Consider the following 72089-nt stretch of genomic DNA (forward strand, 5'->3'; position numbering starts at 1 on the left):
TGGCTTTGACGACGATGGAACCCCCAGGCTGTACCAGACGGATCCTTCAGGAACCTACCATGCCTGGAAGGTCAGTGAACTTGCTCTTCATTTTGATTTGGGTTAGACTTGTACAACAAGTCAAGTACACGGTTTATATGAAATTCATTTTAAATCTGTTTTTTACTTGAAAAAAACAGGCAAATGCCATCGGTCGTAGTGCAAAAACTGTAAGAGAGTTCCTGGAGAAGAATTACACAGATGAAGCCATTGCTGGGGACAATGAAACAATCAAGCTGACTATCAAAGCCTTGCTCGAGGTAAAGTTAAAAATTAGTACTGACCTATATTTGAATTAACTCACTTTATCTTCGCCAGGGTAATCCTATTGTAAAGCATTCTAGTAATATTTCCATTTAAATATGCTGTATGTAGCTAATGACACCTTTCTTTTAAAGGTGTTTTAAGATGTGAGCATGTTACAAATGATAAGATAATTTCCATAGTATTTTTATATACCACTTCAGTAATTTAATACTGTCCTGTCTTTGTCAGAGTATTACCTTCTGCCAGAATCTAATCCTCCATTCCATAAAACCGCCTTTTTTGCGCATTGTTAAATGTGTACATTTTATTTTTCCATGATAAGTGTTATTCAAATATTTGTTATTTTTAAAGCTAAATTAAACGCTTACCGAGACAGTCACAATAGTTTAGCAGTGTCTTTTGTGTTTAACCGTAATATTAACTTGAGTCCAATGCTACAGGAGTTAATGTCTGAGATTTATTTAGATATTTAATTCAACGTATGTTCGTTACAGGTTGTCCAGTCAGGAGGGAAAAATATTGAACTTGCTATTATCAGACGAAACAAGCCACTCAAGGTGAGCCACCCGCAAAGGATGATTGTATTTTGTATTTTTATAAATCTTTTATTTATTTATTTGCTAATAATGGCTTTTTCTTATACATTTGCAGATTTTGGAAGCCAAGGAAATTGAGAGCCTGGTGGCTGAGATTGAGAAGGAAAAAGAGGAAGAGGCAGAGAAGAAGAAGCAGAAAGGCAAATCCACTTGAAGCAATCAACTGAGACCTTCTCTTTATTGCACTTGAATGACAATAGAATATTTGGGTTGCAGATATTAGTAAGTTTTAGAGGGTTTACTTCTCTCACTAATTTCATTGTGCAGAGCTAAATCATAACTTGAGATCTGTTCATGTTGTTCAAATGTTTTGCGTGTCATCTGCAAAGAACATCAAGTACCCATCATTTCAGTTATTGAGTTGACCGATGTTTAAAAAGCAAATGCATAGATCTCAAGTTAGGGTTTAGTTCTTAAACCACGCTTACAGGATGTTTTATATCATACACCAAATGGCTCCGATGGGATAAATCTCAAATGTTGAAATAAACCAGTTTGTAACACTCAGAAACATGAAAACGAAATGCTCAATAAAAGCTGACTTGTTTGTAAAATGGTTTAAGTGATTTCAAAATCCAATTTCAACCGTTTGTTATGCCTCATGGCTTTTCTAGATAGTGTATAAGACTGAATAATATGGTCTTAACTATTGGTGCAGTGGCCGGTTTCTTTAAGAGAGAAAAGGGGACTTAAAAAAAAAAGGCAGAAGAATGGGTCCCGCCTCTATATTGATTATTCTACTGCAAAGCAAGTACTGCGATAAAGATAACTACAGTTTAAAACACTACTAGCGGCAGTATACCGTGTGGCTGTAAAGTGCAATGGTTTTCTTTTATCAGCATTCTGTCACACAGACCTGAAGGACGGGGAAAAAAGGTAGCTCAGATTGCTTTTATAAAGTGCTCACCTCTCCCTCAGTCATTTAAAACAAATTAGTGATGAGCGAATGAAGCGTCTAATGGTGGCCCAACGAGACCCCCTTTTTGCCTCCTTTTTTATTTCACCCTAAATTCGCTTATCAAGCAACCGCTGCTCTGAATTCTCAACGACACAATTATGGCCGGCGGTGTGGTAGGGCTGCTTAATGGGATCCTGGCCGCAGACCCCAGTGGGAACTTTCAGTGACTTTAATCTGGAGCCCTTTGAAAAGTTGTACCGTGCTGTGCTGAAGAGCCCCAGGCGTTCCCTCTGACTCTCACCAAAGACATAATGGTGAATGGTAAAGTCCTTCATTTAGAGTCATCTCCCCAAGCCAGGATTTCCTGAGTGGGTGCCCTGGATGCCTTGACTAGAGAAATTGCACTTTGTCTGCAATTTGTCTTGTTTGTGAGTCTTGTTTAGGTTGATGTCAGAGTATTAATCTGATATTACTTGCCATTCCTAATGTCATCAAATCCCAGGAGGGCAATTAAAATGGAGTTTGTTTGACTTGCAGCCATTTCATCCGTACACTAATTGCCCTACTAATGCATTTCAAGTCAGAGTTTTGCTAAGATCACTGGAACACGCACTGGTTTGATGGTGCTCAGGTAGCAGACAAAGAGGTGCTGAATCCACCAAACAAAACAAGCTTAAGGTAAACTTTAATAAAGTTTATTCTAGGTAATCCTAGCTACAGAGGTTATCTGATCTATCTTGTCAATAGTGCAAGGGCAGCTTATTTTGTGCTGCTGCTAGGACTCCTAGTCTTTTGAGCTGCTTCTGGGAAGAGTTTTCTTTTCTTTCTTCTTTTTTTTTGTCGGCATTGTTGTTGCCCATAATCAGTGCTACTGTGCCTCGGGACAAAGTCCATCTCTCTCATCGCTGGCTGCTGCTCATCATTAATGCAGAAAATAATGGCTTCACCAGAGGTCATCGGCGGAGGAACGAGGCCTGAGGACATGTACTCTCCAAGCAAGAATGCACAGTGCTGCAGGCTGTCCACTGAGTGCATTGTTTGTATGCACACACACACACGGCTTAGAGGCCAATTGCACATACACATAGCGAACACTATTAATGTGAACACACAACAGATTTTTTATTTTTAAACTGCCCACATCTCCTTTTCTCTTGATCTGTCATGCAATTGCACTCTAGGCAAAGTGTGTTCTTATGTTGTAGTGCGAACATACACGAGGGGGGGGGGGGAAACATTCCATGTGGTATATCTGGATTTTAGTGTTTGGATGCATCTAACACCAATAGTCTGACCCTCTTAAAATATCCAATACTCTTCTCTCTAGCTTATTTCCATGTCACAGGCAGGTTTCACTTTGAGGATCTACATTTTTTGTCATTCTAATGGGCCACCCTGTAGCCATATTTCACAGTATGCCCCTCCTGGGATGTTTAAAATGTGTCAGTGCAGAATGTCCTCAGGTCCAAATAAGGCAACTGCTTCAAGGGTAAAAGCACACAGACATTTGCATCCCTGTGGAACCGAGGTTACATTAGTCTTCTGTTAAAACTGTCTCTGCTGCTGAATTGCTCTTCTCACCTTCTACCAGCAGAGCGCAGTGTTGCATAAAAGCCGTGTTCCTATCATATCGTTTACACTTTCATCTCACTTTCCGTCCTACAGATTGACAGTATGACTCTTGTAGCTAACAGCGAGCACAATCAGTGGGCTGCTGACATGTTTTCATCTCTGTGCTTTGCCACACAGCCACAAAGGCTCTCTGAACAATTGAATCCATGGAGGCAGAGTAGTTTTGCTTTAAATTGTCATATGAAAAAGCAACATTGCTTGTGTCCTCGAGCGATGGCCAAGCTGTCAAAGTGTGTTGGGTCATAAAAGGCTACGCTCTCAACACTGTCCCTTTTCTGCTTGTCACATGTCGACAGTTACACACATTGTGTATAGCGGATTGGCCCGCCTTCCCTTTTGCCCTTTAGGGCTCTGCAGCAATATAAAGTAAAGTTTGGGTATATTGGTGTGCTGGCTTACATATCCATAAGCGATCAAACTATGTTCTCTTTTAATGTCCTCTTTTAACTTCTAGCTCCAGGGATACATTTTGAATATCATTCTATTATCTCATATCACACATCTTATCTTCTCTGTCCTTAAATCTGTTTTCCTTTCTCTCTCCCTCTCCCTCATACACATGCACAGCACATTTTGATTTCCAACAGTTAATTTTGTGTCTATTTCTTATCATTGCACAGAGCAACATATACCGTTGAGTAACAGATACCACCAACAGCTTTGGTAGTATTTTACCTTTGTGTCCCATGAAAGGTGTTGGGATACTAACAGGTTGTGTGCAGAGACTAAAGGCATGGTCTGGAGTTACCCTTCCAGAGTCACCTGTCAGGGGTTTTGTCTCACAGGAGAATACAAGTGCATTCTCCTCTAATTGAAAGTAGACACCACAGGGCCAGAAACAGGCAGAACAGGAGAGACGAGGAAGGAGAAGGCAAAATGAGACGAAGACGCAAAAAGGAGCAGACAGAGCTAACATAAACAATTCCCAGGATGCTGCAGGCAAAAAGCACATGGCCCCCGGGCCCCATGGCCTCTCAGGGCCGTGGCAGAAGCCAGTCACACACATCACATAGCATTACACGGGATGGGGTTACAGGAAAATGTCAGCAGACGCATAAGGAGGAACCATCAGCCCATAGGATAATTCGATTGCCTGAGGGAGGTGCAATCTTGCATTCCCACGATTCCTCTCTTTCCACCCACACCCTCTTTCATTGTATCTTAGAATCCATTTTTCTTTCTCATTTATTTAATGTTTTCAATTGTGTTGTTTGCTCTGGTAGCCATGTATGTTTACGAATGTACTGTATCATTATAAAAGGAGGAAACTTGGAATTCGCTACAGTAAGATGTCTGTGCAGTGTCCAATTCTATCCTCATGGGAATGTGATGGGCCATTGGTTTGTAGCGTGGTCTCTGATATCTTGATTTACAACCTGATCTTTGTCAGAACATCTCCTCCCACTCCACTCAGTGTTTGTGGTTACATGTTGTGTCACTGGTCACGGAGCGAATAATGTTCCTCACAGTCTTGCCCCTTTGGAAGATCAAGATGCAATATGGTCATGTAGAAATCATGTAGTATGTTTTCAAATGTGCTGTTCTACATTACCCCTGTTATACAAATGGTGCTCTACCTTGTCATGTTAACAGTATTGTTGTGTTAGTGCATGGAAATACAGCTGCATATATGCGTGTGCATTAGATAAAGACGGAGAGAAGGATGGAGAGAGCAAAAGAAAAGCGACAGCGAGAGTTCAGCGCAGATATGTGAGTGCGTCTGACAGAGAGGACAGCCCTGAAGGCAGGTCCCAGCCCTTCAGCACCGAAAATGACACATGACTGCTTTGACTTTTGTCATCCCCTGTCTCCCTCCGCCCCCAAACCCAAGCCTCCAACAAACACGGAGGCTAGCATAGACACACACACACACACACACACACACACACACACACACACACACACACACACACACACACACACACACACACACACACACACACACACACACACACACACACACACACACACACACACACACACACACACAGTATACTGCTTAGATTACATTATCTTTATCCCCAGGACATGAGCCCTCCTTGTTGGATGACATTTGGGCTTGTGCAGCACTAAGGTTACCTTTCTTTGCCCCTGAGTTAAAGATGCCTGTCTGCAGCATGAATTTGAAATGAAGGACAGGAAAAAAATCAGATGAGAAAGATTTCCAAAAGCACTTTGATCAGAGGCATCAACAGTCACGCACAAACTTGTTAAGCAGTATGTAAATTTGGGCTGATACTGAATAAAGTTGCCAGAATGGCATGAATCCATTGTGCTGCGATGATCAAAATAAAAGAGGGCTTCATATGCTCGAAGGCAAGAAAGTCACAGACATGAAGGTTTTTTTTCCTTCCTCTTTTTTTCTACAAAGGGGCTGATGGGATGCAGAGAGGAGAGAAGGAGGGGAGGGAAATGAAAGATAGGGGAAAGCCTGGAAGGATCTCAATCTAAATTAGCCGAGTAGAAGGAAGACAGTGCTGAGTGAGACATATAATTAAAACCAAAGTGATGAAAACATCAGTACTCGTTCAGTCACTCTCCAGATGAATTTCTAAAATTGCTACCACCATGATGAGAAGATGTTTCAAAGCTGAAGGTGAATCTAGCCTATTGTCAAAGCAAACCAACCTCCCATTTACTCTTTCTCTCACATCTCTCTCATCCACCACCTCTGTTTCTTTATCCCTCCCTCGTTCCCTCTTTTTCTCTCCGTCTGACACCCTGAGATGAATAGATGCTGTCACTGAGACTCTTGTAGCCTGTCAGCTTTTAAACAAACAGTTTGCAAAAGGATCACTTTCACAGGAAACCTCCCAGTCGGAGGTGAAGATATCAGCGTGAGCGTGTCCTCTACACACGATAACCTACCCTATGATTGAAGAAAGAAAACATGACCTCACACAGTCCAACACCTCATGCTACTGAACATTCAAACAAAGTAATACTTTGAATAATTGTACTAAGATTGTTTTAGTAGCATGCTAGCGCTGTCCTGCATCTGTCCTCCATGCTGAAGATGTTATTTACTCTTGCAGCCTGCGTCTGTAACCAAATGTCTCTCGCAGTTAGAGGCAAAGCATTCTAACTGAGGGCCTGTTCTCTCCCTCCAGTGTAGTGTACCTCCAGTAAATCTGTCCTCCCAACAACAAATGTCCCTGCACCTAAAAGGCCCCTCAAAAAACAAGCCTGACTTTTGTGAGTAAAAAAAAAATAATCAAACCCCTTAGGTGTGTTCCCTCTCACTCTTCCTCTCTGCACCTGCACTGAGTCTCTCAAGTCCTCCATGTGTTTCTCCACACAATGACGACAGTGCATAGCCTCTGGCGCCTCTCTCCAGCTGAGAGCCACCTCTCTCCGGAGGACAGGAGAGGAAAACTGCCAGCACTAACAACTGATCCTGGCAGATAAAGGAGCAGATAGCGCGAGGGAGAGAGCCTTGGACAAACCTCGCCTTGCTCTGGTTGTCAGTGATGCTTCCTTTAGCTCAGAGACAATGGCAATAACAACTGAAAAAAGACTGTGGGTAATGAGGAAGTTGACAAACGAGCAATCATTTTCTAGTTTGTATTTACATATTCATTCCAATTTGTCCGCCATGTGCTTTTATTTAACATACAGATGTTTAACTTTGGAAAATCCCACAATGATTTAATTTCTGACCTAAACTGTATCAGATATGCGATAAATAGCATCAGCCAGACCAGAAGCACTTGGCTGCTTGGGCCTCTATTTAATGTGCTGTATTGTTGTAGTGCCAGGCAGGATGACCTAGCACCAGATCACTGTACCACTCACGCTCCTGAGGGGAGCTGACTGGAACAGCAGTTAGGCGAGACGACGGTATAGGTCGCTGGGGCCACAGCTGGGAAGCCCTAGGCCCAATTGTTGACCTGATGCGATTAAGTGTACATCCAGCTGCATGGATAGAGAATGCATTGGGATAGTGTTACACCTGGAACGTTTTATGTTTGCATTAGTAAAAAACATGAAACGTGTTTTGTGTCTGAATCCACAAAGAAAAGGCTATTTTACTGTTTTATGAGAACTGGTTTGGATGGATTTGCATACATTTTTCTCTCCTAATTCCTCCTGCTGATCCAGTCCAATGTGTGTGTGGTCTTTAAGAGCCAAGCTCCCGGTATTTGTCCTGAGAAAGACCTTGATAGGAATGGGGTCTGAGTGAGAGTGCTTATTTTATTCTCTCCCATGCTGCTGCAGGCTATGGCTGTATTAATGCAATGGCAGGGATCTTTGAAGTTGTGACTTTATGAGACAAAAGCTAATTTCCTTTCCTTTGTTCATTATCGAGAGAGACTTCCAGCCAGGCGGAAAGCATGCTGTGCTAATTATTCCATTCACGAGTCGTCTCTAAAGTATGTAATGGATTTCTCTGGGCTTTTCACAGGTAAGCAGGGTGATGCGGCAAACACTTCTCTGTCAACACGCTGGTTTACAGCGATTATGTGTTTGAAATGTATTTAATCCTTACTGGATAAAGATGAAGACATTCTGATATGTTTAAACACAGCATTTACTGTAAGCGAAATTGAATAATAACTTCAGGTGTCCAGCTTGATAGTTGGGTTACAAAGTTAACTCAAAATCCTCTGCACATTCCCCCGCCTCCCCAAATATATCCTCTGCAGACTTATAAGACCAAAAGCCACTTTGCAACTCATTAAGACCTGAACTAAATTTCACAAATGAGTTTCAGAGTTTGTAGGGCCAAGTTAGGCATCTGACATAATGGGATTTCCATCTTTCCCTGAAACAACTTGGCAGAGCATGAAGGGAGACATTTCACATTCCATCTTCGCAGCGTTTCCAGGATGCCACCCACAACACCTGAACACTCTCAATCAGAGACATGTGTGTGACCCGCCGTGGATGTGCGGTGTATCCTGCCACTCTGAGTCACATCACACAGCAACGGAAAAAAAGGGGTGTAGTGGTGATTCAAGTAAAGCCATATACCTTCTCCACTGCTGCCTCACATCCCTCCTCCTCTCTCCCCTGCTTTGTTTGTGCTCATTTCATTCCGTGTGCAGCCTCCTGGCAGGCAGGTCAAGGTTTACCCTCGCACCACACACCATTTCCCTCACACACCGCCCGGGGGAGGAACACTAGCAGCCCGAGGCAAGGGCAAGCCCAAACAGCTCTCACAACATTGCCGCCATCACCACCTCTAACCATACTGATAGGAGGACAGAAATACTGAGCTCAGAATCACACAGTTGGATCTTTGTCTTTTCTTTTTCATTTTCTTGCACCAATTATACCTTTGTTTTTTCTCTCGCTTTCTTCCATGCCCTTTATCTTATTGTACATTATTGATTTCTGTCAGTAGTAAGGTATATGTCTATTAACCGGCAGATTTAATAGAGCGACAATAGAAAGCTACTCATTTGTTCCCCCCGTAGTGTAAGTGTTCATTTTGAGAGTCTGATACTAACCCTGGCTAGGAGCTAGTGCTGGATTTTTTGCTGTAAATGGAAAACGCCTGTGGGCTTTTCATTTTCTGGGCCCAGACGTTCCCTTCATGGTGTCGGAGCCCTTGTGTTCACAGAGTTCATGTTTTGCTGCAGGGCTTTTTTTATTTTGTTTTATCTCATAGCTTAGACTAGCAGGGCTTTAACTCCCAGAGGACTCCTGCGTAGCAACAGCAGAGATCAACAAAGTAAGTTTGTTTATGTTGGCTGTGTCCGCATGTTGTCGACTTATACATTTCTCAGTCTCCATTTCCTGCCTCTCCTTGCCCCAGGGGAAAGGAGCCCTCTAATTGGATCTTGTTCTAATTGAGCCCAATACTGGAGCGAACCGGAGTTAGGCCCTGTGGCAAATGAAGAGCTGAATCAAAACTAAGCACTAAAAGTTTGCCTGTATATGCCTGTGTTTTTTGCTCTACATTCTATCATGAATGCATCATTACCCCGTTTGGTTCAGTCTTTGCTTTTTACCTTATTTTGCGCACAGATAATATGCATTCTTGTACAGGTGGTGGTTGTTTGCGAGTCTATTTGCCCAGAAGTTCTCCATTTATTGTTTGAGAGAGTATATAACAGGGACCCTTCATGTATGTCCCATGGAATAATATGACCTTGCCTTTTTTTCACTTATATAGTCTTAGTTATGCGAAATAACAACACAAAACCAATGTAGTAGTATGTTATTAGATGTATTCTACCAAAAAAGGTGTTATTTTATAACTATTAAACAATTTGTCAAAGAATATTTGATACTAATATAAATGAAGGAATTTGAAAACTTTGTATTCAACCAATGGTACAGTGCCATTCCTAGGTGCATCTGGACCCTACTTTTTGTAACTTACACGATTATGTCGGTCCACATGCCACGCCATTAGCACAAGCCGCACAATTACATGTACAGTAGACAACTTAAAGCCAAATAAATCAAAGCAATTGTAGCTAAATAAATGTGCACTTTTGGTTCCCTCGTCTCAAAATTGTTTTTTAGAACTAGTTTTTTTCTCCGACATGAATTACGTCAATAAACACCCTGCTCAGTATTTTCGGACACATTTATGCGTCTTACATGAAGGAAATGCCAAGTGGCTAAATGGGACTACTGAACATCAATACACCATAGTCAAGTCTTAGCATTGGTGACGTAAAGTCATGTGACTATGACGTTCATCGCCAAATGTTAGCTATTTACATGTTGCCATTGCATTTATGCTCAAAAAACTTAAAAGAGGTATGGATATTGTCCCGCTTAATAAAACATGTACATTTCATAATTGTTGTTTGCAACAGGGCATCACACATCCTTTACATTATGATTGCTGTTAGTTCTCTTGTTAATGGATGGGATAGGTCAGACTGCCAATGCAAATCTATGATGCTATCTGTTCCTATTGTCTGTTTCTTTGCGGCATCACCACTGTGTGCTTTTGTTCTTAAATTAACCACAACACCAGACATTATATCCCTGATAAAAATAAAAAAATATTTTCAAAGGATTGATTTTTCCCTTATTTTATTTTCCTCTGTCAGACCGAATATATAAAATGAAACAAACCCAGCACAAGCTGCAGTTTTAACGGTCGCATAGACAAAAGAGCAATGAAAACAAATGATGCCATGGTTTGTTGCTAGAGGGCTACAAAATAAATGACTTTTGTTTTGCCTCCAGCTTAGAGCCTTTAAAAACAATTATTATATACCTATCTGCAAATCTTCTTCCCACATGGGAACAGACCTGTCTAAAATGTGTGTAAATATACCACATTTTCATCATCCATGTTTGTTATTTAATCAAACTCTTCAACATAAGAGCTTTGATATCAATCTTCCTAGTGGTTTTAATGTTGCTTGCATCACACTTTAAGTCATACCCAATGACTAAAATGACCAAATATTGTAAAACAGCACTTTTAGACAAAAGAGAGGGTGATATCCTAAAATTGAGTGAAAAATTGGAAGTGGATAACCTCGTGAAAACTAGATTTGACAGTGTTTCTGTTATAACACGAATAGATTGTAGCCTGTGCAGAATCTGGCACATATACTGTAGACAGCCCCACAACATATGGCTCAATGTTAGTCTTACTTTTTAATTAGCAATCTACTAAGCTGTCTTAGTTATTATGATCACAATTCCATTTTACACCTTCTTTGCATGGATCGTGTAAGTTATTTTAAGCAATATTAGCTGGCAAGAGGTGCTGCAGGTGTAGCTGCTTCTGCTGTGAGTGAGTTGGTACCAGAAATAAACATGGGAATAGTAAGTTGTGCACTCAGAGCAAACAGTTCAACTTTTTTTTTACCCAGCATCTTATTTCTGCTTTTTAAAACCTAGCATGTATATCATGTAGTAACAGCGCTTCCATTAAAAAGCATTCATTTAGCCACATGTGCTTCAAACCCTTCCCTCAGCTGACATTATTCAATTATTCAATCTTGATCTCCAGATTGTGATGTCTTTCTGTTGCTGTGTTTTAGAAGCCTGCGAGGCACACAAATGCTGCACAGTGTTCGTGACTACCACCAGAGGGGGGTAGGGTGGAGACACAGCACTCCAGGTGGGTCGAATTGCACCCCCCTTCAGACACTCTTCCATGTCTTGAAGGGAGGAGGGTACGGTAAATGGTTCCAGAGCAAATATAGCCTTCCTAACCTCCTGCCTCAAGGATGTAGCCCAAAGGCCAATTGGAAGATTTGAAACAGATGTAAGAAAGAAACTTTTGTGGGACTCGTGGTGAAACCCTGCTGGATGAAAGCGTTTTCCGTAGCGTGTAGCAGACATTTTTTTTGTTTGTTTTTTGGGTATGAACATTTGAACATGTATAGACCTGAGAATAAACATTGGTGTGTGTTTCATACTCATTCAATAGTGGGATTGCATTGCCTGAATACCCCTCCAGCTCTTGTCTTGTTTGTTGACAGTATTAAACAAATGGTCCGAAAGCCCATTACTCAGGGGGGAATGAAGTGAAACGCTATGTGCATGTGTGTTGATATTATGTGTGTGTGCTGTGTGCGTGGCCCCTCCCTGGCCCTGCAGGTTTCTCTAGGGTTTCTTGTCACCCTGTGTCTCGGAGGTGAGAGTGCGGGTGATAATTGAACACTCCCCGGCACTTTTAACAAATGTATTGAAAGAAGGAATCGAAAAACCTGTTAATGAGATTTCCCTCCCCAGGCAGTGCTCAGGGTTATTATTCTTGTAATTTTCCTAATCTAATGAGTTACTCAAAGTTTATTTTCAAATGTATTCCTTCCATTCACCCTATAGGGCTCCCGTTTTATTAGCCGCTGCTCCTCAGTAGCAAACAAACTTTATTAATAAATCCATTTACAATACTTTGGAGGAAGCCCCTACTGAGACTTGAGCAGTACGGATCTTTTAAACCTCACAAATTGTAAGACAGGAACTCATGGAGTACAGTGTAAAAGATGTAGCAGAACTGGCCCCGTACCAAGCTGCACATCTTTGTGCTTGAGTTTTTTTATTTACCTCACAAGATGGCTCCTGGCTTAGGGAATGGACCATGAAAATGGCTGCTCTCTTGTGCCTACAGGGCTCTATATAGATTGGAGTGTTTCATGTGGCAGTTGGGCTGCTGGGATAAACACCCCAGGGGATGTGCTCTCATTAAGGACAGTAGCCCTGGGCACTTTTGCTCTGCTTCCTGTGGCCACTGACCTCCTTTTCACCCATGGGCTTGCAGCTCCACCACAGCTCTGCTTCTTGGTCTCCCTGTCACTCCCAACAATGCCCTGGAGTTGTCACATGACTCGAGTGACTCCTGACCTGCTTGGCCTCCTGAAACCCCTCCCCTCCTGCCGGCGAGTCCGTTAGAATGATTACACACAGCGTAAGGGTCACATTTGCCCCCCCCCCCCAAAATGGCAACTATGTCCTTGGGCTTTTCAAGGAAGAATTTTCAGAGTTGACAGTGTCAAAACATCATGTCAGAAATTGCCTGCCTTATGTGTCATCTTAAAGCAGTACAGCTGCAATATTATTCATGTGGAAAAAGTTTGAGCAATACAATAAAACTAAGCATGCCATCTATCATTTAATAGTCACTGAGAGCAGATTAATGATAGAAGGCACCTGTCGTATTGGACCTTTACCTTGAGTTCAAGCAAATACTTGCTGCTTGAATAGACACGAGCAGAATAATAACATTGCTTCGTCACCGTCCTCCCTAAGCCATTTCTGCAGCCATTTCCTCCATGTGGTGGCTCATTTTGGCCACAAGACAAACTAGCTTGTGAGAAGCACCTAAAGGTGATCTACGATCCAGACTGAGGTAGTTAATCATTGATCAAAAAACATTACTGTGGACTTGGGGCATTATGGTGCTGTGCCTGAAGTGCGCAGAGAAATATCAATAAAAATCCCCCTGATCTTTTTTTTAATTAAAGGCTAAAAGCCTGGTGCTCTCCGTTGCTGTACTTCAACACAGACTTTAAAGCATTCTCATTTTCATTGTCCATTTAAGAAAATGAAATTAACAACAATTTGTCCCATTTTATAAACAAAACATTGTAGTCTTACATTTGCAGTGTCAGTACGTGAAATATATGTTTTCAAGAGGTTGACTGGGGATGGGCCCTGCATAGCTGATTGGTGGATTGAGATATCAGACCAGTTCTCATCAGCACTATCCATACTTACACCTCCAGGCAAAACAATTTTGTCCTCCACTAGTAAGCAATTAGATTATATTCAAACACACATACACACAGAGAGTCGCAACAAAACTGTATACTCTCTTTACAGCATTCTCCCTTCCGCCGTATGACACTTGCTTCCTCCATATGTGTGAGTTTTTGTTAACACAAGGATGTGAGCAGACACACATAGATACACATACACACCCTGTAGGTATAAGGTTCCAGTTGGTATATCTCTGTCTCTAAGCCCTAGTTTGATGCCCTAGTCTCATGGTATCCACAACCCCCACTCGTTCTGCATCCCCTCAGGCTTCTATGTGTGTGTTATATGGCTACTGAACCAAGAGGGCATTGTTTCTCTCCAGCGGGGTTTCATAATTGAACGTTCACATTTATGCACTCATTCAAATGGATACTAAAAGTGAAGCGTGTAACCACGTTCTACAAAAATGAAACTCAAGACAGAACTGGAAATGGAGATGTTTGTCTTGAGGTATCATGCATGCTAAACACATTTGTTTGTGAATGCACGTGTAGCACATAATAACATATGCAGTGATCTGCAGGATTTACACAGGAGGTGCAACCTCCAGTCAGCCTGCATCAGGTTGGGTGTTTCTTGGGCACATGTGTGTAAGTGAAACAGGGAAGAGAAAAGACAGCGGGCAGCAGGGACAAACCCGTCAGCCACTCAGATCACATCAGGTCTGTCGGGACACATTGGAGCACAGCGAGCCTGATGGGAAATGCCCCCAAGGGGTGCGAAGCAGGCCAGATGACATACAGGGGCAGGGGTAGGCAAAGAAGGAAGGAAGAATAGAGGATGGCACATCCTGCCTTTAATGCACAATATGTTCGAATAACATGCATGCAATTGTGAATGGTAACTGTGACTACATTATGTACTAATTATACAGTAACACCATAGCTTCACTGGCGTACACTAACATGCAATCCTACATACTTCCACCCCCAACACACACAGATGCATACATGCTCAGTGATATCGCCATAAACATGTAGCCTGGATCTCACACCAGATAACCTACATCTTAAACACCATGGCACATATGCTAATGCGAAACGTGAAGGCATGATGTTTATGAGCTGCACACGATGCATATGCTCCTGCGTGTGGGTAAATGCACAGACACGCTTGGGTACATATGTCCGCAGGGGCAAAATGGGAAATAGACACTTCTCTTCATGCCTGTTTTTTAATTGGGGCATTTATTATTTTGTGGTGGTGTTTACTTCATTAAATTAAGGCACATTTAAAAAAAAATGCAGCATGTTTCAAGGTTTATATAAGCAAAATGATGCTTTCAGCCATTAAGTTGCTAATTAACATATCTTTATGACTGTGGGATATGCCAGTTGAAGATGCTTTTACATTTTCACACTAATCAACTTGACTTTAACATGTTGGGCTTCAGTTTGATTTGCTTTCATCACAAATATTGTTTCCCCCCCTGGCTGTGTGTGTCTGCATGTGTATTTCAGTGGAGCTGCGTTAGTGTATGTGTGCATGTGGCCGTGTGTTCACTTGTGTGCTACTGTTAGTTGTCCATGGCACCGTCATGTCACCCGAACGGTTCTCTTTCTTAGTAAATCACTGTGTGTGTGTGTGTGTGTGTGTGTGTGTGTGTGTGTGTGTGTGTGTGTGTGTGTGTGTGTGTGTGTGTGTGTGTGTGTGTGTGTGTGTGTGTGTGTGTGTGTGTGTGTGTGTGTGTGTGTGTGTGTGTGTGTGTGTGTGTGTGTGTGTGTGTGTGTGTGTGTGTGTGTGTGTGTGTGTGAGAGCGGAGGGGGGTGCTACAAGGACAACATGAACTAATGTTGAATATTCCGTATTGGTTTTACTGTAATTCTTTTCTAATTCTTAGTTTATTCAATTTCATCTCCTTGAGGCTGGTAGGTATGGAAATTAGGTCTGTTCTTTTTCTCCCCCTTTTCTTTTTTCTTTTTTTGCCTGTGTAAATTGCAGCTATCACCTCAAGCCTTTTGAACAAGATTACCCAGATGGCCTTGCGTGGTGTGCCTGAAGTTTTATTTTCCTCCTTTGCCTGCTTTTCCTTCTTGGCTGCAGGGGAAAGGAGAGGCAGTTGGGAAGCCTCCTGAAGACTCTGGGCGAGGCCAGGAGGCAGCAGCTGTGGCAAAGAGAGATCTGGGGGAAGAAGAAGAGCTGGGGAGGGAACGCTTGGGGGTGGATGAGGCTGGTGCAGGGGGCGTTGTTGTGTGTATGTGTGTGTGAAAGGAAGGGGCACTAAAAACTAAAGATGAGAACACCAGCTATTATGAACACTACCCCCTACCTGGCTTAGCTGTCAAGGGGACCGGAATAACTCTTGGAGTACTCAAAGAAGAGGGGGCTGGTGTAGTGGGTACGTTCTGGATGGGAATAGGAAGAACTTGGGGGGTGCGTACCTGAACATGTGTCTGGAGAAAGGTGTTTGCAGATACAGCCAACTGTGTTCCAGTGTAAACATGACATTACCACATCACCAGTCACTTTAGCAATACTTACAATTCAGAGAGCTAAAATCATACCCTCATATTCCAGGGTGTTGGTGAAAAGCATGATAAATAGCAACCTCCTGCCCAGGTGATCATTGTTGTGCGGATGGTCGGATTTGTCATTTGGTTTCCCCTCACCGTGCCCTGGACATAATCTGCTACTGGTTTTCTGTCTCGAGGCAGAATATGATTTTAATACATTAAGGTGGCGCAGAGATAGAAAATTATGCAGAGTTAAAGTGTTCACCTGTTTATTATTCTAACATGCAACAGCCTCCATCCACACTAATCTCTAAAAGAACACACCAACACCCAGATTGCTGATCTTGGCTTGGAGGCAAGAGTGAGAGGAGATTTTCACCTGAGATAAGGTGAGGAGCGGAGCAGGAGGGGCAGGTGCTGCATATATCACTTACATAATACATATATTTGGAAAAGTAGGATATTGGTATAGGAAAACTGATGGAAGACAGTGATCTTCCACTCCTTCCTTCAAACACAACCATCCAGAAGATCTGCATTTTATTTAGGGCACACACAGGCGTAGTGATTTTGGATATAGTTGTTTACAGGTCTGATATACAACACATGTCTCAGCATTTAACCCTTATGGCCAGCTTTTTCCTAACATTGAAGTGTGTTGTTGGATCAAAATCCCCGTGTTTTATTACCCAACAGCTTTTCAGATGCTGCTGCCAAAGTGTCAATAGTCGCCCATCACTGTTTGTCTTCACTCCCTCCATGTGTTTGTTTTGTTAAGGTTTTGCTTTCCATCATAATGAATCACTTTTTTTTCATCTTGTTCTTATTTATTCTCATGGCTGGAGGTAGAATGTGGTGGTTGATGAGGGGCTGAAATGAACTGAGCCTTAGCCTTAGCCCGGGGGCTGGCGCATATCTTAGCATAAGTGATGGCCGACCTGAGGGCTTGAGCCTAGCTGAGAGCGCCCTCAGGACAGCAACTCTGACAGATCATGTATTTATAGGTCTGTTGAAAGACCTCTATTGTGTCCCACATAGCCTCAGAGCATGTCTGTCCTCTGTATTATAATAAAGCCGCTGGCCTTACCACTATGATGGATGGGTGGCCCTCGAATGGCAAGCTCCAGAATCATTAGAGCACTCCTAACATGCAGGTCTGCCCATGTGAAAGGCTGGAGAAGGGAGGGGCACTACCGGTGAGCAACACAGTATACAGTTGAGACCTTTTAATCAAGGATAGGTAGCCCTTATTAATTCTCAGCCAATAGAGGGAGGGAGTAAAAGAAAGGAGGAAGGGAGGGAGGGGGCAAGTTTGCTGGTGTGTTTGCCAAAGGACACATTTGCAATTATCTCAATGGCTTAAAATGGCCTCCAGGCTTTTTCAATACAGGTTACAATGAGGCACCTATAGCATTTACAGGCAGCTCCACTGGTCAAATTTCATTGCTGCATTTCAGTAAAGCCTGCATTCTATCACAGCTCCACCGAGCCGTTCAGAGTCCATGTCAAATATGCCACAATGAAAGTAAAACTGAGCACCACATGTATATATAAGGATGTTTTTTGGAGAAACTATTTTAAAAAAACAGAAAAGAAAAACAGAACTTACTTGAATATGCTCTGCAGCCCTCCCCCAAAAAACGACTTGACTTTTCTGTGCCTTAAGCCTCACAAGCAGAGTGGTGTTTGAGCTGTTTCCCAATCTCATGTTCTACTGTTACCTCTGGAGTAGAATATAAATGATTCCCTCTCAGTGTACAGTGTATGCCAAGGGGCCTGCAGCGACCATAGTCCGGTCTAAAATTCCTCACTGCAAGCACACCATAACTCAAGGCCTGACTGATAAATAAACAATGAAAACTGCAGCATATTGTGCAGCACTACCACAAATCCTCCACTTGGAGCACTGTCACATATTACAGCCCAATCACCACGAGGTAAGTACAGCATTTGATGAAGTTTGGTGTAAAACTTTTGACAAAAGAGGCAAGTAAAGTGTAGCCGTTCTGCTGCGTGGTGCATGATACATGTACTTAATTCAAAGTAAAGATGTACATTGCAACTAGGGTGTATAACCATCACCTTCTCTTTTACTTTCTTTTGTACACAAGGGGAATGTCATTTTCGAACCTGAGACCTGAAAAACAGGCTTGGGGTTAAAGTCCTGAGTATCTGCCCCGAGCCTGTTTTCCAGGTCTCAGGCTCGAAAATGACATTCCCAGAACAAATCACCATAACTACACTTCTAAAAGGAGAAAATTAATAATCTTTTTTCTCAAAGCAATGATAAACCTGTGAGTTGGATGTAGAAAAGTGAGAATCAATATCGATTTATTTTTATTTTAAAGTAAATTCAGATTGAATATAGTAAAAAAATGTAAATGATTGTGTCCGTCCAAAAAAAACACATTACTTATAGTGAAAACCACCCTTGAATGATGGGATGGTAGACTAAAAGCTTTAGGAATCCAAACTATAACATATAAGTACTCTGTATCAAGATTGATGCAAAACAAGTGAAATTTGACCTTTTTAGAGAGATTTAGCACCAAAAAAAACACTTCTGGGGTCATTTAGGTGGATTTGACCTATCCATAAGGTGAGCATATCTCCGTGTTTTGCTACCTAAAGTTACGTCGTGTGTTGTCTGTATTTGCTTCCCCTGTCGCGAGTTCTAATCGCTCAGTGATGATACTTATATTTCTATAATCTGTGGAATTTCAGGATGTTAGCTAAGCTTGTTTGTGCAGATCCAATTAGTATATCGATCGGTATAGCTAGAGTTCTGTGCTCTGCTTTAGCATGTTTTTGCTCAGGGCTCATTTAGACCCTTCTTGTGAGACTTGTGTTTTTGTTTCGGTAAAAATGGTTCGTATCATCAGTTAGCTGAGTTTCTTCCTGTTAGGAGGGTATGACACATTCATAGTTTTTTAATATTAAGAAGCACAGTGACAGTGTTGTGAAAAAAAGGACCCGCCGAAGGGGTCTTTGGAGCTTAACAGGTTAAAAATCCTTAAAAGTGGTGTGGAGGTACTATTTAGGAGTCCCAGAAACTATATTAGAAAATTAGGAGATACATGGTGTGACTGTCAGACGGTAGTTCTCAGCTTTTTTAATGTTGTAATTTGGTCATTTAGCCTTCCACTTCTATTCTCACTATGTGTGTGCTGCTCCCAGAATATCTTGTAAGGCCACGCTGACAAAACCACCATCAAAGCTTACTAGGTTACAATCTGTTAAACATTAAAAGTGGATTATTACAAGTTGCCTTGGGCTCCTACAAAATAAAAAACTTGGGGGACGTTAAGGATTGTGTTAATGTGGTACTGCAGAAACAAAAGCAAAAGGGATTTTTCTACAGCCTTCTCCTTAAGTAAGTTCAAGCCCAAGAACCCATCAATACAGGTTACATTTTTTATATTAAGACATTATTCTATAACTCAAGCAAAGCCACTGTGACGTATTATTCTACTAGCGAGTGTCCATTTGAGATATTATCCTACCAGCAATTGTCCATCTAAGAACATTTAAATCCCCAATGACTGTGCACGCATTCATCACACAGATTAACTAATTTCTCCACTAGGAATAATGGCTAGAAATATGTGGCCATTATATTATAATAAAGGTATTTATGAGCCTTCAATCTCACAGCCTCACTATGAGATATCTTTGAACATTTGAAATCAGCTCCAGAGGCTTTGGAGGGGGAGGAATGGAAGAGAGCGAGGGTGAGAGGGAGAGAGACAGAGAGCGGGTGAGAAAGAGAGAGAGAAAAGGTAAGGGAGAGATGTGGGAGTTGTGTTTTGCTTTTTTGCCACGGGTCACATTTATAATTATCTTGCTGGCATAAAATGGCCAAGGGGCTTTTTCAATAAAGGTAGGTGGCACCTACAGTACAGCATATTACCTACAGATCAACACAGAACAAGAGAGGGGACTGCAGAGAGAATAGGACTACATCCAGAGTATAAAGTGTATCATCTTATAAGTGTATTTAGTTAGGACATTCATTAGGAACAGGAGCCACTGCTTGCACTGCGCTTTAAAGAAGTGAGCATCGTGAGGGCTGATGATTTGAAGACGAGGTGAATGAGTCCATCCGCTGACCTTCACTAGTGGTGAGTAAGCAGAGCCTGAGGAGCGAGGGAAAGATGGCCACGGCCACTTTCTCCAGGCCCTACTCTGCCTTTTGATGACTGGAAATAATCACTAGCGAGAAAGCGAGTGAGAGAGACATGATCACAGATACACCAGAGAAAAGAGGAGGATCTCAAATTACTTTATTCTCCTCCAAAACCCCCTGTCCTCTAAAGGACTGGAAGTCAGCCTCTTAATGCCATTCATCTTTTCTCCAACAGGCTGTGACCGCAGAGGAGGATATCTCTAATTCCTTTTCAAGTTACTGTGAGTCCAGGAAGTGAGAAGAGAGAGGGCTGGACAGAGTCTCATTATATCAGGCTGCCCCACAGGTATCACACTTACAAATCACAAAGGGTGCACAAAAAGTAGCTGCATTTTCAACTAAACACATGTCCATTCTCTCTTACACCACCCTTAACAGTATTTTATTTTAGGAAAGCAATGCTTATTTTTTATGGACAACCATTGGGGAACTTTCCACCCTGACACACTATATCTTCATTCTTACATAACTGTCATTGATATGTATTATAGGAATGTTGGTAATAACGCGTATTCGCTTTCATGCTGAGAGTTGATGCTATTAAAGGACTGTTATCACTTTCAAGTATAAATTATATCATCTCCCTATTTAACTCTTGGCAAGACAAATTATATTTTCCCATAGAATTCCTATAAAGTCTTTGCAATTAATTAACTAGCCTTTCATATGTTGCTCATTTAAAATAATTAATAGTCAAAGAATTTGTGGAATGATTGTTTCTCCTTGTTTTAAATACCCATCAGTGATATACCGCCTTCAACAACTGAGTCCTGAGTTGACATTTTTGGAGTGTTGATGTGTTGGATGCTTGCTCCATGAATACTTTGATTTTATGATTGAGAGCGAAGCATTGCCGTGTACCACTCACAGTTGCACCTCTAGCCTATGAGAATAACAGTCAGTCAAAAGGGAATCTGGGGCAAAGAGGCCTGAAATGGAGACATATAGCATAAACCGTAGATAGCCAAAGAAAGTGGAGATTCTGCCAAAAGGGATGAAGACAAGACGACAGGGCTCCGTGTGGGATTTCACTTTGGATTTTGGCCCTGCAGGGATATGTGGAAGCACAACTGACAGGACTTGCGTGGAGAAGTCGGCTCTATTCAATATAACTAAGTAAAGAATGCCCCATGTAGTCACTGCTGCACCAGCATAAATCCTCCAAGGTAAAGTGCCTTGGTAAAGTTAGCTCTACCTTTTTGTAGGGAGCTAACATACTACATTATGTAAAAGCAGTTTTTTGGCACTGAACACACTCAGGATTCTAAAAAGGATTTTAAGATGTAGGATAAATTCAAATTTAAGGAATAATTATCTAACCATGCAGACTTGTTAAAGCACTCCCTACAGCGATGTAAAACAGCGAACAGACACCATGACAACTGTAGTTGAGATTTATTTCACATTTTGTGCTACATTCCTCTTTACTCAAATCTAGGGAGCGTAGGTGGGTCAGTCATCTTAGAAATACTTTATATCCAACTTCATATCAATATGTGCTACGAGTAAAAGTGACCTTGGAGTGGGTAGTACGATAAGCTTTAATCTGTTCAGTCTTGTCCAGGCAACACATTTGTTTTAAAAAGATTAAATGTAAAAAACACTAACACATATACAATGAAGAGTTTACAGGTCATGACTCAGAGGAATATTATGATCCAATTAAATGATCCCCAAAGTAGCACATGGGGGCTAGTATTCATACTCCCCAATGAGGCCAATGCTGTGATATTATAATTTACTAAATTATTTTATTTTCTGCGAATAGAAACGTATCTTAGAGGTTTAACTTTGATGGCACTAATGTCAACTATATGTCATGGCATAATCAAAAAAATAACTTTCAAGTAAAAAAAAAAAAACACTTCATTGGTATCACAATATTCAACATCATGTGATTTGTGAAAAATTATGCTTTGTTGAAACTAACTGTTTATGACAACTGAGACATTCTGTATTGTCACATATTAGTGACCTTTTTACAGCAAGGGATAAAAACAGACTTAGCCAATTTGCCAGTGAGACATCAAAACCAAGTCACTGGTGACACGTAATGTCACATACTACATAAGAAATAAAAGCCTTTTTTAAAATTTATATGGGTATAATAGAAATCATATTCAACCTAATGTAGGCTCCAAGTTTTAAAACAAACTTTGTTTTGGGATCTACTGTAAATAAATCCCTTTTTAAATTGGTTTATGGGGGGCTAGACATTCAAAAATGTCCTTGCAATCTCAAACTTATCAAATGTCTTGTCTCTTCTTATGGCAAAAAATCTCCTGTTGCATTTCATTTTTATTTTAGATGGTTCTCAAGTTTAAGAAAACAAAAACATCAACAAGGAAACGAAGAAAAAGTGAGTCCTCAGAGCTCTGCAGCTTCAAGCGTTTGGCTGCCACAGAAAAGTCTAGCACCTCCTGCTGCTCGGGAAGTTTCTAGTCCAGCTGCTCCTGCTTTATCCTGTTTGAATTGGATCCTCGCTGACTCGTCCTCCTCAGTTCCCTCCTCAGGACGTACTCACTGAATTGGGATGAATCAACGCCGCCGCCACAGGAGCCGGCGATATCGAAACCACGTTGTTGGAGGCGCTCTAGAACCTGAAAAAGGTAGAAAGAGGAAGGTGTCAGAAGCAATACATCAATCACGAAGGAAAATGCTTCATAAGAATACTTTTTCAACACTCTTGTGACAGGAAGTGCTTACTCCTATCTTTGATAATCCCTGCCGACCTGGAAAATCCTTCATTGAGGTCGGTCACTTTCCATAAAATGTGGGCATTTAACTTAAGTTTACTACTGCAAAACAGGAACCCGCAAAACGATCCCAAACTTTTGTAGTTACACACTGCACAGAAACAGCTTTAGGAGTAAGTTGCATCATACGGCCGGTGATGGGAATTTGGATGAGACTTTCACAAAACTAAGAGCCTCTCGTTTGCCTCATGCCTCCTTTTCATTGTTTTCTGGTGTACATGTGTGTTTGTCTCTGTGTGTGTGTGTGTAGCTGTTCCTGATCTCGCAGCCTTGCAGACATCTACAGACGTGTCCGGGGGGCCAGTAGGATCACATTCCATCGAAGAGGCCCCAGGGAGCAGTGAGGCTTTCTCTCTGCCACTTGGCTCAGTGTGGGCCGCTCAGCAAAACCCCCTCTCCCCATTTCTCCCCCAGGCCCAAGCCTCCGCCAAAACTACAAAGGTCCCCCTACTGCTGGCAGCTCTCTCTGCCCCCCTTCCTTCTCTCAAAACCCCCACCCTGCCTCCATTAGCCGCAGATACAGCATCCACCGCCGGCGTGCTTTAATAACCAAACAGGATTATGGGCCTTGCCTGGGGACAAGCTGCCAGGGAGCATGCTCACTCTCTTGCTTGCTCTCCACGACTCACACACTTCAGAGACGGGTTTGTTTGTGTGTTTTTTGGGAGGGAGATGGAGATTTGACTTTCTCAGATGGAGACACTGTCCAAGTTATTGTGAAATCTTTTCAATTATGCCTCTCCTCCATTGTTTATTGATGCGCTTTTGGAGATGTTACCATCAATGCATGAGTGGAATATCAATATATAACCGGGGAACTACAATATTGCCAAATACATGCTGAAAAAATAAAAGATTAATTCAACATAATTTAAGTAATGTAGAACTTTGTTTAGGTCTTACAAGTATGGATGGAAAAGTATCATATTAAATCCTATGAACAGTATATAGAAGAACATATCTTTGAATGGTTATGATAAAGTAATTTGCTGGAGGTTTGCTTCCATAGCAAATAACCTCATATGAGGCCTGCACAGCCTCAAAGAATTGTTGGTATTCAATTACTTGCATCTGCCGGCAGTGGAGGACTGGAGTCTTCTGGATGTGCGTAACTACTATTTGGTAAGAGATCTTAGAAAAAATGTGTTCTGCTGGTTTGTTTCTTGGATGTAACAAACACACATATGTGAAGTTGCTTGGCTTTAATTAAAAAATGAGCATAAATCCAACAACCCTCTAAAACACTCGGGGGAATCATCTCAAGTCTACTTAAGAGTGTCACTGCAAACTGAATTGCCCACTTCCTCTTACTGTGAGCCAGTTTTCCCTAAGTTTTCACATTCATGTAACTCAACCCAATTCAAGGTGTCAGCCATTCCTTTACTAAATGGGTTGAAATCCACCATTTACCAATTTGCTGTCCCTTTTTCTGCAGGTCGGCACTGATGCCAGCTTTAAAGGGAAACTTTGAAACAATCACGCCCACAGATGAAAGCTGGATGAGACGAGGACCATATTATAAGTGCTACAATAGTATGATATTAAAGCATGCGTTCCACCATCTCGAGAGCCTAACTCCAAATGATTATTCCGGTCAGATCTTAAAAAAGTAAAGATGATGGTAGACTTGTGTAATGATGGCTTGCTAAATTGATGCTTTGATCAACTCATCAAAGAACTAGTTTTTTCGCAAGGCTGTTCTTGTGACTCGATTAGATTAAATAAAGATAAGATGTTGCAATCAGACATCAGGAACATTTCTTAAAGTCTACATTATAACAGCAGATGAAAAAAGTTGAATGATCATCACCTCAGTCAATCCCTTGGGCTTCGAAAAACAAACCTAACGAACATTTGAATGTAAATACTTATTGGGGAATACACCCACAGTATAGTGCTCTGTTTCCCATTACCTGCACAGAGTTGAGGTGGCAGTATCCATTAAGTGGGAATCGGATGACGTGCGTGGAGTCATGGTTCCAGCCAGCATTCACGGAGTTGCACATGACGTCACCAATTTCCGGAAACACGTCTTCAATCAGGGCTTTGTCACCGCTGAGCGTGATCCTCTCGCCCAGGTCAGGTGCAACTCGCACCACCAAACACTCGCAGGGGCGCGACACCCGGCTCAGATCCTGATCATGGCGCCAGTTGTCCAACTCAGCAAGCATGGGCTGCAGCTGGAAGTACCGGGCCTCCTCATACAGCAGAGTGAAGTCCTGCAGGAGACGGGCACAGGGTGCTCACAAATTAGTATATTATGTTTATTATCTAACATGTGCTGTTTTATATTGCAATTTTGTCAACTCTTAATTTGCTAGGTTAACCAACAACAACACGTTTTGTCATCAGTCACCTACCATTAGTTTTCTTTAAGGTAGACTTGGGGCAAATAGGTTTAAACCACAATATAGTTTACTATTAAAAATGTCCTGTCAGCTCTTCACCGTCTTTCTTATAATACTTGAAAAGGGTTACAAAAATGTAATTTAATATGAGTTTATTATTCTCAGTATCTGTAAAGGTGTTAAAAGGCAGTCAGAAATCTTACTGTATACAATTTATAAAAAAAAAAAAAAAGAACAAGGTGAGACCAGTAAGTGACTTGGCTTGGTTTTGTCAATTGCATTAAGATAATTTGTAGAAAAGTATTATTAGATTAAAAGCTTTTTATTTACACCTGATACCTAATATCCCAAAAGCCTATAATCTCTTATCTGTTCTTTCATTCATTTAAAAATATATAAAGCTTACCAATAGAAGGACAGTCTTCTCCAGTAGACTACACTGAGTGGGCTAAGGCCAGTAGCCAAAATGCAATCTTGCTATACTAGAGAGCCAAATAACCTAAAAATAGAATAAGATAGTCCGTTTACGGTAGTGTTTTTCTTTCTAATGTGGGTTTGAACCATAGACTGTATATATAAAGGTTTGAACCAAATAAGAGACAACAAGGAAGTTTGAAAACCACTGTTCTACATGAATGAGCAATAAAGCCTTGCAAAGACACCATTCAGCTAAAATTACAAAAGATCCAGTGTAGAGGAGATGTAGTGCGACATGTAACACAGGGTTGCATGGGGTAGAGGAGCAGATCCTTTACCCGCAGGACTGCAGGGCCTAAATCTCACCACATTCAAGTTTTCTCATGCTCCTCTCTAAATCTACTCAACGAGCTACTCATGAGCTTGAACTCAAGTCTGTCTTTTGTCTTTGCTTATTTTAACTGACATACTTTCTACTGATGGAGTCACACTGTGGACAGTCCATCAGATAATGTGGTTATTTGTTTTCTCCCAGGGCAAGTTAAGTAATTACGGACTAAATGACACATAAGAGTAAAAAATGCTAATGTGTCACATACAGTGAGACTCACCCTGGATGGACACTTGGCTTGAGATCACAGAGCGCTGATGAAATCTAGCACATGCAATGTAGTCGTGGGCGCCAGAGCATTTCTTTATTTGTCTTGATGCAAGCTTATTGTTTTCCTTGTATATCAAAACATCTTTGGACAATGAGAGCTGGAGGGGACCAAATCTCATCCCATGATGAGTAAAGGCATTATGATTGAGCTTTGTTTGCCCTGATATTTTGTCCCCAGCATGGGAAACATTTTCTGCAATTGAAAGAGGACCAACAACCAAAGGCATTCCACGGCCTTAGCATTCATTGTGTGCGCTAAGTTGTAGGACTGCTGACTGGCTGATGGGACTTTACAGTTTTTTTAGGATGGCCATCCAACTCACTTTGAAGTCTTCTGGGATGAGGAGCTTGGACGTCCTGAGGAAGTTGAGGATGTAGCGGAACATGTGTCCATCCCTGTCAATGAAGTAGTGCTGCTTCAGGCTGTCCAGGACTATAGGCTCTGTGCCATCAAAGAGACGACCAATTCTACCCACAGAGAAGGAAGGGGGGGCAGAAAAGTAGGGAGGGTGGGAGGGGGACAAAATGTCAACATTAACAATCTTACATTCAAGATGTTTGCAAGCACAAGTCTATAGAATCGGCATTTTCAGTATATTTCTCTTTAGCTTGTGTTTTTTGCACCTTGCATTGTGGGAGAGAAGAGAGGCAAGAATCATACAGTTAAGCAAGAACATCTGCAAAGGGCTCTGACTCATTCAATTTCCCAAGCTCTGAAATGTTTTTCCCACTTTTGCACAGACATGAACACATGAACAGATTAGCAAGCTTGATACAACCATCCACCATGAGAAAAGAAGGAAAGAATAAGGAGAAAGGAAGAGAGAAAGAAAGATTAAAAACAGAGGTGGTCTGAAAAGGTCAGGGCCAGCTGGTGATTGGTTGCCTGAGGCAGGGTGCCAGTCACCCCCGGGCCCTGGCTGGGAGCGACAGTGAGGCCTCACAGCCTCCAGATGGCCCCATGCCCTTTGGCCCTTTACTGCTGCTGTGACATCTGTCAGAATAACCAAGTTGCTTTTGTCTGTGCACTGCATTCTGAACTCCTAAATTGTATGCCCCCTAAATAACTGTTTTCTTCATTTAAGACGGGGGAAACATTTTTGTGATACTACCTGATTTAAAAAGCAACTGATGCTGCAGATTTGTTGGATAGAAGCAGTAAACATTTCCTTTATACTCCGTTTTTGCACCAAGTCCACCCATGGGATATGTCTGTGATTTGATGAGATGTGACATTTGGCTGTTTAATGTCACAGGATGACATTCTAACGCTGATACATCCGGCTTTAAAAAGAAAATGTGTAAGACGCTTCCACAATATGCTCTCCTGTTTCAAGCAAAATACTAGACATAAAAATAAAAACACTAACATTATCTCCATCACACTTTAAATACAGGTGCATGGTATAGCAGACTCACCGGGATTCTGGGAATTTGGTTAAGGTGGCCAGACTGCTGGTGTACATGTGTCCGCCCACATCAATGTGCACAGGCGCATTGGATTTGGTGAGCTGTGCAGGTGCTGGGATGCCCTGGTTGCTCAAGGGAGACACCGGTGATCGTGTGATCATGGGCCTGGACATACTGCAGCGATTATCCTGCAAAACATGTAACAAAAGAGAACACGTTAAGACAGATGTATGCAATTCAGTTATTCTCCTGCATATCAAGATGTACTATAAAAAACACAACCACAGGGGACTTGATAAATACGATTTAAATTGGAAAAAATAATTAGACTCAACAATTCCTGTAAGAAAACACACTTCACAGTCACGAGTGAAGATATTATTCTCTGCAAGTTAGAGCAGCCTGACCTTGACCTGAATGTTGCCACAGCCCGCGAGCATCCACTCCTGTGGGCCGTAATCTCCAAAACCAAATTAATTTGGAGCATCAATCTCATAGTCTTGGAAATTAGCAATAATGACTCTTGATTTGAACAGGGTAATAGGATTTGGTGAAATTGTCGCCTGTTAACCTACAAACACCATTAGGAGACAATTTCTGTCAGGGCTCTGAGGAGAAAATTACTTTACCCCTCAAAAGTTTAAGACCTTGGGGAGATGGAAGAAAATACTCTGTGACATCTCTATCACTTAGGGTGATTAAATATAACATATTTAAAAAACATTTAAAGAAAATTATTTTAAAAGTGTTTAATGTAAATGAAAACAGGAAACGGGGGTGCGTTACAATAGTGCGCACTCCACATGTAAGGACAGCAGGAAGACAATGTATTCACATACTGCATTCAATACAACCAACGTGTCGCTCCTCAAGCAGAAGTGACACTACGACCCCAGACACTTTCTACCCCAGTAATTTCCTATTTCAGACTTTTACGCGTTTACCTGCGGCGGCATCACTGTGTTTGGAGAGGAAGTCAACGAGTGGTCATTTTGTTTGAGAGATGCTCCGTGGACCGGCTCTCCTCTGTACATCAGAGAGGGCTCCCTGCACTCCGACGCTCGGATCGGGAGCCGTTTGAGGGGAGCGTGCATGGACTCATCCACAGAACTGATTGGACGCGGGCGCTTTCTCGCTTTCTGGTGCGTTAAATCCATGATGTCCGTTTCGTCCATTACAGCGCAGACGTTGAGGTTAAGATATAGGACGCTGTCGGCTTTTTCAAACGCACCTGCCAAATGTGGAGAGGCGTAAAAAGCGGGGTAGCGATCACCGGGGGAAGAGCGGCGCCGTTGCTGTCACACAGAGCAGCTTCTGTGCAATGGCTGGGAGAAGTCAAAGCCCCCGACAACATTAGCATTGTAGCGCCCGGGGCTCTATTGGGCTGTCGCTGTTTCAGTAGCAGGTATGTGCGTCGCATTTTCAGGATAAAACAAATCCTACTCAACAAGAAAGTATAGTCTGGTTTTTCGATGTGGGTTCACGCGCACATCTGGACCTGTCACTGCTGGCCTTTGCCCTTTTGGAGCAGAGTTTCTGCGCGCATCACACTCCTCCTGATGTTGCTGCCCATTGTTCAGCAGGTCATCCCTCCTTCAACACAACACACTCGCAAGGTCCAAAGTGGTGACCAGCCCACTCAACTACCTGGACATAAATGTCCCCACAACACCCTCCACCCACACACATCACTAAGAAGCACCTGACTGATCATGAGTTTTCTAATCATACAAAAGCAGCTTGTTATAGTTTTTTGTGCATTTTTTTTGCATTTTTTATTAAATTGCAGAATTAAAAATAATAACTTTAGTGCCTTTTTTGCACATAAGAAGAACATCACTGCTAAGTACCAGCTCACATTGCTTAAAAACAGATATGTCCCTCCCTTTCTTATTGGCTAAATGCCTGATTAACATCAATGTAACTGCAGGATGTCTGTGGTGTGTAAACAACACCTCCGCTGACCACATCAGCATTGCAAAACCACCACACAAATGACATCATGGATTATAAAACCAGACCCCAATATGTCCAATTGCTGTTAAAAGTACTGCCACAGCACTCTCCTGGGCGGTTTTCTTCATAGAAAATGCAGGGAATCCACACATTTTAATAACATTCAGATTAAAATTAATTAGTTCAACCACTGGCCTTAAAACATCCATATTCCTGCTTCGCATTGGCAGTGTGAGTTTCACACCTAAACCCAATTAGCAATTAAGCTTGCCTTTGAGTGTAGGCCTCCAATGCGGTGTGTGATCCTGGTCTGATTTGCATGCCGCTTGTGCACGCGCTGATAAGCGCAGGCAGCAGCCATACATAGTTTTAAAATTCAACTCCAGAATCCCTCGCAGAAGGCAAAGGGGCCTGCAGGGCAAAAGAGAGAAAAATCACATGGCTGCTCTTCAAAAGGGGACCTGTGTAAGGCAGCCGGCAAAGTGCGTGGGATCACACTCAGAATGCAGGTAATTTGTTCCCTGACTAATTTGTAGAGATGGTTGTGTGTATGTGAGTGAGTGTGAGAGTGAGTGTGTGCCTGTGGAGAGTAAGTTCTGAAAACAGCTTGGTGGAATTGGATTTCCTCAAAGCCTTGTCATCGCAAAGGTGGATTGAGTGTAAAATCTGTAAGGCATTATGGAAAATTGCAGGGAAGAGAGAGTGAAAGAAAACGGGTGCATGGGTAGGTGGAGGGGGGGCCCCGGGTTGTGGGAATACTCTTATATCACAAAATCATACTGCGTTGTTGTAACTAAAGGTACATGTGTTGTCAACCTTTTTTTGGACTGATGTCCACATCGCATTTCTGTCTTTTAAACTTCAATCTCAAGGACAGTTCAAAGGTCACCAATCCATCAGTAAGGCTGATGGACAGCTGATCAGTGATGCTTATATCACCCATCAACCGAGATGCGCAATGCCGATTTTCCACAACAGCACTTTCTCCTACCTGTTGCCATTTTGAATAAGCACAGTGCTACAAAAGTCTCTCATATGGGGGGTTTTGTAGACGTGTTCCCAAAGTTTTGTAAAACAAGTAAAATGCAGGGAATTTGCTCGTTTATCCAGCTTGTCATTTTTTTGCACCACAGTATGCACACATAAATCTAAAACAGGCACAGGGCATCAAAGCCTGAAGTATTTGGGCTGCTCCAGTTACTCCTGTTGTTTTTCCATCGCTAGCGTTGAGTCTTTCAAGCCTTTAATGCAAAATCATGATTTTAACATCTTCTTTACATCTCAGGGAACAGACACTATAGTACTGTTGCATTTTAGTAAGCCAATGCACGGTATTATCCACAAATGATCCTAAATCTTAGGAAGCAATTGCCTGCCTGCTATTGCAAATAATCAAAGGGCCTGATCAACATCAGTAACAAACCAGCTTTCAATTTTCAATCCCACAATGCAGCTCTTCACTGTTTCGACATATCGCACAAGACACAATTAGCATTTCAGATCAGAGCATTAACATTCAGTTCCAGGCAGGCAGACTGGTATTTACATAATTTGGATGGGTTGTCTCTGCTTTGGTGCCCATGGCCATTTGTTTCAAATGTCCACACACAGACAAATACAGACTTTAGGTTCAGTTCAGCCACTACCGACTGTTGAGTCAAACAAATAAATAATAATAATGTGTAGAGGCTGTTGTGACAGAATGCTTTGTAAATATTGTATGGCAGGCTGTCTGGTCAGGTGTGTATCACATTGGACTTTATAAATGGTCGTAACGCATTATAAGGAGGACTTTTAAATGAAATGTTAGACATTGTCTTCACTACAGATATTTTATACGATATGTATATGTACACATAGTTTAGTTTGCGTCATGTCAACCTCACACATCATAACTTAAAGCTGACTTTATTTTTTTCTTATTAGGAAAAGTAGCTCTGCATATTTGTGGCGAAAAATGCCGAAAGGTTTTCAGTGTGAAAACTACTTTGCTGTTTAGGGAAAGGATGTAGAGTTTGCCTAGCGGGAAAAAAAGTTACCATCAGAAACCGACTTTGCTGACCTGCTCCTGAGGCAAGATACATTTGATTTTCTGGATAGACCACTTTTTAAGCCTGAAAAGCAAAGGTGGCAAACAAGGGAAATTATCATTTACAATGCCTCTGGGTCATGGTTGTTCAGTCCGTGTTTGAAGATCTACAGGATCAACAATGTTGTAAAACCAAAGCCACTCCATTAACAAGGACTAAAGGGCAATAGGGACGGACACAACTTTTTACATTGTCCATCCAATTTCGCAGCAGCACCAGAAACGCATTATTACCCCTATATAACAAGCTGGGCATCTTGTCTACTTCAACATAATTCTTTGTGGAGTTATTGTAGCAGTGCATGAGCATGACAACACAGATGAGGAAGTGTGATCAGCTTTGTTTAGCTGCAGGCTGTTGGAGACAGTGGTGCATGTTCACTGGCACAGACCAAAGTGTCCCAAGGCACAGGAGTGGCAGAGCTATAATGTGAAATATAATCTCAGCATTTTTCCCCAAGAGTTTCCAATTAAGCAGGAAAAGCACCAATGTTGGACTAAAGTGCAGACTGACTGACTTGCTTTTTAAATATTTATCTTCCACCAGATTCTGTGTGTTTAAGTGTCATTGTACCGGGACACAGATGTACAGATGCTGTACATAAGCATCGTGTTGTTACTACAGCGCCATCAAGTGATCAGTCCTGGCAACCAAACATCTCAATCTCATTCTGTTTATTCATCGCTCTCTTAAACTGGAAGAATTTACTTTCATTGCAGGTGACTTGAACTTAGAAGTTTCTTTAAAATGTCACATTTAATACATGGCATTTAATGTCTCCTCCTCTCCACAGTATAGTGAGATACATTTAAGTAACCAGATATAATGTGTTTTATGTTAGGGTTGTAACATATTAATATTCCAGTAAAAGCTTTGTGAACCTTAGTAGATGGTTATTTTCACAAAACATGCTCAAATGGGAAAAAAGGGTCCAGATTATTACTTATTAAACTATATTTTCAGTTGGACCTTGGAGTTGATTACGCACGGCATGGTCAGAGAGCCAGGGGAGGACAGGACAGGACATAATTCGCTCCTATTTTTATATGCGTATCCATAAATATGATTTTCTTAGCACGGCCAAGGTTTGAATTAAAGCATGATTCACATACACTGCATTGCCGTGTGTAAAAGGTACATCCTGTTTACAGAATAAGAAAAACGCCTGCGGCAAAATTACTCCACAATGGCGTCTTTCATTAGAAGATCTGCGGCAGCCAGGAAATAGAAATGTTTCACGACAAAACTGACTTCAAAAATACTTCATGAAAACGACAAACACACATTTGAGTAAGTTATGAGCAAGTTGTACAGCAACAGCGACACGGAGACGGCGATGTGTTAGGACCTGAAACGCGCCAGAAGCGAATTCACACGGTGGACAAGTAGAGTGTTTGCTCGACAAGATCGCAGTCTAATCCGCTGTTCGTTTACACCAGATGTATCGAAGCCTCGTATATCAGTCACGCGCATACATTTGCACAGTAACTAAGAAACAATTGCCAGGAAGTGGTTAAATAATTTTTAAAGAAGTGTACAGCTCGAATCGCTTGGCACATGCGTAAAAGCTGCTGTGCCTCAATGTCCCAGTCCACCTAGCCTCGGAAATAATAGCAAACCAAATAAATATCCGCTTACCTGATACATAGAGAGGCATAAAGTATCTTTTTGTGCACCTTTTCCGTCCGATTTGGCCCACGAGCTGCTTCTCTTCCTACACCAGTGAGAAATGCAATAGCTTGGCTAAGGTAGACAGAACAAAATACAGAGAATACTTGCTCCAGGGCTCCGAAACCCCTCAAGGCAAAGATCAGGATACAATTAGCTCATGTCTCTGCCCCAGTCTAAACCAATCTGCAGGATACAACTCCAAGCAAGGGAACAGATCACAGCAGCAGTAGGCTACCTCAGTGTTTGTTGAGTTTATGTTTTTATAAAATAAAATAAAGAAATCTTTTTTTTTCTGCATTTACAACACCCTCACTCCTCCTGCCTCTAACTTGCCTATTGCCTCCCTCTCGCAGAGAAGCTGATTTTAATCGTTATGATTAGTTTTGATGTAACATTCCCCCGGGCGATTGCTACAAATGGATGGAGTGTTTCTTTGCCAGGGAGGAAAAGCAGCAGATGATGATAATTATATAGATTGTTGTATGGAGTCCTTTGATTTTTTTTGTCCTACTCTCAAACATCTAATCTATCTGGTGTGCTTCTTTAACACATGCCATCCACGCAGCATCAGGCAACTTGTTGATTAGCCTGGAATCAATTTATTAATTTAATGGAATGTGGTTAATGAAATTCTCACTCCTTTGTAATCTTTTCATTCTCTTTCCTCCCTTTGGACAACATCCAAATGACGTAGTTGTAGTTGTATAAATAAGCACTTGCAGCTTGCCTTGCCCCAATCAAGTCGAAATCAGTGCCTGAGGGTGATGTGCGAGCTCATTTCAAATGTTCAACCATGCATGATTTCAGAAAGATTGAGGCACTTCTGAGGCTTTCAGATTTACTTGGCGAATGGAGTCAGCAAAGGAAGCACATGTTTAATGTCAGTCCTTTGTAAAATTCCTCCATGGGAACATGCATAATTATTCTGTCTGAGTCAACAGTGTTACTCCGTGCACATCTGGACTCGACATTCTCAACAGTTATCCTCTTCATACACAGTGAAATAAGGATGAAATACCTGCTCGTGCGCCCCCTACTGTTGAGATGATCAACTTTTTAAACTGCAGCTCTTTGAGCAAATCAATTTTGAAATTTGAACCCAACTATAAAAGCAGGAAAAAACACAAAGAAAGTACATTAATTTGACATAAATATTTATTCTGTGTTCTTTTATGTTCAGCCAGACAGAAAACTGAATCCAAGTTTGTTCGCAAGTTTAGGCAGCACTGGAACGAGACAACCACGACAAGGAACCAGTAACTGATGGATGCAAGTATACAAACAAAAATATTTTCCAGTTCTTTTCATCAAAAGATTTTCCCTCTCACAACATCTTTGTGGATGATAAACAGAATCACTTTTGATCAAAGGCCAGCTATCCCTTGCTCATTCTATCCAAGGACCATTAAACTTTCCACTTTTTGACCTGCATGTGCCACAGGAAAACAAACACAGGATTAAAGTGTTACAAATGAAGTTATGTGCCCCTGAGGTTGCTGGCTGGCGCATGATACACCAAGCCTCAACTATCATCCCTCACACACGCACACACACACACACATTTTTATGCCATTAGTCTGACAAACTGTAGTGAACGGAGAACGCCCCAGGCCTTAAAATCCCATGCGTTATCCATTTTCCACACAAATGGTGCCCATTCATAATGGGATCCTTTAACTTTAGTTTTCAAAATATGCATCAGATGTTGTTGAAGCTAACCAGTGGAGATCTTTGAACATGTGGTGGTTGATACCAAAAAACAAAGCAATTGTTCTAAAGCTGCAGTGGAAGCGACACTTTTTTCTTAGATCAAGACCTAACTGCAACAGCAGACGAGCTCTGGCTGGCTACGCCATATTTTGGTCGACACATTTTCCAGATTGGTTACAGATGTGAGTTTGCCCCAAACAGAAACTGCCTTGCCTGAATGACATCATAGGGATATTAATGCATACACATGAGAGAGAAGCTCTGGAAAACCTATTCTGCTTAAGGGAATTTTGGAACGGACACAACAAAAGCTAGTAAGTTTGGTGATCTATATTTTTTGTCATATTTTAAACACTTGAAGCAAGAATATGTAACATAATATTGCTCTTATAAATAAAAAAAAGTTCCTAAAACTTAAACACTTTCCCAACTCACTGCACTATTTCCAGCTACAGCCTAACTTGGTGTGGTATGACCTATAGTTTATGGTGGCTAATGTTAGCAAACATGAATTTGCAAAAACAGAAATCTCTGTAATTTACTCCATGTTTGTTTGACTGTTTAATCCAGGCATTATCAATCAAACTGGTGTTGGTTCATCCAAGAAATAAGAATGATGTGTATCTGTTTTGCTATTGAACTCTTATGTTGGTGTCACAACCGAGACACAGTCAGACACAACTGAGTTTTGACTCGTCTTTACTTGCGCTACAATTACACTGCATTTTAGCATTTAAAATGAACCTGTACAATTTACCAAGGTGGCTGCAGATAAGCAACACTTTAGTTTCAAAGTTTGAATATGACACAATTTCAACAGTAAAATAAGCACCTGTTTCATCATTATCAATTTAACAATAAAATTGTCTAGACGTTCTGACATTATGCATTTTAACAGCTAGAAGAATAGATAATTATTTGCTCTATGACATTACATTTCTAGTGTGAATAACCATTGCATATACGGATAGACATCAGCCTTCCTTTTTTCTCACAGAGTAGTCAGCATGGGCTAAGAGAGATGTTGGTTCCACCTCAGTCCATGTTAGCAACTGCGTCTATACTCGCCACACCCCTCTAATGGCCTGTGGTTATGTAAGGGAGTGGGATGTAAAGTGCTGAAGCTGCTCCCGAGCCTGACTCAATATGCCCTGCAGGGTTGCACAATTTTAGGCCAGAACTGTTCATCAAACATTATCTTTGGCACAATGAAATGGAGCTCTAGAGAATGACTCCAATGGAGCCCATACAATCAAGCCTGTCATTTAAAGGCTAAACATTAATAATGGTAATCATTTTATGACAGAGGAGCTCCTTTGTTCATTTTAGCAAACGGTATACTGTGTCTTTGTTCATGCTTGTTATATGCAAACTCTGTGGAGCTGTGCATGTACATGTCTCTGACTCACTCTTACAATGGGGTTATTACCACTTACAGAGCAAGCATGGCACACCCGTCAGAGTCCATTGTGCTCATGAAATAGTTTCTTTTTTTTATAAAAGAAATCAAGATGTTGTACTGAAAAGTCACTTCTTTCTGTAACTTAGAAAAAGATGGGGATGCCCTTTGTTTGGGATTACTTACAGCCCCTTTCTTTGACTTACCTTTCAGCCCCGAATCCACCGGTCCCACCCACTGTGGACAGAGAAGTCGGTGACACTACCATGAGGTGAAGAGAGACAAGAGGAGGGGGCTGCTTGGGTAATGCTGGGAGGCTCTAATAAAATGTAATCCTATTATATGGTTCCCACTAGAGGGCAACAATAATAAAGGTTTCCCTAATAACACGAGCAGACCAAACTCAAATGGAAAACAGCTCCTCCGGTCAAGTCCCACACTTGTACATATATCCTCTCATTAACCCAATTGCTGTTGGGCCACATTACACCGACAGGCCTTCGAGATTTAGCTGTGATGGCGAGGCAAGAGTTAAGTCAAACAAATGTGTTTCATCAAACTGCAGTTTGGGCTTCTCTGCATAAAGGAATTGAAGGGGGGAGGAGGAGTGAGGGAATGTGTGCGGGTGGGAAGTTGGAAGGAGGCCCCGAGGAAACCAATCAGAGCTTATCCACCCGCCCCTCCTGAGTCAAAGCCACCGGGGTCTCAGGTGTGTGTTACATGAGCTAATACCTTCCAAACTTGATTGTTTGTGTTAGAGTAATCAGAGTTTGGCAAATTACAATTTTGGAAATGATAGTCCTATCATTGGTGAACAAAATCACGGTACAATAGAGGAACACCACAAACTTGAAATAAGACTTGATAGTTTAGCAAACTTACAAATGATGATGAAGTTTAATATTTCCTCGTGGGCCTGAGCTAAATGAAATATGTCTTAGTAGTAAAGTTACAAAAAGCTGGAATGTTATCATATCAGCTTCTTTACGAGCTGTTTCGAAGTGACTTTCTTTCACTAATATTAACAAGAAATGGCAATATTACTGGAAAAAGACATAAACACAAACTCTCATATGTATATAATTTGATAATGTAATGAATGAGTTATTCCACTTTCTAGCTATCTTGCATAAATGCAGTGAAATATTTATCATAAGTGACAAGGTGAGTGAGAATATCAATCATATTCTCGAGACAGCTTGAGTTATTAAGTGAGCAATGTAACAGTATTACAAAACCAAGAATAACAAAGTTATTTATCTCTCTTTCCGTGTGTGTGTGTGTGTGTGTGTGTGTGTGTGTGTGTGTGTGTGTGTGTGTGTGTGTGTGTGTGTGTGTGTGTGTGTGTGTGTGTTTACGTGTCTGACAGCATCAGACAGAGAGAGAGAGAGAGTCGCATGCCTTCCTGTTCCTGTACCACCCTCCAACCCCAGAGCCGCAGACTCAAGGCAGTTTCCAGAATCAAACAATTTCACGCAGCTACTGGAGGAGGAAATGAACTGAGCCCAGAGCAATAATAAAATTATACAAATGTTATTACAGGCTCGCCTGCTACTGTCCTACTTTAATTCAAATTTGGGCACTGCAGGCAGTGCTGGTGGCAGAGACCTTCCTGAATAAATCAACATTAGCTTACGTCTAAATTATTAAGGAAGTGGGAGACTTTCTTGTTTATAGTATGAATTATTAAACAAGTGTTTAACGCTGTTTTTCTTCATGAATCCCCAAATATTAATTGCTAATGATCTTTAAGGTGTGTGTTTTATCTTTTACCCCTTATGTTGTATGCTGGGAATTGAACTTCTGAATTTTCAAGTCACAAGAAATCTGCTATTAGTTAGATAAGCATGAGATGCACTTCAAGATATACTTTGCTGGCATCTGTGAGATGTGCAAATGAAGCCCAAGTCATAACAATAATCCCATCATATAGGCATTGTTGGTATTTGCAATGACTGTGAATGTAGATTTATGAATTATGGAGGCAGCAACTGTGAAGGCTGTCCATGGATTATCAGTTTTCTGCTCAACCTCTCACTGATAAGCCACAATGTTAACAAACGGACAGCTTAAAAAAGTGATGGTCTATCATTTGCTGTCACATTTTATTTGCCTTGTCCTAATTGACATGTCTGCAGCAAGCCTTTGGACATTTGTCACAGAGAGGAGATTTTTCTCATAACATTTTGGGATATGATGGCACTTTGCTCGTTTATGCAAGAATATGAAAATGCATTACATGGAATTTCACCAATGTCTATCTCTGTATGAACAAATATTTGGATTCTCAGTCACTAATATGACATTCATAACAAAACCTAATTTAAAATCCAACAGGTACTGCTCTCCTCACCTGCCTTCCCTTATTTTAATCTTCAGGTCCCAGGGCCCAGGGCCCAAGAGTTCAAAGCTTTTAATCTCAATCAGATCCGATCAGATTTTGAAATCCCATTTTTTGTGATCCAGGATCAGACAAGTCGGCCAAATTTTGTCCCTGGAGTTCAAAGCAATTCAGGATAGGATCAGTCTGATCCAGATTAGGATTTTTCAAGATGACTAGATCCTGAATATCAGTGCTTTAATCCTACCAATCGCCATCTAGTGGATATGAAAAATAATACAAGGAAGACAAGAGACCACATTGCAGAGACATCTATAATGTTTAATTATATTTTTAAATACATAAAGGACATCAAATCATAATGAAATTGTAATTAAAAAAAATACTCCCACTAGGGTAACAACAATAAAGCATTCATTCAAAGGCAGCTGGATCATCCAGGCGTGCTTTGAGGAGCTGAATTCTCAGTGAGGTTTCAGTTTGCTGAAGCCGGCACAGCTGTATTTGTTCTTCGGCCAGACGGATCTGCATCTCCGCCCTCTCCGTTTCACGGCTCAGCAAAGTCTCGTAGGCATCATCTCTCTGCTCTGGTTTTCTGGTGCGCTTGCATTTTCTCTTTAGAGGTGGCTCTTGCAGTGTGTCATCAGGCCTGGCTGAAGGTCCAGCTTCTGGATCCACATGGGTCAGGAAGACCTCATCTTCAATGGTGTGTGTCACATCAGGTGCATTGACGACCTGAAATGAAAGTTTATCAATATACTTTATACCCCTTAATAAGATGATCACAAGCATGCAACCTGGAAAAGTGTAGTACTAGGATGCTATGTAAGACATATAGCCATTGTAGTACTATGAAAATAACAATTATACAAGATAATAATTGTAGTTCTATAGGAACAAGGATAAAATCACACATACCTGCGACTCACCATCCAGTACAATGTTTGGTATTCCATGTAAAGATTGTGACTGCTGACCACCAATGATATCAAGTACCACATCTGTGTATTGTCCCCTTGTATGTGGTTTGTTACCCGTCTGTGGGTTTTTAGCCTGGCTGTGGTCTTTGGTAGCTTGCTGCTTCAAATTCTTCCACCTCAACCTCACTTGGTCCACCGTCCTCTTGTGTCCAGATCCTGTGGCATTCACATTGTCTGTAACTTCCATCCATATTCCGCTCTTTACTTTAGTCGCTCCACCCTCTCTGTTAAAGCTACCAACTATGGAGTCATAATTGTTCCTTACACCCAGCAGCAGTGCATGGGTCTCAGCAGATGTAAAATTAGGCCCCTTTTTGTCCATCTTTCCAACTCAATGGTTTGGTCAGGTCAGCAATTAGATCTCATTCATAACACTCCGTTCGATGTCTCACTATGGGATGCGCCTCATCGCGGAGCAAACAGAAGCATCAATCTCATTACGCCAATCCTGATTGGCCGGTGATTCTTGACGTCAACGTCAGGGGAAATCACCCCCTATAAGTAGCCTGCGCCACGACGCATGCGTCATTCAAACACCTCTTCTCGCTTCAGAGCACATCTCTAACGGTAGCCGGGCTAGCTTAACAGTCCACAGACTGAACCCAAAGCTAACTTTCGGTCGACGGGCGTTAGCCGGCTACCCGATTCTCTCACAGAAGAGTATTACAGTCAACCTCGCCGTTCTTCCTCTGGAGTAAGGTAAGGTTTTGACTTCAAGTTAGCAACACACCAGTTGCTAACTTGTGTTTTTTCCCTCACTACCGACACCACGGTAGCGAGGACACTTTTTTCTTCTCTCTTCCACGGAGGAGAGAAGGATTACAGGAATATTACCATACCAGGTAATATCCTTGAGAGAAAAAGACCCACCCTGTCCTTTTTTCCCCCGGATTAAAGACAGATCGGTAAACATTTTTTTCTCGAACGTACCTGTCATGAGCGGACCTTCTCCACGCCTCACGGCGAACGAGATGGATACCTCTCCCCCTCACACCAGAGGAGTCAGGATCTCGGAGGCTCGGCGCTGCGGTTGCGGGTTGAAAGTGTCAGGCACAGACTCACACCAGATCTTTTCGTCCTGCCTCGGGACATGCGGACATTGTGCCCGCCTCACCGTGAAGAGCCTCCACTGAAGGTTAGCGCAACAAGTTAACCTGTCGGGACGGGACCCCCTCATGTCCACTGATCCGCCGACCGGCAATCAAGACACGGGGACGTCTGCCGCAGAGATGGAGCCCCTCACTGCGGTCTGGGGCTCACCGACAGCGGCACCCGCAGAACCGGAATCCCGCGCCATATCAGGCCGAGATCCGGTGGCGGCAAGAAACGCGGGAACGGGGCCCCACGCTATATCAAGCTGGGGCTCCCGACTGGACCTCACCACGGTTTCACCCGCGGAAGATGTCCTGGAGTTAGACTGCATGGAGGATGAAGAGTATACCTCTGAGTTCCTCCTGTCTGACTTTGATGAGCAGGAAGACGACATCTTCATGTCATCGGCTCAGGCTGCAAAGCCGGGAGCGATGGCTGCTCCCCCGGGCGACAGCACACCAGCTTCGCCCTGTCTAAGCATGGACCTGCAGGCCATGTGTCAGCGCGCCGCGTCCAGGCTAGACATCCCGTGGCCCGAAGTGGCCAAGGAGACCTCCAGGTCCCGTTACGAGGGAAAACTTTTTTCCCAAACAACGAGGCCAAAGAGACAACTCCTCCCGGTCTTCCCGGAGATGTTGGATGAGGTGTCGGTCTCGTGGAGAGACCGGCCCTTTAGCAACAAGGCCCCAATCCAGGGTGCCTACTCCCTTGACTGTGACGGTATGGAGAGGCTTGGCCTGCTCCACATACCACCTATGGAACCGCTGGTGGCAGCCCACCTCCTACCGAGGATGGGCCAGCCGCCAAGCAGGAACCCCACGCTGCCAGCAAAAACGGACCGATTCCAGTCCACCATGACGGAACGGGCCTACAGAGCCGCAGCATTGTCCGCCAGGGCTCTGAACGTTTCCTCGATGCTAACCGCATACCAAGCGGAGCTCTGTGAGGATATGTCGAGCAATCCTGGACCGGCCACTCTGGACGAGATAGCCGCGGTCACAGACATTTGTCTCCGTGTCCAACGCTGCGCCGTCCAGGCCACGGGCAAGGTAATGGGGATCATGGTGGTGCAGGAAAGAGCTAGATGGCTCAACCTCACCAACCTCCCAGACAGGGAAAAGGAAGATGTGCTTGACATGCCCATCGTTCCCGAGGGGATTTTCGGCTCCGCTCTCGCTTCCATGCAGAGGAAGTGCGAGTCGAAAAAGAAGGAAGACGAGGCTCTCCACCTTTGTCTCCCTCGAAGGGTCCAGCCGCGGCCTTTGCAACGGCGGCCCTTCGCAACGGCGGCCCTTCGCCCACGCTGCACCGCGCTCTGCTGGGTTCAAAGTACCAGGACAGCAGAGGGCGCAGCCCGCCCCGAGTCCCCAGCCCAGGCAGGAGACGAGGGCGAGTTGGTCTAGAAAATCTCCGGTTCCGGCTGTAGCCCAGGCACAGCCGACCCAGAATTTCGGCCAGCAGGCGAGGAAGAAGAAGCGAGCGGCCTGACAGCCCCTCCTTCTCCCCTCCATGACGGAGCTGGAAGTTCCTTCCCCGGCTCTAAATGTGTCCCCGCCGCCTCGAGAGATGCCTCAACGCCATCCTCAAGTCCGCACAAGACACACATCGTTATTGTCTGAATAAACCATTTTCCGCTGACGCATCCAGGCTCCGGCCAAGAGCGCAGCCGGAAAAAATGAAAAGAAAGACAATAAACAGTCCGTTAACCATAAATCCCCTTCTGAGAGCAGCTACGGCCTCTCTCAAAAGGCGGATAATAAACGGGTCTGTGAAGGCACCACCGCCACGTGCGTACGCAGTGCCGGCTAGAGCTGTAAAGAACGGCCCGTCAATCATTCCCCTTTCAAGAGCAGCTACGGCATCTCTCAAAGGACGGATTATTGACGGGTCCGTGAAGCCACCGCCACACACATGCGCAGTGCCGGCCAGGGCTTTAAGGGCACCACCGGCACGCGCAGGCGCAGTGCCGACTGGAGCCATGAGGGCACCACCGGCACACACATGCGCAGTACCGGCTGGAGCTGAAAAGGCACCTCCGTCACGCACATGCGCAGTGCCGGTCGGAGCCATAAGAGTGACATCCCAGCTGGCTCTAAGGAGCATACAGCAGGAGATACTCACGATGTCTGCCTGGGCTTCTCAAAACAGTTATAATTTATCTGTTTTCACAAACCCAGAGAGAGTCAACCCACATTCTGGAGAGAAGAGTTCTCTCTCTCCCAGAAAGAAGGGTTTTATCTATAAAGCCCACCGAGCGGAGTCAGATTACGGAGGAGAATGTCCTCGTAAAGCACCCGCTCAACATGGGCCTCATAATAAAACTAAACCCCGAACGCCACGGCTTACGGAGAGTTTTGGTTATTATGTAATGCGTAGTGGCACTACACCCGACTTTTCCAGTGCGGGACGCGCCTACGGGTGCAGTCCTTTCACGGAAGGTGGTCACCACGGACGCAGGTCAGACGGGCTGACAGGGGACTTACGAAGGTCGCCCGGTGAGAGGTCTCTAGAACAGAGACTTCCAGCGGGCACGCGTAAATTACCCGGAGCTTTTAGCGGTGTTCCCCACCCAAAAATGCTTCCTGCCTTCTCTCAGAGGACTTCATGTCCCCGTGAGGATTCTGTTTGCTCCGCGATGAGGCGCATCCCATAGTGAGACATCTCACTTCATGTTACTCTGAGACCTGGGGTTACGTAAGTAACCTATAGTTTTATAGGTCTGGCCTTGCTATTAATTACATAATTAACCACAGACCCTAACCAATCTGGACATTCATTCCAGGTGTGTATTTGAAATTAGTTGTTATTCAGAGACTGATGTAGGCCTACTGACTGAAACAACAGTCAGAACACAGTCATAGCAGGGATTGTTCACATCTTCCATGCTGGAAGGAGAGGTTACCGCCAAAGGGTCCACACCGAGCGCCCCAAACCTCTCCAACAGTACACAACAGAAGAACTGTACAATCGTTTTCGATTTGGACTTGATGACATCAACTACATTGCTGATCTGGTCAGGCCACAACTGCAGTGCAGAACCTTGCCGGGTCATGCTCTGACTGTAGAGGAACAGGTCCTCATTGCCCTGCGCTTTTACGCATGTGGAACATTCTATGAGGTCATAGCTGATGGCATGGGAGTCCACAGGACAACAGTGGGTGAAGTGGTGACAGCTGTGTGTGATGCACTGGCTCGCCTGCTGGATCACTTTGTGACTTTTCCCACTGATGGCCAGATTGCCAAAGTGAAGCAGACGTTTTTTCTTCTGGGAGACATGTCCAACACCATTGGGGTGATCGACTGCACCCATGTACATATTCAAGCACCTCGTCAAAGGGAGTGGGAATATGTCAACAGGAAAGGGAGGCACAGCATCAATGTGCAACTTGTGGGAGATGCTGACCTTGCCATCACCAACTGTGTTGTGAGATGGCCTGGGTCAGTCCACGATGCACGTATCTTCAGAGAGAGCCGGTTGTTCACTGAATTCCAAACCAACAGGCCGGATGGAGTTATATTAGCCGACAGTGCCTACCCACTCCTACCATGGGTGATGACACCTTTTCCCACGGCTAACACTCCCTCACAGATGCGCTACAACAATGCCCATGGAAGAACAAGGTGTGCCATTGAGCGCCTGAATGGAGTACTGAAGAGGCGTTTTGCATGCCTCAACTCTCTGAGAGTGGAACCCCAAGGAGCATGCCAAATAACACTGGCTTGTATTGTGCTAGACAATATCGCTGTCCATCGCAGAGTCCCCCTCTCTGACATCGATGATCCCCCAGAGCCCCTCGCACCTGCTGATGATCAGAGATGGGGGCGTTACTAAAAAAAAGTAATATATTACATATTACATATTACTTTAAAAAAAAAGTAATATATTACACTACTTCGTTACTCTCTACATAAAGTAACTTGTTACTTTTTACTCGCAGGGCCGGCCCGCCCCTCCCTGCAGGCAGATCACGCAGACTGCTAAAGTTTCAAATGTTCTCTTTAGTTCAGTTTCCATTGTCGCATAAGACTGATCCAGATCCTGAATGTTTTCCTATCTGACCGTGGCTGTCCTCTGTCTCCTGCTATCTGTATATTTTGCGCAGTCTATCTCTGCTCACGCTGTTGCGTCTGCGTGTTCTCCTGCGTGTTGGCCATGTGTTGCACTGGAACCAGACACTGCAAAGACTTCAGCCGAGCACGTACGAACTGCGCATGCGTGAGTGGCAATAACTCTCCTTACCAGCAGGCGGCGGTAGTGTGTATTCGTCATTCAAAACAGGCAACAACCGGAAAACAGAGAAGAAGAACAGACTACGTGTGTGATATAAACAAACAACAAATAGCTGTGCGTTAGCTTCACTTTAGCATGTGTTCTTTGCAGGTGTTTGTTGAGGTTTGATTATGACTGATTTTAGTAAGTAACGAAGTAACGCGTGTCGGGGCAATGTTAGTAACTGTAGTGTGATTACTGAATTATAAAAGTAGCGCGTTACACTACTCAGTTACCGACAAAAGTAATATTATTACAACTCTGCTGATGATCTTGGCCCACCTATGGATTTCCCTCTAAATGAGAGACTGAGTGGTGGTGCAAGGCGAGATGCTATTGTCCGCAATTACTTTTGAAAGGTGATGACAGATGATGGACTTTTTTTTGTTGAAGATATTTTTTCTTTAATCTAAATTACATTTGTGATTGACAATCTTTGTTGTGATACTTTCATGAGCATAAACATTTATGTTATCAACATTTGGTTGAAAAAAATGAAAAATAACATTTATTTGCCATGAAGGCTAAAAATGGTGTATTATTTCAGTTAACAAACTTTGCCATATTATTTATATTGAAATTTATTTTTAAATAAATGGTACAGTACATTTTGCTCTGGTAATCCACTGGAAATCCACCCCTCTGGTGGGATCAGGATAATCCAGTTTTTTGGGATCAAATTGATCCCAATCCTGTGTTGTCGGTTTGAGCTACCCATTTTGAAGATTTGATCCAGATTAAAGCTTGGATTGGATTTCCTGATCTGATCGGATATCAAAGTGATCCTAATCCTGTTTTTCGGTTTTGAACTCACCAAAATCCAAATCTGATCAGATCAGATAGGGATTAAAAGTGTTGAACTCCTTGAAATCCCATTTTTTGTGATCCAGGATCAGACAACTTGGCCAGATGTTGTCCCTGGAGTTCAAAGCAATTCAGGATAGGATCAGCTTGATCCAGATTACGATTTTTCAAGATGACTAGATCCTGAATATCAGTGCTTTAATCCTACCGATCGCCATCTAGTGGATATGAAAAATAATACAAGAAAGACAAGAGACCACATTGCAGACATCTATTGTCCGCAATTACTTTTGAAAGGTGATGACAGATGATGGATTTTTTTTTTTGTTGAAGATATTTTTTCTTTAATCTAAATTACATTTGTGATTGACAATCTTTGTTGTGATACTTTCATGAGTATAAACATTTATGTTATCAACATTTGGTTGAAAAAAATGAAAAATAAAATTGATTTGCCATGAAGGCTAAAAATGGTGTATTATTTCAGTTAACAAACTTTGCCATATTATTGAAACTTATTTTTAAATAAATGGTACAGTACATTTTGCTCTGGTAATCCACTGGAAATCCACCCCTCTGATGGGATCAGGATAATCCAGTTTTTTGGGATCAAATTGATCCCAATCCTGTGTTGTCGGTTTGAACTACCCGTTTTGAAGATTTGATCCAGATTAAAGTTTGGATTGGATTTCCTGATCTGATCGGATATCAAAGTGATCCTAATCCTGTTTTTCGGTTTTGAACTCCCCAAAATCCAAATCTGATTTGATCAGATAGGGATTAAAAGTTTTGAACTCCTGGGCCCAGATGAGCAAAGGCTAATAAATCAAAACAGAGTGAGCCCATTCACCATCCTCTGTCCCAAGAGGAAATAGTTAATGCATGAAGCATCAGATTTATGTTCTTATTAATTTGGGCTATAAAGATGATTAAAGGGAGCTGAGAGGTTGTTGGCCTTGAGCCACTGAAGCCTTGAGCGATATAAGTAGCCTGCCTGCAGGTAAAGGACAGTGCTGCGTAGAAACCATAGACTGTATATATAAATGGACGTAGTGTCCGTGACGTCACCCATAGGATTCTGCAGAGTTGCCGTGAAGCCGGTGGAGTCGGCCACTAACGGCTCGACTGTGACGTCAGAGTCTAATCCCGCCTGCTCCAAATAAGGGCAAAGAGGCGGAGCCGAGGCGGGACCTGCTGCCTCCGAACTGGAAGTAAACAGAGCTAGCTCAGGCTAAGAAGCTAAACTAACATGAAATACATGCATACCAAGTTACTGCTAACAGTGTAGTTCCCCTATATAAACGTTACATTCATAATCAAATGAGACAATCTGCAAGAGAATTAGCTATATTTTGTTATTCTTAATGCTTGTCATTCACACGTTGAGAAAAGACAGACTCCACCGCCCGGACCTAACGGAGCCGCAGTGGGCTAGCTCCGGGCCACCACTGGGATAATCGGGTCCCCTATTAACATTTGCTCCCGTTTAGCATTATGGGCGTCATAGCCATAGACTATAAAAGTCTTACCCAAGGCTGAATCATAAACTAAAATGTATATGTATGCATAAAGGGTTACGTCCTTAGCTGGCTAATAAGTAACAAGCTAAGCTACCAAGCACACAAACACCTGCGAACGGGGTTAACATGTATAATATTATCATTTTAGACTTCTTGGAAGTTCTGTTAGTACATTCAAGCGCACAGCACGACATTTTAATTGTCTGGTATTTGTAACAATATTCCCTAAAAGGCACAATCACCACGAACACGGCTAAAGCTAAAGGGTCAAGTACAGTACTATGACTAACTAACGTTGTAGCCTCTATGGTTGTAGCCTAGCAGAGTGGACAAGTTGCTGTTAGCTGACAGTGAGGCATGTACGTGTCCATCAACGTGACCACGCCCTAATTTATGCAAACAACTTTAAGACCTAATATAAATAAAAGGGTCGTGTTAGAAAACAATTCACTCACAGATTCATAATCATGAAGGTGGAATCTAAATATATCGATAATAATATTTATTGCATCCATGGGTAGAAACATGTTTTTTTCTGCTGTAAAGTTGGGCATTTTAACATGGGGGTCTATGGAAATTGCTCCTTTCTGCAGCCAGTCCCTAGCGGCCCATGTATGAACTGCAGTGTGTGGCACTGTTTTGGCTTCCCGGCTGTTCGCCAGAGTTTGCTGCTTGATAGAAACACAGCAGTGATGTCCATTTTGAACCCCAGTAGGCCGCGGAGAACAGAATTTGTTAACAGAAACATTCTCACACCACTATTATTCAAGAGTTACATCTGTGAAAAACAGCCAGGATCCATTTCAAGTATCCATTTCTAAGATGTCCAAGGTTGAGTTAAAAACTATTTCACTATGAATTTGGGCTTCAATTGAAGTACTGGGGTAATGTTAGGGAGGTGTGTGGTGCAGTGGGCACAGGTTCAACCCCACTGCAGTCAGCATGTTGTTGTGTCCCTGGGCAAGACACTTCACCCCAAATTGCTCCTGTGGGGATTGTCCACAGTATTGAGTATGTTAGTCGCTTTGTTTAAAAGTGTCTAACAACAAGTAACATGTAATGTTATAGTGCAACACGTATCATTTCTGTGTAGTTCTGAATAAAAAACGTTGACAATTTCAAATGAAATGTGGCTAAGACTTTAAGAATACAACTGACATGTGTTCCCATGGTTGCAGTGAGACCTGTACATCCAAGGCTCTTGGGTGCCCTCCCCTGGAGAAATACAAATAGGAACATTATTGCAGAGCAGGTGGTTCACACTGTGGCCAGTAGGTGATGCTGTTGTCACATAAAAAGACTGCACTTACATAGGGAGAAAGGTGAAATAGGGGAAGTGAGAGAATGTAGGAGTAAAAACAATTTTGATTCAGTATCTGAAATGTACTGGCGTTGTGGCCTTGAAAACCCAATATAGTTGCAGCATGTAGACAACACCAGTTGATGCAGTAGGTCAGTGAAGCTGATCATTTCCTCTACATTACAGAAAAATAAATTGAATTGCACCTGTTCTTTCAGAAAAGGAAATAAACCTCAGACAAAACAGATTGCTCCTATTTCGGATCACAAAGTGGTATCATTTCCTGTGCTATCTGCTGATGGAATGAGATTACATGAAGCTATTCTCAGAGACTTAACTCACAAGGATCACACATCCTGGACATTTATCTGGCCATAGGGAGACATCATCTAAGGTAGATGAGCCAATCCATCATTGATCTGAACATTTCCGCTCCCCAGTGCCCAGCTCCTACGATCAGCAACAAGTAGCTCAGGTGAAAAGCCTTTTGGGGATGGTCACTAGATTTATTTTTGCTTGTAAGGAAGATGTAGATCTTTTACGTATTCTAGCAATTCAAGTGTGTGAGCTTAAAACAAGAACCTAGCTAAACGTAAAATCATAAAGACATCAGACAAACATCTCAATAACAAGTTAAAACTTGTGTTTGAAATAATGTGAAATATGAAATGTGCTAAAGGAAGATAATCTAGGTCTATAAAATAACAACAGCTAACAATCACATTTCTTATGATATTGAAAAAATAAAATCATCATGTAGCAATAATCATAATAAACATCAAAAAGTGTTTCTATGTCCATGCACTACTTTTTTCCCTGACTAATGCACTGAAAATAGAGAGCACTGTAATAAAACCCCTGGTAATAAAGTTTGTCAGAACTGCTTACGTTGCTTGGGACCTGTAATGTGCTTAATGATTAGAAGAAAATGCTCTCCTGTTATTAAATATAAAGTACATGGACCAAATGTGACACTAATCCAAAAATAACAAGCCTGCATTTTCTTCTTCACTTCTCCAATTCAGCGTGATGACCCCACATAATTGGTTGACCTCACACATATTTCTCTTCCACAATGTATTGCGGACCGTCTTTCTTCAGCGTTCAATGTGTGCCACATGCCAACACCGCTACAACAAATCATTAAAGGAGGGCTTCAGGAGGAGTATTGAACAGTTTGTAGATGTTTGTGGGATTGAGCCATAACATCATATTCGTTGTATGACAATGAGAGTAATTTAGACTTGCTGTAAGGCCTCATGGACAGAAATTATTTTCTGCTTTGTAGGGAGACAAGCTCAAGATGGATCCTCCAACGTTTGATTGTCATTGTGCTCTACAGATTGGTCTCCATTTCCAGTGCACGTGATAGTCATACTGAAGACAGAACTTCTCCCGTCGAGTCCAGGAAAGGATCCTTTTTCTCAGATTTCTCCAGATCAATAGTGTGGATGGATCCCGGCTTGATGACAATGTCCTCTGTCTCCACCTCCCGGTATATTCCTGACGGGTCCTTCTGGAAGACCTGCTTCAGCCTCTTCTTCGTCTCAGGGTCAGGGCAGTACAGGTACTCATACAGGCCAGCAGCAAGTATGGCACCCAGTATGGGGCCCACCCAGTACACCTGCAATAACAAACACCTCAATTAGCCAGCTGTTAAATTTCTACCCATGGGAGATGATTTATTAAAATCTATAAAAAGCGGCACTGGTATCGTTATTAAAACTGCTTTCGATACGCTACAGATTTGGAAAAACAGGGTCAACCTGCATAAGAAGCAGGTAGATCAGTATCTGCAGCTTCCTGCATTTGCCTCCAAGAAAGGACACTTCTGAATATGATACCAGCCACGGTGACAGTTACTGCCAGTGTTAAGCCCAAGCACATCTCCTTACACACACGACACGCACACGACACGCACACGCACATGTACACACATACACGCACGCACACACACACACACACACACACACGCACGCACGCACGCACGCACGCACGCACGCACGCACGCACGCACGCACGCACGCACACACACACACACACACACACACACACACACACACACACACACACACACACACACACACACACACACACACACACACACACACACACACACACACACACACACGTCATTGACACCATGTTGTCTGCAAATAGCTCAGTGGAAATAATTGCCAGGATACAAAAATTCAGCGCTAATGCTATTTTACACCTCTTTCAGTGACATCTCATTATGTAGCTGGAGGATGAAAATGCTGTAAGTGTGTGAGATTTGTTGGCACTTTCTTCATTAGGTGAAGTCAAATATTAAAGGGCCATATGTTCAATTTTTTCCAGATTTTCTCTTTGCATTCGGTGATATAAGTGTAATACCATTCTTTGATTATATTTTTAGGTGACAGCTGTTTTCACTGCTCTGGCAATGGTGCTGGAAATGCGACCTTACCAGGTTTCAACATTGTTAGTCTACTGAAGAGCTCTCTCCAGGTCATCATCATTTTATATTCTCAATAATTTAAGAGTATTTGTTACATGTTACCATGACATAAAATTAGCAGTGAACTGATGTATTATACTTGAGTACTACATTGAATAAATGGCAAGCCGAACTTACGCAGACACTATCTGGGTACATTTCGCCATGCAAACTCCTGGACAAAATATAATCCTTTTAAGCAAGTATCTCTTACCCAGTGGTTCTCAAAGTTAAGAGTGACCAGTGCAGGCGCGAAAGATCGAGCAGGGTTCATGCTGGCTCCTGTAAAAGGGATCTAGAAGACATAACAGCATTGGTTTCAGTGCAATTGATCAAACATCATAACATAACATTATCAGATATTTTTTTAGGTATGATGCTGTGCTACTTTTACTTACAGAACATGCCTAATACTGCAAAAATATATCTAACACAGGACAGTATTCTGTATGTATGTATATATGTATTTTCTAAACAGACCCGGGGAGTAATCCGTAGAGCAGTGCAAGACATAACATCTATTTCCCTGTGCATTCATTTGCTCTGCAGGGTTCATGGAGCCCCCAGAGATTGGTTGCTATGCGATGGCAGCCTCCAATAAAGACGTGCACGTGGGTGTGAATCAGCGAGAAGCGTACAATATCACACAAAGAAGAAGAGATGCTTTGATGCGCCTGCTCTTTCTCAAGAAGCATCTTGCTCCAGCTTTCAGCACATGCTAAAGAGGCTTGCACTTGTAACTAGTCTTGTATTCTTTAAAGTGGTGTGATGAATTTGTTTTTCAGATGAATCTTTGAATCATTGTTCCAGGATTTGGAGCACAGGATGTGTCAGCTGATAGTAGATGTGGTTGCATAAAATGTCTAAGTTTGGTGTATTGTAGGTTTTAATATAATTGTAGGAATATACATTTTGGGTAAGTACTTCAGGGTTTCTATGTCATTTAGATGCTGGAGGTATACGAATGTTCGAACATAACAATAGGGTAAGAGGCCAAATATGAACTTCTATAACAATCACTGCAACAGTAGAAATATTCACCTTTCCTTCTAACCTCATTCAAGATTTCTTATCTGACTGACTGGAAGGTACTTACAGCAAATAAGTGACCGATAGCTACAGCAAAGCCAATGGAAAGGCTAGCAGAGCCTCCGAGGTCTGAGCGTTTAGGGTCACAGGTGGCGAACACAGTGAAGACCAGTTCGAATGTGATTAGGAGCTCCACAAGAAGAGCGTGTCCCAATGAGATGTTGGGGTTCACCTTGGAAACAGAACATTTCCCTCATGAACTTTAACTGTAAAGTTATACACACATAAATAGAAATGGTCAGGTTCTTACCGAGGTCACACCGAAGGACCCTCTGACAGCAGCAGGTGTGACTAGGTAGAGGATCGCAGCTCCTGTGACACCCCCGAGGCACTGAGCCAGCACATAGAATAACGCCTTGGCCAGGCTCAGCTTTCTAGTAACAACCATCGCTGCTGTGACCGCGGGGTTAATGTGTCCGCCACTTATATGACCAAAACATTGCACCATAGTGGCGATGCTCAGGCCAAAGCACAGGGAGATAAGGACTAGGTCTGCCGGGGGAGGCTTCTCCTCGCCTGCAGCCCAGTTAATGGTGGAGCCAAGACCGAGAAGGACGAAGATGAGAGTGGCCAGGTATTCTCCAGACACAGCCCTCCAGAAGTCCTTGGTCCAGATCCCTTTAAATGCCACCATTATGCTCTGACAGTTACACCAGGACAGGAACCTCCTGGCGAAAAGAATAATGAGCAAAATGATTAACCTACTTTTTGTATTCCTGGTTTGTGCATTTGGCTGGAAGTTTACTGAACCCTATCAGCATGGCTGCCTCTGGGCACAACATTTATAACTCCACTTGGGATATAAGCCAGTGACTTTCCATTACAAAATGCCATATAAAGCATTCTTTAAACATTATGTACAGGGGCAAATGATCGCACTTACAGTCAAAGCATACACTGTTTAATTGCTGTCAATCATTGAACCAGGATGGATGATATTGTACATTTACATTGTTCACTATCAAGGATAAGGAGAATGTCATTAGCATACATTTGTGCATCTGCTCGGTTAATGTACATTCAGATAATTGTTTAACACACAATGAAATATCAGCATACTTCCAAGGCAAAGAAGTTTGATATCTTTAGTCATTTGTTTTCCCAGGTCAAAAGGCTAAAACTCACCCAATGCAATTTGTTCTCACTCTCTCTGTCCTGTATGTGTGTGCTGTGTTCTCTGTCATAAGTCCTGGTGAGTTATTCCAGCAGCCGAGACATCTTTCCCTTGATCACATCTGAAAGTTGAAATGGCTGTGTGACCCTGTAGTACTTACAGAAAAGCAGCAGGCTCTGTGAGAGCAGGATTGGAGAAGAGAGCAGGTCTGTCAGATGAACATGATCCACACATTGTGCCCCGGGATTGAATCCAGCAGCTTTATTAAGTTCCTAGCAGGGCATCACCTCACGGGAATTAAACAGCCTGCACAGGGGGAGGAGCCATAAGATCTGCTTGCTGTGCAAACAGTTTCACCGTTGCACAAAGTGAGATAGTAACTCAGCCAGCCTCAGCATCATATCAGAGCTTCGATAACATGCTGGAGCATGCACAATATTGTTTACAAAACCACTGCACAACTCCACATTAAATTATTATGCGGTCATTTAATAGACTTGTTAACTATCTTATCTTATATTATATTACTTACCCCATTCAAAAAGTAGATATTATAGAAGATGCAACATAGGCTACCTTGTGTTAGTATCAGCGGAAATCTCAGCAACTATTCAAGTACAATTATTAACTGTATGATGTTATGCTACTTTAAATGTATACCTCCATTCCAGTAGAAACATATTTTTAATTCATTTCATTTATCATTTTTAGATATATTTACTGTACAAACACATATAACCACAACATATCATCATTACAAATGATGAGGCATTGGAATAAAGTAGTACACAACATAGTATTTGACTTGTGACTTGTTATGGTGCATCCTGTCAGAGCCATCGTTGTTAGCTTCAATAATCAGAGTTAGCATGCACTAACATTTTTAAATGCAATCATGCCAGATCCCAATCTTAAATAAACTGGATGCAATGTGTCATGTAAACACTCTTTGCAAATAAAACATCTATGCTCATTCTGGCTTTTACTGGAGAATCTTAAACTATAAAATCATTAAGTGAAATATTTATCATCAATCGTCAATTTAATTGTCAGTCAGAGAGAAAGATTCTATGGCCAAAATCGATCAGCTTTGCTCTGTTTAGAGATGCTTGAGGTACTGAGGGAATACTTTTAAATGTAAAGCCAGTGACCCATGCAGCACATGCACGAAGAAACACAATGCATATTTACTTTGTGTGACCAAACCTAATGATGCATTCAATGACATCTGTAAGTGACCTTGCTCTGAAGGAACAGTCCCTGGAGTTTTCATGCAGTAATTTGTTTCATGAGTTAATATTTGCCTTAAAAATCCTTCATGCGCCTTTAGGCCAACACAAAGCCAACACGAGCTATGTTCACCAACAAAACACAAGAAGTTCAAGAGGAAAGTGAAGGTGAATTTGATATAATAAAAGGTGTGTTGGAAAAATAACATCTTAAGCAAAATGCATTAAATGGGGTTTTCTTTTTGGAAATAATTGAATAGATTGAACATAAACTTCTTTATATTCCTTATTTTTAAGTCTTTTTTTCTTATCTGTCTTAACCATTGACGTGAATAAAATACAAATATTGCCCTACATGTGAGCAAAAGATAACATAGACATAAACACACGGACACACACACACATAGCAAACGTTTAACATGTGTAGAATCGGACATTTATTGAACATACTGTACATAAATGAATGATTTGTTGTGCTGCTAGTACTTAACCTTTGCTCTGAATACTTCACCTGCTCTCCTAGAGATGGCCATGTGGGTGGTAGACGTAAACCTCTAGAATGTCAACACGTAGAGGGGCTGTGAGGATATCATGAGTGCATACTGCAAACAACTGTGCATCACTATTAGAGTGACATGATCCTCCCTGTCGTAGGAGTCATCATTTCTTATGGAGATATATCGTCGTCACTTGCCAGTCTTCACCAATGCCAACTTGTATCCTCTTGCACATCCAGCAAAAGCAAGAGCAAAGGGTGGCACAGTTTTCATGTTAAGAGAATCTTATATTCTAACATCCGCAGCTTAAGGTTGGGGAAATATGAAGTTTTACTTTATAAAAATTAGGTATTCGAGGTCAAAAGTTCTCTTCCAATGTCAGTGCGCTTTGAATTTCAATTAAAAAAGCAAACAATAAGTCAACAGCATGGATAAGAGAGCAAGCAGTAGCACCTTATACTCACCATGCAATTAGATACAACATGCACCATATGCATAATATCAGAATTATGCATGAGATCTGGTTTTATTTACAATGGTAAATATGGCCACTAGGCTTGCTCATTTTACATTGAAATTTAAATATGCACACTATACAAACATGCATATGAATGAACCACATTAGTAATTATAAAACAGTTTCTCAGTATCGTACAGAGTTCTTTTCCTTTATCCTGTTTCGATAGCTCCTCCAGGCGTCACACACATCAGAGGAGTCACTTCTTTACTAATTAAAAGCTTGCCTTAATTCTACAGACTTGCATGCATTTAAATTACACTTGAGTCAATTAGTGTTTGTTGATACAGTGTGATATCTGTTTGATCAGAGAGCTGTCCTCCAGATAAGGTTACGTTGTTTTAAGTTATTTGTTAAAGCGCAATTCTTAATTTTGGTAAGAGCGATCTGTAGCATTCGAATTCTGTGTTACAACCAAGTGAGTTGAGAACAACATAAATGTGCTACTGATCAACCAGAGTGCTTGTTCTTATCACTCAAATATGTAAAGAAGCTATCATACAATTGAATCATGTGCATACATTCTAACATAACAAATTATGAAACAGGTCAAATCAGTGTAATTCAAAACATATATTTTTTTAAATAAATAATTCAGACTGCCACCGTGGGGATTTACCAAAGGCAGCATAAGCAGAGTGTCTCTGGTAGAAACATGTTTTCCTTGCTGAGTTAATAGCGCCATGCTTCGTTAGACACAAGCTATCGCCTTTGTTAGCTCAGCACTGTGCAACGTTTTCGACATGCCAGAGTGAAGAGAGCCAAATCAGGGACCTCCTCTTGAAAGACAGGACATGTTAAAGGTTTGATTCTTATTGAAGTAAATGAACCAAAGGGGAATCTGCCCCCATGCTCGTTTAACCTTTGACACAGAGAGAAAAACATGCTGTTAACTGTAAGATCTGGTAATCCTGCAATCATGCAAGAGGATGGCACAGTTAGCATGTGCACGCATCCAGCACACATGCAACCAGAATAGTTTACCAGGGATAGTGAAGATGATTTATTCTTACAAGGCACATGGAGAAAATGTCCAGTGATTAAACTTCTCTGTACAGTTAACGGCTGCATCTTCTCTCACTTCCTCTTGATTATGTAAAATAGATATAGCTGCAAAGAAAATCAAATAGATGCAGAGCCATTGGACTGCATGGGATTATGATACACGCACATACAATGTACTCGAAAGCAGTGGTTCTCAACTGGTCAGGCCTCGGGACCCACTTTTTTCCTTGTCAATAAATCGCAACCCACAATTTTGAACCGCTCAACTCTATTCAACAAAAAATCAGCATACAATTGTAATTAAAGTGAAGTACAGGGCATATATCCTTATATCCCTTCACAGAACTAAAGTATGCTTTTAAAGAAAGTTTAATCTGATGATGGTCATTACGTTTCTAGAATCAAAGTTGAACTGTATGACAAAAAAAGGCACACTTGACTTTTATTCAATAAAAAGGCAGACTTGGAGACAATCCTGCAAATTCACCACAAGTGAAAACGTGTCATGCTGAAAACCCAACCCCAGCAGGGGGTCTGGGGGGCAGACCCCTTCAGGACATTTTTTGAAATGCTAACATAATAAACTATGCATTCTGGTACACTCTGAGAAGAAAATAACTAAATCTATTACTACCCGACATATTCAATAATATTTGATGCCATTGTTTGTGTTTCACTTCGTTCTGACAGCTTGCTGCTCCACACAGAGGGAAGAGTAAAGAGGAGATAGTCTGTGTGAATGACTTTCAATTGTGGGTAAGGGTAGATAGCCCCCATTGTTCTGTGGCCTGTCAATCATCAAACTGGGGGTCATATTTCATTACGTGTTCATTTTTATCTGAAGTTGTACTCATGGATGTATAAAGAGTAGTTCTACCTCAAAGTTATTCTCCGTGGGGACTTCCGGCCACAATCTTGATTCTGATTGGCCAGAAGACTCAAAAAACATCAGCAAATATGTTTTATTGAGAAGATTATCACTACGTGACAGAAGTTTTCAAAACCGTTGATGTTCTCCGGCATTTCCATCCAACGCCTACTGCATGCGCAGCGTTTAAAAAATGTAAATAAAGATCAGTAAAGGAACGGACAGCAACAAAAACATGCTCTTGTAATGTTTATAGTCAAAGTGTGTGTGTGCCGCACAGTTATTTGTATCTGCTCCAACATTAAATGGGTTCTTCCTCAGCCAACTCTTTAACCAGGTTTTATATAATGTAAATTGAGCCAGTGATTTTCCCATGAACGTGCCAATAAAACAAACAAACAATAAATGTATAGATGTATTTGAACCTCCACCATGGAGCTCATGTTTTTAGTTTCTTTGTTGATCTCATCAAGGAAAGTCAGGGGATTATTACTTAGTTCAACCAGGATCTTACAGTGTCATATTGTAGGCCAAAAGTAATTCCGGTGGATTTTCTGAAAAGCTGAGATGCCTTTTGTGAACTTTTGTGTTAGTGGGATTGACTCACTGCAACATATAATCAATGTAGTCTTAAAAAAAGAGTTGGCTGGCAAGGCTCTGCTCACTCTTATTGTCAGTTTATACACTTCACACTGCAAGCACCACTGCACTCGGTTGCTGCTCCTGTAGTATTTAATCAGCCTCACCTCTAGGCCAAGACTTTTAAGTTTTACTGCAGGGAAATACTTTGTTATAGTCCTTCCCAATCTCCCTGTGTGCAGCCTCGAGTGAACGCTGCAGGGTGTGATGACACAGGGCCTAAATGCTAAACATTAACTGCTTATACTCAGTTTGCACATATCAATAAAACTTTTCCCTGTGAGTCCACCGACGAAAATGTAATTAGTTCCTGTAGCTGGCCATCTGAAACGATCCTATGCTCCATAAACACACACGTACACTTTCTCTTTCCTGCACTCTCCCTTTCTCTCTCTGTTTCTCCCTGTCCGTCTCTCAGAAGCATTCAAAAGACCTTGATATTAGTGCTTTTGGACAAAAACAACTTGACAAGATCCCAATGTTTTCTGCTGTGGGGAGAGGGCACATTCCATGCAAGCTTCATTACTCCTATTCAATCACCCGAGAGGATATCGATGTTCTACTTGAGCTAACTTGAGCAAAAGGCATCATTGCTGTGGAACGAATATAGAGCTAAAAAAAACAACAATATGTTTTTTGAATTCAAGTAACTTTTCATCCTTTTTTTTCAAGACTTTTAGTCATTTTTATAAAAGAACATAACATTTACCTTAACATATCATACCTAAATGGGGAAAATTCATTCACAGTGTGTTCAGCTCACTAATTAAAATAAATACTATGACTATATTTGAGCCGTCAGTGTGTTATGGCAGCTTCTATGAGTGAGGGTAGCCTACTTTGCCTTCACCCATCTTACCACAGAGCCAGGGAGTCCCCCCCTAGTGGAGAATGCTGGTCCTAAATCATCCTGCCATTCAGTGCCACTTCATTCTCAGTAGATGAAGAACAGTGTGACCATTGTGCCCCGTGATTGGGGCGGCCATCATAGGTTTGGAAAGGCTCAACGTCATTTACAAAGCATTAACATGCCTAGTGTTTGTACAGAGACATAACCATTGATGGCCAAGGGGGGGTTTGCCTGTAATCCCACACAGAACAGATAACTATTGTCCTGCATTGTTGTTTTCTGGTCGTCCCCATGTTCGCGACATGCAGGGCAGGAAATGTTAATAAACCATTACAGAAAATGTCCCTACTAGAAGTGCAAAATGCGCACCATGAAGGCACAGAAAATCTATTTTCATTTAAAGAGACACACATTATTTTCAGGTATATTCTCCTTATAGATCACCTTGCTTGGATAACACTCCACTCATTCCATGTGACGGTGCCTCATGTCATGAGGGGCTTTTACGAGAAAATCGCATCTTCGTCATAAGTCATCACCTGCTGGGGATTTAGTTTAAAGACCTCTCTCTTTCGCTCTTGCTCTGTCTCGCTCATTCATTTTGACTTCAAAGAGATTTAGTGGCTTGATAAGATTTACCATTGCTAATACTGGAGTATGTGGATACTGTCTGAAAGCCTAGGAAACTACAGTATCCACTTATTTCTGGAGCTTTAGTGCTCACAATGTATGTGAGCATTCCGACTACAAATAGAGAAGACAGCAGCATTTCGGTGTGATTACTCGGCTGGAAAACAACGAACAAGAAACTAGACTCTCTAACAATCACAGTTTTCTCCATAGTTGCACATTTTACAAGATAGTACAAACATGCACAGTGGCATTGTGAGTTTGTCATACCCTGTCAACAGAATTTAATTGCAGGGCCGCTTGGACACTTCTATTCCTGGACAAACCCTTCTTGCCAAGCTTGTCCTGTTCTCTCAAGATCAGTTTGTTATACCGCCCAGTGAGCAAAGATCATAAATATCTTGCTTTCACAGCAACTAAGCACTGCTGAGTGATTTTGTCTACATCTTTCCCTTTTTGATTTCCGCAAAGGGCAGGCGCATTAGAGGGGAACAAATTGTTCTCTGTTGTGGGAGGGCTGGTGTGAGTCAACATTGATACTGTAGTTTCCCAGGCTTTCAGACAGTATCCACATATTGCTCATAGCCTCATACTGTAGACAGTATCATATCAACTTCGGAGCCTCTTGTTACATTCAAGGAATTTGAGGTTCTAACTTTCCAGTTTGACACTTTTTGTGATTGATGTTTATTTCTAAATGAGTACATGTCACAACTGGAGACTGTAAGTCCATGTTTTTTCTCGGTAACAAATACCAATTTGCAGCAAAAGATTGTGTTGGGAGGGACTATTTTCTTTACATTTCTATAATAAACGGTGGTGGTGGGAGGTGTATAGAGATCCTTGTACTTAATCAAAAGGACCACACTGAAAATGAACTCCAATACAGGAAAGAGTTCTGCTATCTATCAGTAATGGTGTAGGAAAGGCAGCAAAGTTCTGCAACATACATTTGGAATCATCTAAAATCTTTATATATGTTTTTAAATATTGAAGAGTTTCACCTCTTTGAGCCTTTTGTTGTTGTTTTCAGCTAGCTTTATCATTATTCTGCTCCTTCATGTGCATGTGAATGTTTCTCCTTTTGTCCTTGTGTTAAAATTCTAAATTAAAAGTTTGCAACAACTTGTTCTCTTTGAGAGCGTTGACTAATTAAAAGGCTTTCTGCCGGTTAAGGCCAACTAAGGACAGAGCCAATGAATGAACAGGGCTACACAGTCTCTCAGCCTTTATTGAAAAACAGCCTTGAGGCCTTGTGCATTTTGAAATCCATCATGAAGCACAAGCAAAATAAAAAGTATACCTTTGTTGTTGTTGTTGTTGTTGTTTCGTGAACTGTCAGGTTTTAAATGATGCATAATGGTAAAATGGGGGTTGAGATTAGGTAAAAAACATGAAAAACATGTCTATGCCTGCTCAGGGTCCTTGTTCTTCTTCTTTCTCTCCTCTGCCTCTAAAAAACAGCATTGCTGGATTCACATTGATATTCATCATGTGGTTCACAATTTGTAGGTGTGATGATTACACCATTTATTGTAAAGCATTATGAGACTGCTAACACTCTCCCTTATATTGACCTTGTGTTTCAAAGCTCAGCTTATAAATGACTTTCCTTACAGACATGACAAAAACAATAAGATTTGCCTTTGTAATGTCTTGGTTCTCGATATGCATAGCGCTAAAACTTTGAATTCAACATCACTATGGTTGCTTGCCTTTCCTTTAAACCAAGAACCCAAACATAGTACCACATGGAGTTGTTGTGTGGCTTTTGTACTACACTTTTGTCACATGCAGATGGGATTGTATGCTATCTGCCTCCACCAGAAAGACCTCAAAGCTGCTGATCAAAACTTCAAACTTAAACACATTTTAACAGATTTTGTAGTTCAATGGCTGGATGTTCTTACTCGTGTTCCGATGCTATACTTGTCAAGCATGGCTTAAGAAAAACCATAGTGTACACAATCTCCTAAAACACTTGTGTATGTGTCATTTTGACACATGTAGACAGAATGAACACAGTCTCTCTCATTACCAAGCCTTGGTGGAGACAAGCTGTCAGGTTGAAACCCACAGGAGCCTACTGCAGATGCTGCAAACCATCAGCCTCAACTCTCAAAGTGCAGGAAATGGGATGTCTGCCAGCATCAGCATTAGAGGGAAAAATATTTACAGGGAAAGCATTCAAACTGAATTTTTGATTATAAGCCAACTCTTCAGTTTTCAATCTCTCACTGCTGCCAGTGGAGTGATTTAACCACCTCACTAATTGTGCTTAACTCAAAACGAGATTTCTAGATGTCTCAATAGCACAATCATCAATGTGGATCGCGACTGTTCAATGTGGGAAAACACAAGATTGGTGTGATACACTTATTGTAGAAAATAACGAGAGAGAGCAGGAGGGATAGAGGGAAAGAGAGAGAGAAATCCACCAAGGTGTCCACTGACAACGCCTGTATTGACCATTATGCTCAATATGTTGGCCATTATTATGAGTTAGAGCTTTCCTTGCTGTATTGATCGAGTTGTCAAGATGCTCTTGTTTAGTCCAAGGCCATCCAATTATACTCAAATCCCTGTGAATAATGTTGAAATGTGACAATACAGAAACAAGAGTATAATGTTTACTCAGAAGCATTAATCACAATAAATCAACCCAAAAACATCCACACCTTTCATGACAGCTGAGTAGATATAAACAACATTACTATACTAATACTCATGCCATAGGTTTTTATACCACCAGTGTAGTGTAGTGCCGAGAGATAGGAGTCAGAGGCGGTGCAAGGAAGGTGCAAAAGGGTACTTTATTGGGGAGCAACTAATGTCATGTTATCCGGTTGCAGTCCGGGAAGAAGAGAGTGAAGTCAGGAGGGCACACACCATATATAGAAAACACATAACATGTCCGTGTGGGAACAATACTCCCAACTGTAGTTCCATGTATGAATTATGTCACCAGTGTATTAATAGGTGGTCACCACAACATGCATTGTTTTATTGATAGTTTTCTTCTATTTTAACCCAGATCTTAAACTCTTACTAGGCTATATTCTCCATCGAGAATGAATGAGAGTAGAGAAGTTGAGGCTGGAGCCTATTGAAGAGGACTTTGAAGTGCACAAGACTAGCACCCACTAATGGTGAGTCCACAAACTAATAATGCGGCTATGCTCTGGGCCTAAATCTGTGCATCGAACCATCAGCCTCAACTTTCGAAGTGCAATTTTCTCTCTGCTGTTGTATCATATGTTTGTTTCCGGCTGCAGCTGATGTGGACTTTATTGTGTTTTTACTCCAGTGTTGTTTGAATTGGTGATGATTTATGTTGGAGTTGATTTAATACAAAGTGGCTATTTAATATGCTTGTTGCAGCCACTGTGTTGACAGTAGCCTTTTATTTCAATGGTGGTCAGCTTAATTATTGTCTGAGATGTATTGTCTTGGCTGGCTGTATATTCGTAATTGATAATCAGTTGCATTATTGGTTGAGACATTGGGGATTGGTAGAATGATGCTGTTTTACTTTACTGTTTAACTATTTGTTACTTTTGTCTAAGAAGCTACATTTTGACACAAATAGCTCTCTTTTCAAAACAGTACCATTACATACTTACTCAGCAAGTGTGGCTCAAAGTTGGTGGTGAAATGGCCGCTCCGCCACCATCAGTGAATTAATTTGTGTAATTGAGAAATGAAATATAAAGTGCTATATCCATTATTATAGAAATGTATAGTATAAATGCAGTATTCTTGCTATTTACTTAAGAATAATATTCTAGTACACGTTCTATCTCTGCTCATAAGGTGCAATACATCTATAAGGGCATCAGAGTTTAAAGGGAATACAATGACGTGTTTAAACCAGTGTTGCGAGGTAGCACTGCGTCAAAGCCCCAAACCCTCTCATTATTCATCTGTGACACACAAGCTCTCAAATTACCAAGGCCAGCTGATAGAGGAAATGCCACACACCCTTTAGTGTCATCCACACTCTCTGCTCCATCCTGCTGTGCTGGTCACTGGAGTAAATGGAACCCCTTAAAAAAACATCACCTTCTTGTTTCAGAGCAGAATCACAAAACTTTCAATGGATTCTGGTTATGTCTTGTATGATGATGGGTCTTCCAAAATGGCAAATCCTGTATGGCGCTGCAATAAAAACGAGGAAAACCAAAGTACTTATTACACAGAACAGGGACCTTTCAAACTGATTGGATAGATCACAATCAGCCGAGGCTGCAGGACAATAAATAAGGCCATACACCTTAGACAATGTGTTTACAGAGATAGATACTTTTGTCTGCCTTTTGTTTTAAAGGTTCTTCCCCTTCTTTTATTTCACTTTAATAACGGTTTCCATAGCAAGACAGGAATAGAGCACATTTTTACAATTAACTTTTCTGGTAGCTTCTGTTCCTAGCAATTCATTGAACATGTCATATTTAATAGGCCCTATGCTTTGGGTTTCCTTTTCCTATAGTGTGTTATATTGGTTGTTCAGCATGTATATCCCAAAGCTCCCTCCAGAGGGAGTCCTTTGTTTACTTCCGTAACATAATTCATATTACATTATTAATTATATTATACAATATTCATAATAAAACATCACTATGTTACACTTGCGCTTCTATTGGCTAGCACTCGAACACATTGTATGTGATATTCTAAGGGGTGGGACATGGCTAAGCGGGTGACAAATCACAACAGAGCCGGCCAGCTAACCAATCAGAGCAGACTGGGCTCTCGTTTCAGACACAGGGTAAAAAGAGGTGCTGCAGCACAGGCAGTGTGATACATATAAAGACCTTTTTGAACATTTAAACATGAACATGTCACAGTAAAGGCACAAATTACAAATATCAACCTGAAAATTAGCATTATAAGTCCTTTTTAATATTTCAAGTTACTCTAGATCGTATTCATGAATGCAGCCCTATAGAGGCTTGATATACTTAAACAACTAATATGATCTGGGGGAGAGCCATTCTTTAGCCTCGGTACCAAGCACGTACTTTCCTTTGCACTCTACGCCCCTGTGCACTCGTAGACTCTCACTTGCCAGCACTCCGCTGGTAACATTTTATTCCAATTCATTTTCTAAAAATAGACTGACATTGGAGTCGGGCCCACCAAAATGAAACATCTATTTCTTGCTTAATTCATCTATCACCTTGCTGACAGTAGGCCTATATTTAAGCTGCATGGTGGTCTAAAATACAGACGAAGGCTTTGCATGAACTGCCCACAGGGCAACAGATGTCCTGAGCTCCAGCCTATCAAGCTAATCATTAAACAACAGGAACCCCAAAGGCAAACTAACTACAAAGACAAAGAAAATTGATCACACCACATCTGTTGGTTAATTGGGAATTCAACAGATTTTACACAGATAATGTTGATCAATTTACTCATCATGGGTTGTACTGCTCCATCTGTGAAAACAGTAATACAATGCCTTCTGTGGGATATTTAAAAAGTCTGAGAAAACAACTCTGATGATGTTATCTGATGTATCATAAAATCTGAGAAATAGCCTGTGTGCCTATGTAGCATTAATGAAAGTGTGGATCCGATGTCTGTAGAACTTCACCCATACCAGGGACTTAAAATGAGGAATAACTCAGCCTCTGCAAATCAATTTTGATCATTTGTTTGTCTTGTATTCAAGAAACAAAAATTGTAAACAGTTGCAAAAGGAAATAAGAATCAGTCTCTCAGCATAATTATTATTTATTCATATTTTAACACTTGGCATATAGGAGACTGGAGACACATGCTCTGCAGTATGTGTGAGTGCATAGATTCTCACTTTATCTTATTTCTAAAGAATTACCAATTGATGTATTCCATGGAGTATGGAGGGTTTCTTTGTGCATGCATTATTAATGTTTACAGTATAGATCTATAGCCGCAGGTTCGGAAACATCAGCTACACTTGTAGAAAAATACAGTCGGAATCGAGTATCATTGTTTGAATCACTTGACTTAAAACCTTTATCCTCTGGTGCAGCAAAATTGTTCTCCACTGCCTCGGTTTATCCAGTTCTTTAGCATCTTTTTCTCTACATCTATTAATCTCCTTTCCTTCAGTGTCTCTCTCAGATTTCCTTTCTGGTCCCATGTTCTATTGTTTGCCTGGATTATAACGTGTCAATAAAAAAACCTCCTAAAATGTCAATAATGTTGGATTAAAATGTCCATCATCATGACAGATATTTACAGTATGTATAAATACCTTGGCGTAGGCTGTAAAATGTTTTGTATTTTATGAAAAGAGTGTGGTGAAAAATCCAAAATACACTGTCAATATAAATGGAATAACAGTCAACTATATTCAAATAAGTATTTAATATTTCATAATCAGTAAGTCTCAAACAAGTTATGTGTTGTCCTTTACATACAGTATATGAGCATTTTCCCCATTTGTGCTACAACAAGCCTGAAGAATAGATTGTTAACATGATGCAGATGCTGTGTGAAGCCTCAGGATGGCGCCAGTGTGCTTTGAAACACCAAGAGCCCCGCCACCTACAGATTCCACACAGACCCACACAGCTTTACACACTGAGTGACAACTCCAGTGGCATTATATAATATTAACTTAATGTGTATGTGCTGTCACAGTACAAGCTCCCTGCCTGCTTTCTAAAGCTATTCATATTTGTATCACTCTTTTCCCTCCATTACCAGGATGATAGCTTTGCAGTTGTACCAATTATATCTCGCCCTGTGATACTTCAGATAGTCATTGTCTGTACACAAGTGCATTTCAATGTGTAAAATAAGGACTTGAGAGTGATAATAGTTGAGCAAACTTTAAAAGCTTCAAAGACGTAACTCTTAACCCCACTTTACATTCACCTCCAGTGTAGCTTTAAAAAGTGAGGTCGATGTTAATCTAACAAGCTGTTGGTTTGAGGCATTGTTAGGTAGCTAACTGGGACACATACAAATGTAATTAAGCAACCATTTCCTTATTCAAGGCCACCACTATTTGATGTTTGGTGAATTATGCTTTTCCGTTTCTTGCTGAGAGTTGGAAAAAACAACAAAATCTCACCACGAATGTGAAGCTACAGTTGGTCCACTTACCCTGGAAACAAGGGAAAACAACACCATTTCCTATGTATTAGGGTACAAAAACAAATCAAAATGTTATCAAAATGGCAAAATGGAGTACTACAATATCCTAATGCAGGAGGTGCAATATTTGTCAAAGCTAAATATATATAATATATTTTTATGGATTACTTCAACAGAAAAACAAACAATTGCCATTTATTTTGAGAGTCAATTAATGATTAAATGATACTAAGTCCCAATCATGAGCCTTACTATACGATTGAATCACCTTTTATAACCTTCAATATAGACCGTTAGCAAAAAGGATGCTACCTATTTAACATGGCTCCTTTATGCCTGAGAACTGCATAATTGGTATCCTTAAGTGAATATTTTAGAGAGCATGCAAAGGAGGAATATTTCCCTGTGGTGACATATATTTGACGCAGAACAAAAATGACATTTTCTTCCCCACATGGTTCAACTGCCAAGTATGAAGCGCAGAAATAACTTTTCTCGCTGAGACGGCTCTCTCAGCATAGATCCTAACACAAAGGTCTTCACACTGTTTTTTATACAGCATCGACACATATATACCGAGGCTACTCACACTGTGTGTATTCACGGTTAAAAGCCAAAATATCCTCCAGCATGGAGACGTGCATCTGTGCCAGTTTTATTTCAGCAAATTTCAATACTCTCCAGCAGCAAGACTTCCCAATGAACTTTACAGGGTATTGATATTTTGTTGGGGATATTTGTGAACACAGGATGCGTGCTGCTGAGATGGGGTAGATTGGGTTGTGATTTTGAAATGGTGGAACTGTAAGAGTGGTCTGCTTTTGAAAGTAGGTGCAAGGTAGTTGTGTTTGTAGAAAGGGGGACTGAGGGATCGCTCCCTGGTGTAAGTAGATGTGACAGCTCCTCACCCAGGAGAGCACTTGTACTGAGCACACACTGGAGGCCAGCAGGGCCACCTGTCACACAGATCTGTGACTAAAGAACTCTATTAGCGAACAAGCACCCTGGGGTAACACACACACACACACACACACACACACACACACACACACACACACACACACACACACACACACACACACACACACACACACACACACACACACACACACACACACACACACACACACACACACACACACACACACACACACACACACACACACACACACACACACACACACACACACACACACACACACACACACACACACACACACACACACACACATGCACGCACACAATCAATACGGAAATGATTGAAAGGAGCTATAAATGTAGAGTGATTAAGAATACAGTAAATATGGCGAAGGATAAGACAAGAAAAAGATTGACGGTCCCATTCAATATTAATGCTCATTTTTAATGATCCCATTCTCCAGATTATGTCCTCTTTGTCACTATGGCCTGCAATATCATTGCTCAAAAAAGAACGTTTTCACTTTGCATGATTTAAAGTACATGGAGGGTGTGAATGCCGATTAAATTACATTTTCTTCTCAGGACACGGTAGGTGGTGTATGACCATGTGTTACTCTGCACACACTCAACTCAGTGGATGGCAATTATCAAGATGGATTTGCACTAAACCATGTGTACTGCAATGAATGCCCTGTATATTTGAAAGATAAGTGAGGCTTAGTGTTGAAATAAAAATGATTTATATTTCAAATGAGCATCAAGGCACACAGCAGGCTTGATTTGGCCTTTGTGCTCACATGCATGCAACTATTCCCTTTCCTTTTCATTGTCTGAAATAATTACATGTCAAAAAATGTTTACAGATAATATAGGTTACTTAATGTGGAGAGATACCCTTCTGGAATAGAATAGCCAGAGGAATCTTCCACGCTGTCACTCTGTTGCGTTCAGAAAAAATAATCATTTGACACTGCCGCATCCTCTGAAAAAAAAACACGACAAGTTAGGCTTTCAGGGCTGTTTTGCCTTGTTCTTGTCCATGAAGCCTTTTAATTTTTCCACTTCTTGCTTTCTCCCTTTCGGAGGCACTATTGGTGATGTTTGATTTTTTGAAATGGCTGCTGGAATAATATCCATGAAATCAGGGATGATCCTTGCTGTCTCTCAAACCACTACCTCCCCCACTACCTCCCCCATTACCTCCCAATTGCAGGCTCTCACGTGACGCTGTCTAGCTGATCCTTGGAGAGAAATTCATTGGAACAGGTGGAGCTGTGGACCATATCCCATTAGTGAGCCTGCCAAAGGCCAGTCCCTGTAGGAGTAAACCCTCCTCTTCATGCACCATAGGCACAAGCTACTGTATATAGACTTCAATTTATGGGCTAAAACCTGCTTCTCAGGCAAAAATAGGGAGGGAATGATGAGCATATAGATCACATAATTCATTACCTTTTAATAAATCTGTGAAATACATGATATAAAACCCTTATTCTGTGAGAAATGTACTTAGCCTGGAAACATTCAGAGAGTAGTCATTTGCAATGAAAGTCACTGGCTGAAAATGTACTGTCGGCTTCTTGATGTGTGTATTGGGGAATGCATGTGAAGGGCGGACATGGCTCTGACTTTGGCTTTGACTGGCTCGGCTGTTAGCCTCTGGCTTCATGACTCTTCCCACATGGCGCACATTATTGCAACACTCTCCATCCTATACATAGTGCATGCAGTAATGTCAAAACAAATGACAGTAGTTGAAGGCAGTGATCTGTTTTCTATTTACTTTTCTTATGTTAGCAGAAAATGAAACCGACACTTCGCACTATAACAAATAAAGATACTACAATTCAATTATAAGGATAACATGTGTGCATTTGATGAGATGTGACCTCTATAATGAACTTGCTTTGCTCAAATGAGTAAATAAAAGCGACATTTTTGTGTAAAGACTACAATTTAATTCACACTACAACATGTAACAGGGCAATTCATAAGCAAATGTCGTGTTTATCTTGAGTGCATTTATTAAAGTAACTTTTATTCTATGTGAATTAAATCCATAAACTCTAATTAATTGCATTTTACTAAGCATGTTACTTAAAAAATAAAATGCACATGTGACCAACCTTCTAATGTTAAATAGTCTATACAAATTAGATATATGTTACGAGTTGCAGTCACTTTTTTGGCTTCTCTTTTCTACGAATAGAGGTGAAAGATAAACAAAACACTCTAATGGGTATTTTGAGAATGCGGTAGATATTTTGTTGTTGAAGTGGAGAGCAAAAAGAGCCAGGGCCGGCTAATGTTCACTGTGGAAATAAAAGCACAAAATAACACAGCACACGAGCTGCACCTTAGTGAGACAGTTGAGTTTAAAACATTTTTGCAATACAAAACTATTTGTATACACCTGATTGTACAACAGCTGACTCCATACACTATGACCTGCGTTCATTGTCTGTGCATCTATTATGATTGTTAAATGTTGAAGCAAAAAGTGACTGAAATAAGCTTTATCCTCAGTGGTTCTGATAGCAATTCCTGACTTTAACCGGTGCACTGTCAGTGCAGTACATGGTAACATCACATTGTAATTCACCTGTAAATATCTAGACACCAAGTTCACACCGGGCATTGTTTAAAATATGGCTGTGCTGTAGAGGGCTGGAGTATTTTAAGTGTGATGTTTGCCCTTCTGCTGTTTGGCTGTAGTAGCATCTAGTACCTAAACTCACTCTTTCCCAAGGTGATTTGACAACTTGCAGAGAGAGACAGTGGAGTGAGTCGAGAGGCGAAAGGATCACAGATAAAGCAAACAGACGGGTTGCCATGGCACACAATGGTTTGAGTAGAGGATCCTTTCTCTTCAGGAAAAACAATATCTGAGAACTGCAGCACATTCTGTCCTTCTGTTGGGTTTTACACGACACACTGATGTTGTTTCTTTTGGGTTTGCTAAGTATCCTGACCCTCTTTTGTCAGTGTTCTACTGGCTGGAATTGGATGCTGCTGAAAGGCAATGAAAAATGTATCCAAGTTAGACTCTCTGGGTCTCATGCTGAGCTGGAAAGACGATTGAAGAATTAGCAGTATAATTATCCTCATCAAGGGAAGAGCCTGCTCTGTATTTATATTCCAAAAAGCAGTCTCACTAAGCAGCCACCAATAATCTTTCTTTTCCCTTGATGTTGTCTTCTTCTGTCTTTAAACTCAACATCTAAAAGGAGAGCTACTTTCATCTTAAGTATCCAGTTTGAGTTTTCCACCTACACATTGGAGTTTATGATTTTGTAATTGTTAGCATAATAACTACCTCAATTCTCAGGCAAATGGGATGGAGTGTCCTTAAAGCACTTATGAAGTGTTGCATTACTCTCTAGTGTGTAGTAAGGATAAAGGCTTCAGTTCATGACTCCGAACGAAATGGGGAATGTCAGTATTATAATAAGAAAGTTCCATCTCATTTTGTTTGACCTTTTGTTTGAATACTCCCTCTGAGTGTGCTTTACAGAAAAATCAATATATGCATCATGGTGCTCTTTGTTCCTGGTGCAGAACAACGGCCACTGGCTACAAAATGTGCTTAGCTATTATGATCTAAACTTCACTCATCGTGTACATCTGCAGCAAACAATATAATTATATAATGAAATGGTCATTTAAGCTAATTAAAACTAGGAAGTAAATCAATAAAGCTCCCAAATGTACCATAACTGCTTGAAGTTCATATATTATATTAAGAAGACCTTCGCTAACTGTGCTCAGAGGGACATCTTGTGAATAAGGTACATTTTACATTGTTGTTAGTAAGTTTACATCTAGAACCAAAGAAAGGTTATCTGCTATTGTCAGTTCTGAGTTGTTGCAATCAAAACAACATGAAATCACTTTTTGAAAGTGTACAGTAGTGCTATTTCAAGTAGTGTCGTATTGTACCGTAAATACTTAAGGCTTCTCCGATGTGTTACATCCCTTGTAGACGTTGACAAGTCAAGCGTCATTGATTTGCGCTGAATATTCCCTCAGTTTATCTTTGATTTAGAATGCACTTCCTGAACCTACTCAAACATGGTAGTGCTGCATCCCACTGCTGCTTTCCAGCTCTTTTTGCTGACTGACCCAAAGCAGCGCTGCAATTGCAGTTCAAAAGTGAGAACATCTCAGACAGCATT

General features: G+C 41.6%; 4 protein-coding genes across 6 annotated transcripts in view; 2 read left to right on the forward strand and 2 right to left on the reverse strand.

Annotated features, from left to right (window-relative positions):
• Positions 1 to 1456, forward strand: part of psma8 (proteasome 20S subunit alpha 8) — a 3253-nt gene extending 1797 nt beyond the window's left edge. Inside the window, exons 4-7 of the mRNA XM_034105154.2 lie at positions 1 to 70; positions 180 to 299; positions 801 to 863; positions 958 to 1456. The exon at positions 1 to 70 is cut by the window's left edge and continues 53 nt beyond it. Of these exons, the coding sequence (XP_033961045.1) occupies positions 1 to 70; positions 180 to 299; positions 801 to 863; positions 958 to 1056 (352 nt within the window). The 3' untranslated portion in view covers positions 1057 to 1456. The remainder of the gene's footprint in view (positions 71 to 179; positions 300 to 800; positions 864 to 957) is intronic.
• Positions 1457 to 21637: 20181 nt separating this feature from the next.
• Positions 21638 to 33799, reverse strand: kctd1 (potassium channel tetramerization domain containing 1). Of its 2 annotated transcripts, none has more exons than XM_034103762.2 (5): positions 33536 to 33799; positions 27861 to 28039; positions 26765 to 26909; positions 24929 to 25234; positions 21638 to 22859 (listed from the first exon to the last, which is right to left on the reverse strand). In XM_034103762.2, the coding sequence occupies exons 1-5, from the start codon at positions 33542 to 33544 to the stop codon at positions 22698 to 22700; spliced, it is 801 nt and encodes a 266-aa protein (XP_033959653.1). In that variant the 5' UTR covers positions 33545 to 33799; the 3' UTR covers positions 21638 to 22697. The 2 variants fall into 2 exon arrangements, with proteins under 2 accessions (XP_033959653.1, XP_033959652.1); XM_034103761.1 differs by lacking the exon at positions 33536 to 33799 and adding an exon at positions 28796 to 29358.
• Positions 33800 to 41521: 7722 nt separating this feature from the next.
• On the forward strand, positions 41522 to 44922 carry LOC139435659 (putative nuclease HARBI1). The gene is made up of 2 exons (XM_071206395.1): positions 41522 to 41649; positions 43983 to 44922. Exons 1-2 carry the CDS (start codon positions 41522 to 41524, stop codon positions 44920 to 44922), a joined length of 1068 nt encoding a protein of 355 aa, XP_071062496.1.
• Positions 44923 to 48201: 3279 nt separating this feature from the next.
• On the reverse strand, positions 48202 to 53912 carry LOC117461724 (aquaporin-4-like). 2 transcript variants are annotated; one of them, XM_034103613.2, is made up of 5 exons: positions 53827 to 53912; positions 52803 to 53220; positions 52560 to 52724; positions 51678 to 51758; positions 48202 to 50608 (listed from the first exon to the last, which is right to left on the reverse strand). In XM_034103613.2, exons 1-5 carry the CDS (start codon positions 53898 to 53900, stop codon positions 50357 to 50359), a joined length of 990 nt encoding a protein of 329 aa, XP_033959504.1. In that variant the 5' UTR covers positions 53901 to 53912; the 3' UTR covers positions 48202 to 50356. The 2 variants fall into 2 exon arrangements, with proteins under 2 accessions (XP_033959504.1, XP_033959503.1); XM_034103612.2 differs by having other exon boundaries at positions 53678 to 53905.
• Positions 53913 to 72089: the final 18177 nt, after the last annotated feature.

The sequence above is a fragment of the Pseudochaenichthys georgianus genome, chromosome 17, assembly GCF_902827115.2.
Source record: "Pseudochaenichthys georgianus chromosome 17, fPseGeo1.2, whole genome shotgun sequence".
NCBI classification, from domain to species: domain Eukaryota; kingdom Metazoa; phylum Chordata; class Actinopteri; order Perciformes; family Channichthyidae; genus Pseudochaenichthys; species Pseudochaenichthys georgianus.

Excerpts from the sequence above, each read along its gene's own strand:
- kctd1 (XM_034103761.1), bottom strand. The coding sequence starts at position 29,026 with ATGGACGAAACGGACATCATGGATTTAACGCACCAGAAAGCGAGAAAG. Across the intron at positions 28,040-28,795 it reads ACACAGTGATGCCGCCGCAG|GATAATCGCTGCAGTATGTC; the intron begins GTAAACGCGTAA and ends CATGTTTTGCAG. Across the intron at positions 25,235-26,764 it reads TCATCCCAGAAGACTTCAAA|GACTTCACTCTGCTGTATGA; the intron begins GTGAGTTGGATG and ends CGTCTCCTGCAG.
- LOC139435659 (XM_071206395.1), top strand. The coding sequence starts at position 41,522 with ATGGCTGCTCCCCCGGGCGACAGCACACCAGCTTCGCCCTGTCTAAGC. Across the intron at positions 41,650-43,982 it reads GTGGCCAAGGAGACCTCCAG|GAGAGGTTACCGCCAAAGGG; the intron begins GTCCCGTTACGA and ends CCATGCTGGAAG.
- LOC117461724 (XM_034103613.2), bottom strand. The coding sequence starts at position 53,900 with ATGTGTGGATCATGTTCATCTGACAGACCTGCTCTCTTCTCCAATCCT. Across the intron at positions 53,221-53,826 it reads ACAGAGCCTGCTGCTTTTCT|GAGGTTCCTGTCCTGGTGTA; the intron begins GTAAGTACTACA and ends TCTTTTCGCCAG. Across the intron at positions 50,609-51,677 it reads TTAACTTTGAGAACCACTGG|GTGTACTGGGTGGGCCCCAT; the intron begins GTAAGAGATACT and ends TTGTTATTGCAG.